General features: G+C 38.9%; 1 long non-coding RNA gene across 2 annotated transcripts; it reads right to left on the bottom strand.

Annotated features, from left to right (window-relative positions):
• Nucleotides 1-9,043: 9,043 nt before the first annotated feature.
• On the bottom strand, nucleotides 9,044-60,057 carry LOC308659587. 2 transcript variants are annotated; one of them, XR_014024566.1, is made up of 4 exons: nucleotides 59,954-60,057; nucleotides 59,197-59,361; nucleotides 10,476-10,561; nucleotides 9,044-9,233 (listed from the first exon to the last, which is right to left on the bottom strand). It is a non-coding gene; the product is annotated as an uncharacterized lncRNA (long non-coding RNA). The 2 variants fall into 2 exon arrangements; XR_014024567.1 differs by lacking the exon at nucleotides 9,044-9,233 and having other exon boundaries at nucleotides 9,763-10,561.
• Nucleotides 60,058-69,714: the final 9,657 nt, after the last annotated feature.

Below are 69,714 nucleotides of genomic sequence, written 5' to 3'. Positions count from 1 at the left end.
TCCCAGAATTCCCCAGCAAGAGTGCCGGGTGCTGAAGGCCAGACCTTACTTAAACTGGCCAAGGAGAAGAAGCACTGCCCTGCAAAAAATGAAAAGTAGCTGCATGACACACATTTTGCATCTCAGGTAGTTTACATGTACGGGGGTAGTCCTCGACTTACAACAGTTCATTTAGTTCAAAGTTACAATGGCACCGAAAAAAGCGACTTATGACCGTTTTTCACCCTTACAGCATCCCCCTGGTCATGTGATCAAAATTCAGATCTTGGCAACTGACTCATGCTTATGGCAGTTACAGTGTCCCAGGGTCATGTGATCGCCTTTTGCAATCTTCTGTCGGGCAAAGTCACCGGGGAAGCTTAATTTCACTTAACAACTGTGTTACTAATTTAACAACTGCAGCGATTCACTTAACAACTGTCTCACTTAGCAACAGAAATTGTGGTTGTTAAGTCAAAAGCTACCTGTATGAGGTTCGCTGGGCTGACAGTCTCTTTTCTCAGCCTAACCCAGGGGTAGGCAACCTCGGCTCTTTTATGACTCATGGACTTCAACTCCCAGAATTCCTGAGTCAGCTATGCCGAGGTTGCCTACCCCTGGCCTAACCTATCCCACAGGACCATTTTTTGCAATACGCATACTACCTTGGGGAAAAGCGAGAAACCCTAATCATAGAAGAGGGAAAAGACAAGAAAGCAAGCTCCATTCCCTTCTTGGAGGCCCCTTTCACTGACAGAGGCCCCTGCACTGGCTCCCTCCTTCTCTCCTGCTTGAATGGGTCTGGCTGCAGGCAATTCCCAGCACTTCAAAAGGGGTCATGAGGGGAAGGGTAGCTTGCCCTTGCCTTTGTTCTTATTACTGGGCTACATTTAAACAAACATTTATTCTGGGTTTATGGAGAGCAGCAAGAGTAACTCCGATGATGCTTTACACAAAAAAAAACAACACCAAAGTAATAAAGTATTCTCTGGAATAGCAACTTGCAAGTCTGCCCTCTCCTCCTCTCTCCTTTCCTCTGAACCCAGCAAAGATTTCTCTGATCAGGTAATTAGATTGGCTAAACTGTGTGGTGGTGTGTGGTGCTCGGAGTGGGATATTCCACGTGTTATTTGTGCTGTCTACGTGGCGGCTTCTATTATTTCCAATCCAGTAGCAAGTTGGAAAGAAAGAGGTGTGGGATGCCTATTCCTTCATTAGTCAATTCATGAACAGGATAACTCTCCAAAAACAGAACAGGATCAAATTTGGTATGTTGGGAAAAGTCAACAAAAGAGATTTTGGGTTCAAAAAAAAAAAGACTTGATCCAGCTTGTAGCTAGGGAGAAAAACACTCCAGGAAAAAAAAACAACCCTCCCCAATATGGCTTCCATTCTAATTCCCACTCCCTTTCTTGGTCAGGTGGCTGAGACTGGAATGTACCCAGGCCATCTGTGATTCTCTGCGCACCCAGACCCACAAACACATATAGACACAACATAGAGCAGAAACATGCCCACACCTAAAGACAACTCAAAATAAAATAAAGATGCCTCCTGTGGCTATTTCTGGTAAAAGGGCATGGAAGGAATTCCAGAAGCCATGCTCTGCATACTTTATCTTATTTTGGTGGTGGTATATTTTCAGGAAGCTCAATGATGTTCCCTGCTGGAACATCAGAATAATTAAAGGACTATTCTTTTGAGACAAGATAAGATAAGATGATAAGGCAGGGCAGGGCAGGGCAAGGCAAGGCAAGGCAAGGCAAGATGGGTAGGATAGGATTTTTTTACTGTGAGCAGACTGGCCCACATTAAAAATGAAATTCTGTTGCCTGCTCTCAAAAGAAAATATGTATTTACTCATACCCATACATAACACACATTACAAGGTTGATGCTATGTGGAACAAAACTGTGACTGAATCTCTGGATTTTCTGCTTCAGATACCACAGAGCCTCCTCCCAGAAGGTAACAAGGAAAACAGGTTGTGAAGAGGATGTGTGGTGTCCCAGACAATCCTGTGGGCCTTGCTATTAGCAAGACTTTCAAATTTTACTATTGTCTGTGATCCAATAGTGCAAAGCAGCCTCTCCCAACTGAATGTTTTTTAGATGCATTAGACGACATTGTCCAGAATTCCACGTTAGCTTTCGTAAGGTTTGGGAAATGATGGCACAGAGTAAGGGAATGAGGAAAAACAGGCAGATGCAGGGTAGCTGTTCTTCCTCACCTTCTCATACTTCCAACAGTTGAAATGGTAGTCATGCAAGATTTTCTGTATTTATAATACGGGAGGTCAGCATACTGCTTATTCAGTGACTAAACTTACGACAGTGCTTTACAAGTAGTACTTACAACTGGTCCTCAAAGCTCCAGCCGTCGCAAGCATCCCTGCTTCATGTAATCACAATCTGGGCACAGTCAACCAGGTTGCAATTATGACATTGCAGCACCCCTTGGTCATGTGATCGGCAGCTGTGACCTTTTTTTTTGCTGAATTCCTGCAAGCAAAGTTGGATGGGGAAGCTGACAGGAGGTTGCAAATGGCAACCATGTGATGTCCTTGCTTAATGACTTGTGGTGATTCACTTAATGACAGTAACCACAAGTACCAGGTTTTCCATTGCTAAGAGGAGTGAACTTGTGCTTTATGACCATGTCACTTAGTGACAGAACCTCTGGTCCCAATTGCCATCATATGGGAGGTCTACCTGTAAAATGTTATAATGTTACCAAAGTTTTTAATATTAATAGTACTACTATTAATTCGTCTATTTTATTTTTAACTTTGTTGTATGCTGCCCAGAGTCACTTGCTTATGAGATAGGTGGCTTATATAAATATGAAGAATAAATAAATAAGGGCTATGCAGATCAAAGCATTTTACTAACTGAATCTATGCATTAAAAAAAGCATCACTGAGTCTAATATACTGACATCCTGTAAACATAGCTACAGTATATGATCTCATTAATACCGTACTTTATTGCAACACTTCGGATATTTTAGGTTTTATAGCATGTTATTTCCTATGAAGTGTGTGATTCCTTTAAGTACCAGTATGAGGAGAATAGAATAGAATAGAATAGAATAGAATAGAATAGAATAGAATAGAATAGAATAGAATAGAATAGAATAGAATAGAATAGAATAGAATAGAATAGAATAGAATAGAATAGAATAGAATAGAATAGAATAGAATAGAATAGAATTCTTTATTGGCCAAGCGTGGTTGGACACACAAGGAATTTGTCTCCAGTGCATAAGCTCTCAGTGTAAATACAAGTAATAGTGATCAATCATGATCATAAACATAAAAATGCATTCATCATAAATCATAAAATACAACACTTCATCATAAATCATAAGATGCAACACTTAGTGATAGTTATAGAATACTAGCTAAGCAAACAACATAAACTGTACTAGGATACTAAAACAATATAAATCGTAAGATACAAGCAATAAAGTTATAGTCATAAGAAGATAAGGATACATAATAGGAAAGGTGAGGAGAATAATAGTAATACAGCTTTACTAAGTAGTTTGACAGTGTTGTAGGAATTAGTTGTTAGGCAGAGTGATGGCATGGAGGGGGGAAACTGTCCTAATGTCTAGTTTAGGGGTAGGCAACCTTGGCTCTTTTATGACTCCTGGACTTTTAACTCCCAGAATTCCTGAGCCAACACTGGCTCAGGAATTCTGGGAGTTGAAGTCCAGGAGTCATAAGAGAGCCAAAGTTGCCTACCCCTGGTCTAGTTGTTCTGGTGTGCAATGCCTATAGCGTCTTGAGGGAAGAAGTTGAAATAGTTTATGTCCAGGTTGTGAGGGGTCTGTAGATATTTTCACAGCCCTCTTTCTTGCTCGTGCAGTATACATGTCCTCAATGGAAGACATGCTGATTGCAATATTTTTTCTGCACTTCTAACTATCTGTTGAAGTCTGTGTCTGTCTTGTTTGGTTGCTGTGCCAAACCAGACAGTTATAGAGGTGCAAATGATAGACTCAATAATTCCTTTGTAGAATAGATATATACATACACTCTGCTCCACAGCAAATCACTAATCCAGTCATAATGCCTTACTTTTTAAGCCAGTAGCCTAAAATCTGACTACAATAACCACTGAAAGAATGAGTTTCATTAGTTAGAAGCAAATATGCTTTTCCTTTTTAGCTCCTCCAGAGAGATTACTCAATTAGCTCTAAACCTAGTTGCAAGTAAACAAAAAGGAGCAAAACAAGACATAGTTTCATTTTTCACCTCAAAAACAAAGAAAACTATCACCACCCCATTTTCTACTTAGTAACTCCCAAGAGTGCTCCTATAAACAGCTGTGAGTTAAACAGCCGTGAGTCTATGACCTCTGTCACATTTTTGTCTGCCCCATTGTGTCTACCTCTGACTGCCTCAGACCCCATTGTGTTTGATTTCCCCCTCAATAGTTTCACTGGTTTCTGGAAAATCACTGGAGAGGAGTGAAAATAAATTAGTAGGTTAAAAATAGCTCCAAATCTAATATTTTTGTTTAAGATAGAGAGGAAACTTCCCATATGTACAGTAGATTGCCTAAAGCATTTATCCAAATAAAAATATGTGATGCTCACCCAATATAGAATATAAATTAGATGGTTCTCTGGAAGAAGGGCAGTTTGTTTTTGTACCAGCCTATTAATGATTTTTAAAAATAAGAAATATAAGCCTTGGTAGGTATTTGTGACTTTTGTTTTAAAATTCAAGCACTGAATCAACTCCCAAAGTAGCTGATATGTGAAGAATCTTGACTTACACACAGCATAAAATGATTAGGACTTTGAAGAGATTCATGTGTTATCCAAGAAATTCCTATGATACTGTAAGGCTTGGCAGTATTAACTTCCATAGAGCCAATGGAGCAGGCAGAGAAAAGAACTTGGCAAAGGCTAATTAAGGGACTTAATAGACTTAATGGACAAGACATTTCTGCATTCCTGCTTTACAATTTAGTAACTGTTACTATAGGGACGCGGTGGCTCAGTGGGTTAGGACGCTGAGCTTGTCGATCGGAAGGTCGGCAGTTTGGCGGGTCGAATCCCAAGTGCCGCGTAGCAGAGTGAGCGCCTGTTACTCGTCCCAGCTTCTGCCAACCTAGCAGTTCGAAAGCACGTAAAAATGCAAGTAGAAAAATAGGGACCACCACGGTGGGAAGGTAACAGCATTCCGTGCGCCTTTGGCGTCTAGTCATGCCGGCCACATGACTACGGAGACGTCCTCGGACAAGCGCTGGCTCTTCGGCTTTGAAACGGAGATGAGCACCGGCCCCTAGAGTCGGAAACGACTAGCACGCATGTGCGGGGGAACCTTTACCTTTACCTTACTATAGCTATGATTGGGTGACTTAAGACTAAGATACACAGTTCATCAAATTATATGGCACAGTGCTTGAATGAAAGACAGGATTTTAAACTGGAGCTACATGTCTCTTAATTATTTTTTTAAATGCTGCATGCAAAAATTTAAGAAAAGTTCACCCCATATCCGTGGCTCATTTTCTGTATGATCTCTCACAGTGAGACTAGAAAAGATAGTATAAACTGTTTAAATTCAGGCTCATCTTGATTACACATAAACTAGAGGTGGTTTTGAAATCAATAGAAACCTGTGGGTGAACACTTTAAGCCTTCCTTTCACTATGTAATTCCCTCCGATGTGTTCCTTGGATCTTTTTCTCCTTAGTTAAAGTCCAATATCAAGGCAAGGCTAGGAGGAAAATGCAGAGAAAAAAACCTTCAAGAAAATCCTTCTCACTCCAGAACAGGGGTCTTCAAACTTGGCCCTTGTGGACTTCAACTCCCAGAATTCCTCAGCCAGCATGCTCTAGAACTTGTATCCAAGCACACTTTATGGGCTCTTTGGTCCCTTCTCCTTCAGCCATACCACCTCTCAGGATTAATATGTGAACAAAAGAGGGTGATTGACTAGGCATAGTCATGACACCTTCAGAGACTTGGAGGAAGAATGGGATGTAAATAAAAGTCATATAAAAAGTTGTTTAAAATCTTTGGCATCTGCTTAACATTTGCTGATTTTTTTTCCCAGTATAAAAACTATCTTGCAAAACCGCCCATTTTCAGTCTGATTAAATATGAAACTGTATCCTCCTCTTGATTACCAGCGCACTTAAACCTGTACTGCGCAGATTTTATTTTTATTATGAAAACACACTACTGTAGTTATTTATTTAAAAGCATGGCAAATATTTTCGATCTAACAAGAGTAGAGTACAAAGACAAAAGACGCATTAATACAAGGAACTGATATCACGAGATGAGTCTCTATGGAAAGTCTCAATCATCCAGGTCATGGTTGTCCCAAAGGGCCTTTTCAAAAGGCAACTGGATTTTCTTGGTTTTTTTCCCCCCTTTAAAACATTTTGTTTCTTGGATGAAAAGGAAAACGTTTTCAAAGAAAAAAAAGCCGAAGAACATCCAGTTGCCTTTTGAAAAGCCCCTTTGGGACATGAGATGAGTGGTTTAGGGAAGGCAGATATTATTCCAATCTGCTTTGTATGCCACACTGAACTTTTGAGAGCAAGCAAGAAAATTTCATTTTTAATGTGTGCCAATGTGCATACAGTAAAAAATGACAATAAAGGTTATCTATCTATCTATCTATCTATCTATCTATCTATCTATCTATCTATCTATCTATCTATCTATAGAAAAGGTGGCATAAAACATTGAGCAAACAAATATGACTTTATATAGTAATATATATGTATTAATATTATTTGTTCAACTGTTTTGTTTTAAGCCATTTTTTTATTTTTAAACCTATTTTGGGAGTACCCAAAGAAGTAGAAATCAGTAAAATAATAACATTTATGCTCTTCATGCTTAAAACATGCTTGCATGGCTGTCCTATTCTAGGGGAAGATATCATAGGTGCCATACTAGCATTCATTTCTTGCTATTTCTCTCCAAAATAGAAAAAGAACAGTCTATGTAATAGTTCATGGTTTATAAGAACAGAGCAAACAACAAATAATCGTGGTTTGGTAGAAAACTCTTATGGTGTTTCCACTCTGGTCCTCTTACTTTCTTAAGACTTTCTTAATGAAAAATGTAACTCACATCATATGTGGATAGAGCAGACATGTCAAACACAAGGCCCGGGGGCCAGATCCGGCCCGCGAAGTGGTTTCATGCGGCCCGTGAAGCCATCCTGGAAACAGTGAGGGAACGGCCCCCACTGCCTTGGCCCTGGCCCAGAGACCCTCCTTCTGCCAGAGACCCTCAGATCTGTCCCACTCCTGCCCAGGCCCCCATAGGCACCCTTGATGCGAACGATGTAGAGATGGCCACGCCCACCCAGTAGGCCACACGCACTCTAGCCACGCCCACCCAGGCCATACCCACCCGGCCCCCTGAGGGCAACCGCAATGCTGATGCGGCCCTCAATGAAATTGAGTTTGACACCCCTGGGATAGAGGATAAAGGCCTGAATTTTATTTAGTCTTGAGGAACTATGGAAAGTATATTTCTCCATGTTTGGGAAAACTAAATAGGAAAACTTAAGATAACTTGATGAAATCTAGCAAGTGCTCAGGAATACAGACAAAGATATATGAGGCTTCTAAGAGAGATGATTCTTACTACATACCAAAATGCCCCTACACCATTTAATAGTAAGCAAATGGAATATCTGCTATGGCAACTTGAGATTTCCATAAATACAGTGAATAGTTCATAAGTTCTTTGTAAATTGTCCCTGGTTTTAATCCATTGATTATGATATTACTTTTTTCATCTGTCTAAAGAACAAAGAACCAGTTCCTGTGAAGGATTAAGCTGCAGGTATTTATTGCTATTTAAAAGCACATGATACATTTAATGTGAAAATATGTCTTTTATTTACTATGATACTGGAATTGTTGCCAATTCATATCTACAGAAATATTCTGAAGAAATGTTATAGCAACTGCCATTGTTTGACTCTTGAGTCAAAATCTTCTTGTACAAAATAATTCTCAAACTTGTATAGTTCACTTAAGTTTGGCAGCCGCTGGTACAAGAAGATTCTGAAGGGGCTGAATTCTGTAACAAAAAGCAGCAGACCGGAGGGATTGCTTAATGCTAAAATAATTAACACACAAAAGGACAGAAAGCAGGGCAGGAAAGGAAACCAGTTCATCATTTTGATCTTTGCCTCTGTTTTTCTTATGCCTCTCACGCAAGTCATTTCTCTATTTCAGTCATCTATGCTCCTCATTTTCACCTTAGTAGGTTAAGCCTTGATTCTCTCTCTAGTTCTACAATTTCATGGTATAATTCATGGTAAGTACTACAAAGACATACACGATTAGATTATTTTGAGTTCCGGTCTCTTACTACTCATGCCTCCTCAGATCCCAGATGGTAGCAGACAGCTGATAACACCAATTTAGGTTATGGGGAACTGTTCTGTTTTCTAATAAAAGTATTAAAATATTATGGCCAAATTAAGTGGCTATTATAACTAGCAATTCAATTAAATGGAAGTACAGTTTAAATGGCACAATGGGGGTGGTGGCAGTGGCTCTAATGATCCTAGAATGATATAGCAGAGCAATTATTCCACATGACTAAAAAACAACATCTATATTTTGCAGAACACTTGCATGAGATGCACTGAGATTCTATCCTTAGAATAAAATGAACTCTGTATGATAACAGTTCTTGGTTTCACGTTTCAAATAAATTAGAACCTTTTGGCACAAACAAGCAAAAGAGAAGAGCTGGAAGGAAGGAAAGATAACAGAGACTGGAAATATGTGGATAAGGGACTCAACAGGGGAAAGGAAAATTTCACACGTTGCAAAGTTTATAGGGACCAAAACAATTATGCATAGAACAAGCGTAAACCGCTTTGCTTAAGTTATGATGGGCAATGAAACACACAATGAAAAAGGACCATTTTAGACTGACTTTAATTGGCCAGGGCAAATGTTATTCTGTGGACTTGAAAAATAAGGAAAGAGCCCCTCTCCTATCCAAGAATCCTCAAAGGTAAAATAAAATATTGAAGAGAATATTTATTATGCACATAATTAACCCAATTCTACACAGAACAATCACACGCTTTTTCTTTCTTTTTTTCTTGTCCCCTGCGCACTTCCAGTTGTTCATCCAACTCTGCTGCTCTTCTTCTGGACCATGAAAATTTCTTTTGGGGCATTGCAACCTTGTAGTGAAGCCAAAAAGCTTCTCCAAAATTCTGCTGGTTACATTGCATCAAGCTGAAAATAAGGAGGAAGAAATATTGTAGCAGCAACTCTTCCCCCCCCCATTAACAAAACCCTCTTCCTTTTTCTTTTTGTGCAGTGGAAAGGAATGTATCTAAGCCTATCCTTGGGATAAAATAAATACAGTTGAGTTTGAAAACAGGACAGAGGATTGGAAGTGCAAATCCCTCCCACTTCTGCCCCTCCCTCCTTCCAAGACCCCAAATTTTCCAGCTTTGAAAGCAAAATCAAGGAGAGGCTGGAACAAAAATCTCTATGGTCCTGATGGTGCCATATAGGGGCCTAAATTGCCCATTATCTCACATATATGCTTCAGTATCTACAAAGAGGCAAGTATTCATCATTGTTTTAAGTTGAATCCTGTAGGTTACAACCTTGTACATATCTCAGAATAAACCTCATGAAACTTAGATAAGACTTATTTCTAAACTGATACACATATCGTACAGTTAACTGCACAGTTATCCCCCACCTGAATTTATTTCACTGAGAAATGTTCTTAATAATGATCAATCCATAATCTAGTACTATTTAGCATCATCTGTCATAATGGCTTTTGTGTTTAAGAGCATTTTTTTCTGGATTTCTTGCAAATTACTTTGTGAGGGTTCCTCATGAAAACCCAGGATACAAATTTAATGAAGAATGCAGTAGATCAGCTATTTCTGTCTTGCAGCATTAGATGATAGCCACCGAGGCTGATTAAATTAGAGAGCTCTTTATGTGTGAAACTGCAGGTACCTCCGCCTATATGTATTCCCTCGGTCACAGAAATGTAGTATCTTGAGTGTTTCAACATAGTTCATTTTACACAATATGGCACTGCAGACCTCAAGTCAGAAATAACAGAAAGTTTGAGTCCTGACTTTACTGCACTGCAGAGAGGGAAGAGCTTGTTTCTCTTGTTTGTTTTCTTACAGATAAAAAGGCCTTTCAAGAACCCAACTATGACTTGGACAACCTGGGAGGAAGAAGGGTGAAATCAGGACTTTGTTAAGTATGGCACACAAAAGAGGAAGTTCTCTGGTAAAAATTCCATGACATCAGCATGAACATGCAATCAAATTGGCTCTTACAGAGTGCATATGTTTAGTGTCGGGAACACACTTCTCTGTCAAAGTTCATGGAACTGCAAATGTAGTGAATCCAGAACAGAAAAACTCATCCCTTCTCTTCTTTCTCTGAGCAAAAAAAAAAAAAAGCTACCATAGTTTGAATAAAAGAAGTTCAACTTACTGCTTTTGAAGACTTTTGAAATCAGAGTGCTTGTGTTCTCTGCGCAAAGTCAAACAAATCAGATATGGCTGTTGCTGTTGATTTTACTTAAAAGAAATAGTCATAACTCTAAGTTAGATCTGTTCATTGCCACTTAGCTTCTTCGACTGTTTGAATTCCATCACCTGTTTGCCCACTGCCTCATTCTCTTTGACTTGATTTAGTTTGTTAAGAGATGCACACTATTTTTGCATTGGGGAAGAAGGAAGATAGGGTGATGATGCCACATATTTTGTTCCTTCCTCCTATTATTGCCTTATTTATTTAAAACATTCTGATCCTGCTTTTTATTAAAAACTTTTAAGTGACCTAGCAATGAAGAATAATACAATTCCATATTGGATTTAAGATAATCTATAAAGGCCACAGAAAAACCAGGGTCCAAAATAGAAAGAGGTATAGAGTAAAATGAAACTTCCTGGGAGGTAAAAGTTGTCTTCACACCATGAGTGAAAGGCTAGAGAAATAATATCAACAGAGGATCTTTGCAGGATTATCCCACAGGTGTGGTGCCACCACCCAAAAGATGCCATGTTTATTCCTATATGATTCACCTTTGAAGATAACAGTGCTTGAAGCAGGATCTGAGTTTCCAGCTAATGGGAATTAAATTCTTGAGCCAGGCAATTAATACCACTTAACAAACATTACAGACCACTGAAGGATTATGAAAACATAGAGTTATTTAATTTTAACCCATTTCATTTGATAGAAAACCAAAAAAGTAACTTACTCTCTCATGGTAAATGTGAAGAGGAGCAAGCAGAAGAGGCAGTCTAGTCTGGCTTCTTCTGTACACGAGCAACTTCTAACACTTGCCTCTTTGCACTCACTACAAGGGCAGGATTATGCCCATTCTAACAAACATTGCTAAAGAAATAGTAAATCTAATATGAAAGTGCTTTTGCTGCTTCCCAGCTGCCTTCCTTTATGTTAACACCCCCCAAATGTGTTGAATTGTGATTTCTATCCTCCTGGACTGGCATGTCCAGTGTTGACTAGTGATGATGGGACTGGTGATCTCTAACCAGTTTGATGAAGGCAGATTTGGAAATACCACATTTGCCCATGTCAACTTGGGAAGAGTGACAATGAAGTCATCCCTACACTGCCAGAGAAGAAGAAATACCTAGAATTATCCCAAGTAGTAAATATGTAGCAAATCATATTGTCACTGTTTCCTAATAAATCAGCAAAAAATTCTCTTTAGGTCTAAAGCTAAAAAAGAGCAAGATATTAAAACAAAATAAGAAAAAAAAGTATTCTCTCTCTTTTTTTCAAAAAATTCTATTTTAAAACCCCAGCAAATCAACATTGCCACTCATCCTTAATAATTCAGTTGTTTTTCTCCCAGGAACCTCTTTTGGCCCAAAAGCTAAAAAAACATGAGGTCTTTCTTTCTCTTTCTTTCTTTCTTTCTTTCTTTCTTTCTTTCTTTCTTTCTTTCTTTCTTTCTTTCTTTCTTTCTTTCTAAAAAAACACTTTTATCGCAGCCAATGTTTGGATAAAAATACCAGTGACTTCATCCTCCCTGACTATACACCCTTTTGATAAAGTGTTTGGAAGAGGTCGGGTCAGTCACCCTACTGGTCTAGCCAGTTTGGTCTCTTTTAAGTTCAGCTCCTATATAAATGCTGAAATGCTAAAATTCATGAATAGCCATCATTCAAGGGACGTGGATGTACTCTCGGCAGTTCCCTTTCGTAGGCCTGCAGCATACTGTCTAGACAGGAGTCTGTCTCTGTTTACACACAGCACCTGTGTTTTCCAAAACAGCTCCCTCGCTTTCATTCCCCCCTCTGCCTGCCCCCAAAATGCCACCTTATCTCTCTGCACCATCTTCTGTGTAGTCTATAAAATGGAGCTGAGGCTGGGATTAAGCATTCCCTGCTGGACAGCCCCACCGTCAAAGCACAAGCCCCATTAACTTCAACGGAGTTTGAACTGGGGCAGGGTTTTGAGTCGCCTTTGTGTGCAAATTTGTCATGGGTGGACTGGCCATTAACTAGATGTAACTGGAACCCTTAGGGCTGCCATGGGTCCACCACCTGGTGCTATGACTTGACCAGAAAGTGCCCTCTGTTATCGGGGGAGAATGTCACATTGGTCCTTATGATTGATTGGATTTCTTTGCAGGCACATAGTTAAAGTCAGAGGGCAAAAGAAAATCTGAAATGCATTATTTCAGACTCTTGGGAATAGAAGACAGCACGGGATTTAAACACTCCACGTTATTTGTACAACTGGGTGAAATTCCATAGGCTCGTGGAAAGAGAACAAGAGGGGTTTATATCAACTGCTGCAGGCAATGTCACTCCCCAAAGAAGGATGCCCGGCATTGCTTTCAGCTGGGCTTTCACAGCTACCTTAAGCAGACAATAATCATTCTGATTATACTAACCAATAGCAAAAACTGCACATGATGCATGTTATTTATTATGGCAACATACATCAAGTCAACCAGAACATCAAAATGCATGAAAAATGGAGAATTCAAAATATTTAAGGCTGTACGTATGTTTGGAGGTGCCTTAATAAATAACGAAAACTAGTCTAAAGAGTAGCAAAATTGGTATCAGACACCTCTTTTGGAGAAGGGCATTCTACAACTGGGACACCACTATGATAAAAAACCTTTTTTTTACACAGATGAAGATGTTACTTAGAGAATACTGTATATTGGTCAGTTACCTTTGCACCAGACAGGTTGCTAACAGAAGAAACTCTCCTCCAAGTACTTAATCCCTAACTCTTCATGGGGCTTTGACAATAAGCAACACTATATGAATTGGGCCTGAAAGCAAATAAGCAACAGTCTATGAAGTTATTTTAAGACTGATGAGACATGATCCAGGCAAGTAGTGCTAATCAGAATTCTAGCTATTGCATTCAACACTATGTATAGTTTCCAACTGTTTTTAGAGGCAAGTCTTTATAAAATGTATGGCAGTCATCCAGATGGGATGTTATTACAGCATGGTTAACATCAATGGAATCTGGTGAAAGACACTTCATGCCACAAAGTTCATCCAGGTTTCAAAAGAAAAAACTCAACTCCATTCAAAATTGATTAAATATAATCTTCCAGCCCATAGGAATTAAAACTGTATCTTGCCTCATCCAATCTGCTACTGAATCCAAGCACATTTTCAGTCTCATTGTCATTGATGACAAGGAAAAATCAAGTTGGGTGTCATCTACATATTGTTATCCCTTCTTATCAAGTCCCTAGGTGACCTCATTCAGTACTTTCTTATAGACATTAAATATTTCTATAGCAAAAATACCAAGTTGTTAAACTTCCTCACCACAACTTTCTAAAAATGACAGGGCAAGTAAGTAGTAATCATTCCGACATCATGTTACCAGAACTGCTTTGAAAGGATGCTTGGTAGATTAAATCAAATGCTAAGAGATTTAAAAAATCTTGTACCCTAATTGAACTCTTTCTATAAGTTTTCTTATCAAAATACCTCCATAATCTCAGCTCAGACAGTACTCTGTGTCGATTTACAGAAATTCCCTCAATGGCAGCATTCAGATCAGAGAAAATACCAGCAATATTAACTTTCCCACACATGTATTGAAGCAGGCTTCTAAAAAGTCTAGAATTTTTCCCATTGGGTCTATATGAACAAAAATGAACTGCGAAGTGGGGTGCCCCATGGCTCTGTTCTGGGCCCAGTGCTCTTCAACATCTTCATCAATGATTTGGACAAGGGGATAGATGGGGAACTCATCAAATTTGCAGATGACACCAAGCTGGCAGGAATAGCCAACAATGCAGAAGACAGGCTTAAGATACAGGAGGATCTGGACAGACTTGAACACTGGGCGCTATTTAACAAAATTAAATTCAATGGTGAAAAAAGTAAGGTTCTACATTTAGGCAAGAAAAACCAAATGCACAGGTATAGTATAGGTGGTACTTTGCTCAATAGTATCAACCGTGAGAGGGATCTTGAAGTCCTAGTGGACAATCACTTAAATATGAGCCAGCAGTGTGCTGCAGCTGCCAAAAAAGCCAACACAGTGCTAGGCTGCATTAACAGAGGGATAGAATCAAGGTCACGTGAAGTGTTAATACCACTTTACAATGCTTTGGTAAGACCACACTTGGAATACTGCATGCAGTTTGGTCACCATGATGTAAAAAAAATGTTGAGAACAGAGAAGAGCAACAAAGATGATTAGGGGACTGGAGGCTAAAACATATAAGGAACGGTTGCTGGAATTGGGTATGTCTATTTTAATGAAGAGAAGGACGAGGGGGGACATGATAGCAGTGTTCCAATATCTCAGGGGCTGCCACAAAGAAGAGGGAGTCAAGCTATTCTCCAAAGTGCCTGAAAGCAGGACAAGAAGCAACGGATGGAAACTAATCAAGGAGAGAAGCAACCTAGAACTAAGGAGAAACTTCCTGACAGTTAGAACAATTAACCAGTGGAGCAACCTGCCTCCAGAAGCAGTGAATGCTCCAACACTGGAAGTTTTCAAGAAGTGACTGGACAGCCATTTGTCTGAAACGGTATAAAGTTTCCTGTCTGACCAGGGGATTGGACTAGATGACTTCCAAGGTCCCTTCCAACTTTATTATTATTGTTGTTGTTATTATTGATCATCGCACAGTTAGCCAGATGTTCAGACTGGTTTGGCATTTTTGTTTACCTATCGAGTCCTTACCAAGGACCGGGGTTAGGCAGCTGTGGGTGTTTGATGGTATTATAGATATCATCGCAGGATGGAAGCAGTTCCTAGTAAGGCCGCCTTTTGCAATTGACTAATGGCGAATTTGTCAATGCCAATGGTGTTCAAGTGGTACTCCAGTTGTTTTGGAATTGCACCCAAGGTACCTATTACTATTGGTACTACCCTTGCTTGCCTTTGCCAGTCTTTCTATTTCTATTTGTAGGTCTTTGTATCTTGTTATCTTCTCCAGTTCTTACTCGTCTATTCTGCTGTCTCCAGGCACTGCCATGTCCACTATCCAGACTTTTTTGTCTTTCTCATCGACAATTGTTAAGTCCAGGGTGTTATGTTGCAGGTGTTTGTCTGTTTGAATTCTGAAGTCCCAGAGCAGTTTAACTTGATCATTTTCTATGCCTTTCTCTATTTTATGACCCCACCAGTTTTTGCTTACAGGCAAATGATATTTCTTGCAGATCTTCCAATGCACCATTGTTGCTACTTTGTCATGCCGCTGCTTGTAGTCAGTCTGTGCGATCTTCTTGCAGCGGCTTACCAGGTGGTCCACTGTTTCTTCAGCTTCTTTGCATAGGCAGCACTTACTGTCTGTTGCTGTCTTCTCAATTTTGACTTTGTATGCATTTGTCCTTAAGGCTTGGTCTTGTGCAGCCAGAATTAGTCCCTCAGTCTCTTTCTTCAACTTTCCTGCTCTTAGCCATTGCCAGGTCTTGGAATTGCCCAGGTGTTGATTGCATTCATGGTATTTCCTCCATTGAGTTTAGACTTTAAGATCTTCTTCACTCTCTTGATGTATTCACCTCTAATCTTTTTCTTGACTTCAGTGTGCTTGATGTTGTCAGCTTGAAGGATACCCAAGTATTTGTAGTAATCTTCCTCATCCAGACTCTTAATGTTATTTTTGTGGGGCATCTTTATTCCTTCAGTTTTCACTATTTTTCTTTGTTTGAGAGTAAGTGTGGCACATTTGTCCAAGCCAAACTCCATTGCAGTATCTTGGCTATATATACGGACAGTGTTCAGCAGCGATTCTCTTTCAGATGATGTTTTTCCATACAGCTTCAGATCATCCATGTAAAGGAGGTGGGATAGTCTGGCAGATGTTTTTGATGTTTGATAGCCATGTCCTGAGTTATTCAGTATTGTTGACAGAGGAAACAGTGCAATAACAAATAGTAGTGGTGATAATGAATCTCCTTGAAATATTCCTCTCTTGATATTAACCTCTCCCAGTCTTTCACCCTTGACCTGCAACTGTTGTGCCATCGATCTTTGCACAAATTTTCTGATGTTTCTACTGACTCCTGTTATTTCTAGGCACTTGATTATCCAGTCATGTGGCACAGAGTCAAATGCCTTTTTGTAGTCATTCAGGTTGGTCTTCCTTTTCTTGCAGTTTTCCAAGATCATTTTGTCTATTAGGAGTTGATCTTTTGTTCCTCTGCTATTGGGGCAGTTTCCTTTCTGCTCGGATAGAGATTGTTTTCAACTAGATGCTGTTGTACTGCATCAGCTACCACACCAGTTAGCAATTTAAAAGTTGTTGGTAAGCAGGTAATTGGCCTGTAGTTGCCTAGTATTGCCCCTTTTGCTGGATTTTTCATTATTAGGTAGGTTTTCCCAGTTGTTAGCTACTTTTCAATTTCTCCTCCTTGTAGTATATTGTTGAATTGCTTGGCAATGAGTGGGTATATAACAGGTAGATGTTTCAACCAAAACCCATGCAGTTCATCTTCACCTGGTGCTGACCAATTTTTGATCTCCTTGCTCTTTTTTCTATCATTTTTGTTGTTATTACTAGTTCTTTCATTTCAACTTCTGTTTTATTTGCATCCACCTGTTTTAACCAAGCCGCATCCTTGTTGTGTTTTTTTGGGTTATCCCATATCTGCTTCCAGAACTGCACTGTTTCTTCCTTGTCAGGTACTGACTGGTTCATTGCAGTTTCTTCATTGATGGATTGGTAGAAACATTTCTGACTGGATTGAAATTGGAGGTGCTGCCTATAATTTTCAATTTGAGCTTTGTATCTACTGATTTTCCTGGCTATAGCTGTTATTTGCTGCTTTATTATTTCCAGTGCTTCCTTGATCTTCCTTGTTTCTAAGTGGTATTTCTTGATTAGGTATTCTTTGGTCTTCTTGTTCTTCAGCTTCTTTTCTTTCATCTGTTCTAGCTTGCTTGCATGTGATCTTAACTTGCTGATCCTATTTTCTAGTCTAACTTCCATTTTTGTGGTGCACTGTTTGTTTGTTTTTCTTCTTTGTTGATTTTGCATCCCAGGTATTCAGTTATAACTGCAGCTGTGCTGTACATCAGTTGGTTTGTTTCTTGCAGTGAATTGGTGCTTATACTTGATATTGCAGTATTTGCATCTTTTAATGTTTGTGCTACAGGGTTGGATGTAAGTACAAAAATATCCATCTGCAGTGGGGTAGGCTAATTTATTTCCTAGCCTCCTAAAAATTAATTCAGTGGTCTTTTGATCACTGAAATGGGTTGCCATAAGCAGCAGCACTCATTAATGATATATGGTGGAAAGTAAAACAGTCTTCCTAAAGGCATATTTGGATTAAAGGTGGATTGGTTCAAAATAAGAAAAATATAAAGATTATTGGATTCATTCATGCAGTTAACATTACCTATACCAAGACTACAGATAGGAACAACAAAAACAGCTGATGTACATCAGGCCAAGCAAGTGAGTAAGTTCAGTTGTACATCTAATCAATATGATTAGACAGCAACTGAGGTGTTAGAGGAGAAATAGTCCAGATTCCTTATATTTACCATATTTACCATTTTTCCTATGGTAAGTATACAAATCGGGAGACATTAAACAGCCTGATGATGTCAGTTGTATATTTTTTCAAAATTAGGTTTTATTATAAACTAATGATTATTAGTTTTTGATGGACAAAGATATAGTATAGTCTATGGCTTCTTTTAAGCTTTTTATCCTTTTCAAAATAGATAATATTCTAAATCCTAAAAAAAGTTCAAACTGTTATCTAAAACAATGGCTCCAAGGATCCAAGTCATTTAACTCAGCTAGGAGTCTATGTTACACTAGTGACACCACAAATGTGTGGGGGACAAAGAGGATCGCAGGTTTGAAAGAGGGGTCAAAGAGGCCATCTATGTCAAAATTAAACAGCCCTCTCTCAACAGAGGGGGAGGCATAAGGCATCATCTATATCAGGGGTGTCAAACTGCCAGCCCACGGGCTGGACGCATCACAACAAAACCGCGCCCACCCATTGCTGGCAATGGGGGAAAAGCTCCGATACGTCGTGCGACGTCACGAGTTTGACACCCCTGATCTATATTCAGTCTACAACAAACTCCTGTCAGCAGTTCCAAGAAGGCTCCACACCCATTTGTATTACTCAGATAACCCTGATGATACAAATAAACCTCCAGGTGGTCTCAACAACTCGCTAAAAGAAGGCTCCACACCCATTTGTATTACTCAGATAACCCTGATGATACAAATAAACCTCCAGGTGGTCTCAACAACTCGCTAAAAGAATGCAAATGACCAGTAGTCTGCAAGGAGTATAAATCTTTCCATTCTCCACCGTCCAGTCAAAGCTGAAGAAGCTTTTTGGATGAGAAGTGAAATACTACATAGATTGGGTACATGATATTTGGTAATCCATTTTTAGTAAAAAAAAAAAGCAGAATATAAATTAGTAAATTCATCATAATCAGATGACAATCATCATTTAAAAATGAGAACTATGGAGTAACTATTGAATATGTTTATATCTAAGGATTGAAATTCAGACATGTGAAAAAGTATTTACACCCCAATGAAATGTTTTAACATATTTCAACATACAGATAATACCGGTAGATCTTCATTTCAGCTATATTGATAGATAAAGAGATCATAATGTAACAAGCATCTTGTACTATTTACATATTGTGGCCATAAATGGAGGACTACCTTTAAATGGAGCAATTCAGTTTAAAGCTCAATTTTTCACTTTTTCTCTGCAAAATCATGCTTTATTTCTCCCAAGTCTTTATCTTTTGAAATCACTATATTAGAATCAGATGGTGCCAATTGCCTTTTTCATTAACTTCAAGAGATTTAGTTTATGTGCCTGTATCTGTGTGCAAGCATGCATACAACTTCTTTTCCCCCAGTTATTTATTTATTGCACCCATGGAGTGTAAGAATACATGTCTATTAGTTATATGTCAATTATATAATAAAAATACAAAACTATGATTGATGGGCAAAATTCAGATTATAAGGATTTAAAAATGACCCATTAATGATCATTTTAAAAGTAGCAAATAAAATCAAAGAAGCTAGATTTTCATAGGGAGTGAAGAATACACCAGAAGGAATTTGTTGCATCTGGAGTTTTGTTAAAGCTGATTGAAGAGAGAGGATAAGGATAGATTTTAAATATGGCTCACATTCCACAATGGTTTTTATTATGGCATACTAAAGGGCAACTTTACTGTTTGCACTTAGATTAACTTGTATGGAAATATTTCCTATCCTCTTAAAGGCTTGGGGGGGGCTATCAAATTGTTCTCATGAGCGAGAACATCTGGTGAATATCCATGCAAGGGTAGAAGTCCCTTTTTCAATCAGACAGAGCCTGGGTAGTTGAAGGTCTGGACTTGAGATTTATTCAATATTTGAAAGCTCTAAGGGTAATCAATATTGTGATAGACTGAATGCCTATCTCTGCTCAAAGAAAGGCTATGAAAGTATCTTTTGGGACTGACAAGATGGATTTTAAAAAATCTTTTTGAAAGGATTCAAGATTAAATGCTGGAGAAATGCCCCATAGCTCTGCTCCATAAAGAAAAAAAAGAGGCAAGCCTCATTTTGAAAAGATGAAGCACTGAGGGAATTAAAGGCTCAAATGTAAATTTGAGCATTACATTTAGTTGCCAAGACGTTTTAATTTGAGGAGTGTGGTTTGGGCCAGCCAGATACCTGATGATGCACATAAGAGAGATAGTATCAATACTGTAGATGATTGCTTGATTAACCAGTGTGAGATAGTGCCCTCTTTCCACTTATTTATGGGGAGACTCTGGCTCAAGAGTCATCATGTTTGGTGTTGTTGTTTTTTTGCAAGTTAATAAACAGGGATTATTTTTTGAACTGTATTGATCTAAATGAGAGAGCAATCCTTGCAGACCAATGGATGTAGTAGAAAGTAAGATTAGATTGTTGGCATAGAGCAGGGGTGTCAAACTCACAATGTCACATGACGTGTTGTGACGTATCATGACTTTTTGCCATTGACGGCAATGGGGTGGGTGTGGTTTCACTATGATGTATCCAGCCTGTGGGTCGGCAATTTGACACCCCTGGCATAGAGCAAAGCAGAGAGTTCACTGTCAGCAATTCTGGCTGAAAAAACTTGGTGTCATAATATCATTGAGATTGAATGTGCAGAGATAAAACACAACACTAACACCCTTAATGGAATTGAAATACTGTAAGAATCAGATGGAAGGCCTGTTGAAGAATGAATGAATTCCTTGAAGGAATCTGTATGAAGCCTCATTATCAAATCCAACAGATTGATATCCATATATTATGCTTTGAGCTTAAGCCATAATTTGTTTCAGTCTAGAGAATTAAAGCTGAACAGAAGCCCATAAATGCAACCTAAGGTTTTATCTTAGCAATGTTAGTTTACTTATTATTCAGATGGAACATTGCAAAACAATGATCAATAGAGGACTAGCCCAAATGGAATCTGGCCTGTTCCTTGTCAAGACGTCTGTTATCAATAACCCAATCTTCTAGTTTATGTAAAACATGTTTGGAACATAGCTTAGCTGTAATGTCAAAGAGGCTTATTAGTATATAAGTAGTTGGCAAATTTTGCTTATCTCTCTTGAAAGCTGGGATTACACTGCTTAGGCTAGTATATAATTAAACAACTTGCCCAAAATAAGAATTCACCTTTCTAAACCATATTTAAACAGATCACCAGGGGAAAAAAATCTTCACTTTACTTGAGGGAAGGGACTCAACCTGTAATTTGAGCTATTTCCTTGTGACTGGGAGCCAGGATTCAGCACTGCTGGACTAAAATATAATATTAAAGTTGATGTATGGATGTGAAGAAGCAAACAGAAATGGAAATGTTGCTTCCATCCAGATGTAGATATCCTTGTGTCTAATGCAAATTTATATACACAAAGTCCTCCATGTACTAACCTGCAGGACAGTGTTATGTTCTTGGAGCCTACAACAACAAATTGTAACAAGTCCTTGTCTCTTCTGAAAAATTGGAGAATTAATTTTCTTTATCTTATTAGATTTAATCTGACATTTTGGTTATTTGATTTATATTTCTAACCACAAATATTTATGGCAATTTAGTATGTTTGTACAGGTAACATTTAATTTAGATTTTGAATCTGTAAATTCTACCAGCACCATTGGTTTTCAGTATCCTTGGGATCAATAGCCCTGACCACAGGAACCAGCAGTTGCATCAACCTGCATGTACATTAGGAACTCTGGAACTGGTTGTCCCTGAGAAAACCCATCATAGAGAAAGATGGTGTATTTTTATGCCTCTCAAATAAGCCTTATAGTTGTTCTTTCTAAGAGATAATTGTTAAATAATTGTTCTTTCTAACAGTTTCTAAAATAACACAGGAAAAAATCTCTGGCATTAAAAACAATTTTAAAGATTATCACAATAACTATAGTTACAGAAGGAAGTATAAAAACTCCCTTCTCTGTTAGGGGATATCTCTGTAAAATTTGGATTTCCCCAGCTGTAAATAAACATAAAAAATAGATAGCCTCTCCCCAGCAGGAGTCAAACATACTAAACCCCAAACTTCATTTAATAAAATAGAAATACAATTGCTGTTTCCATATAGCATGCTACATTCTAATAAGTAAGCCATATTACAGGTTAATTCATGGTCTAATTATACAAAACACAAAAAAATTGGTATGTTTCCACAACTCATAGCAACTATCTAACTCCATTTTAGCCTTATGCTGCATAAATCTGGTCTAATTTCTAGTTTTGTGTTTAAGTTCAGGCTTAAAGTTCACAAGACATTTGTGAAGAATATCCTAGGTATTTGATGTACAAAGTTATGGAATCCACTCAGAATTGGATTTTGGTGGGACAGGTATTAAGAGTCAACTGAGGAGATGTCTTGCTCTGTTAACTAGGAAGAATTTAGGCTTGTGTGGCTTGTGGTCTACTTGCCTAAACAAGTAGACCAGATCCTGTAAGGATCTCTTGCATTTATATACATTTCAATGTACATAACACTTTTTAATACCAACAATAATTCAATCTTGTAAGGTAAACCAATAATATGTCCTTTTGCAAAAGAAGATGAATATGAAAGAAGAGTTGTTTAGGTACAAATGAAGAGTGGACCAAGCCTTGACATATATACAGCCAGGGCTTTTTTTCTCATAGAACGCTCAGAATGGAGTTCCGGCACCTTTTTTGGATGGAACCTTGTAGGGTAGGCAAGGCAGATTGTGTGACATGTGGGAGTTCCGGCACCTTTTTCTTTTACAAAAAAAAGCACTGTATACAGCTATTCTGCTATATCACCTATTTTCTGTAACTTAATTTCTTGAAAAACAGTGTTTTAAATTACAAAGGGAGTGAGTCCTATCCACTAGCCCGACCTAATGAGTCATTTCTCTAAGGTTCCTGAAAAGATGATGGTAACAGGGAAGGGGTGGAGATTACTGGATTAAAAAGGATGGTGTCAATAGTTCAATGTGTGGTTTCATGAAAGCTCTCTATCTTTCATCCCCCTCCAAATAAGCATTTATCACAACTTGTCCTGACAGGGCACTCAAAGGCCCAATCACCCAGTGTTTCCTCCCAAGAAAATGATGCTACTATGAATGGGTGGGCACTTGAACTTGAAATACCCAAAGGCTTTTATTGGAATAGAGAGAAGAGCCTTGTTTATACTCTAAAAGAACTACTTCATCTCCAATCCCTTCCCCCAGCTGATGAGAGACATCTCAGGCATTAGACCTCTCATTTCCTGTTTCAGGATGAGCACAACACATCTGGCGAGTTTTTTTCCTTCTGCCACAATGGTTTTGTCACAGAAGCTGTACTTTTGTTTACAGTAGAACACTTCCCCTCACAAGTGTGAATATTTATGTGAACATTGTGTAACGTCAGACTCAATTAGCCAATGGCACCAGATACTCAACAGAGAACTGAGAATCAAGGTGTTGCTTTATGATTGGAAGAATGGGTATGGAGAGGAGAGAGCTGAGTCTGAATTTCCTCTAACTTTGAATAACCATTACAGTACTGTAGTCAATTATGTTCTTTCAGCATAAATCTACCTTGCAAGATGGTGGGTTACTGGGAAAATAAAATAAGCTGTCAACCATCCCATTGGCATGCACAGCAAAAGAAATTCCTAGGGCATTTTTTGTTACCAAGAGTAAAACTTAACTGACAGATCCATACAGGCACAGAAGAAGCAAAGCCAGTTCTAAGGTTTTGGCACAAAGCGCAGCATAGTAAAACTCCCTTTTCCTTCCCCAGGCCACACAATGTCCACTGTCCACCAAGCCAGGTTAAGCATCTTATTTTGGGAAAACAGTCCTCAGTGTCTGACCTTGGGGATGCAAGATCTTCTCAAGCTGCAAACAGCTCGTGTAAATTCCTTTTCTCCCTTCCAGCTTCCCACACATTCCAATCATACCCATGCCCCCCTCCCTCCCTTAGCTTCTTTCTCAAGTTGCAAGCGGAAAGAAGTATAGAATAGAATACAACAGAATAACAGAGTTGGAAGGGACCTTGGAGGTCTTCTAATCCTTGCAAGTGCCTTGCAAGTCAACCTTGATATCAGTCTTCTAATGTCTACTGCTTCAATCTTCTGGAAGCAGATCAATGCACAATAGAAACTTATGAACTGACACTGTTGATACTTTAAATGGATGACGAACAGTTTTTGGTCTTATTTTTATAGTTCTGCTGTGGTTTTGATCTGTACCACAAATATTTGAGAGAAATTAATAAAGTTTGTACATGTTAAAAATTAAACTGACATTTGTCCCGCCATATATAAACATTTACAGTTCAGTTATCGATCATGATAAGTGTAATGATATACTTACATTCCATTCATTCAGAAAGAAGGAATGGGGTGCCAAGAAATTAATAGTGAGCTCAGGAAGCTAGTTATATCTTTTCAGAGTCACAATATTATTGTAGGATTTTCATTGGAGGGTACTGATAGAGTCGAGAGTACTGATGAAATTGTAAATACGTTTTTTTTCTTAGAGAGATTGGTTGCTTGTTCTCAATAGCAGCTATATGAATGGCTAGGGTATACTTGCAAGAAGGATTCTTTCAATTTTAGATGTGAAAAGAAAGAGTCAAAAAGGCAAGGAGTCCTAGATAGTGGGATACAGAGTTGTGTGAACTAATAATATTTCGGGTGCTGACTACTTCTGTCAAGTGATGTGAGCCTAGTGTTGGCCAGGAATTAAGAATCCCAAATTCTAATTTCAACATGGCTGGAGTTCAGTTGTTCTGGGCCACTCATAATCTTTTGGCCCAACAGATAATTGTGAGCATAAACTGAGAGAAGATCCTATGTGTTCACTTTTTTTCTCTGTGAGGTAGGTTAGGCTGAGCGAATGAATAAGCCAAAGCTATTCAATGAATTTGTGTTGCTGAAGCTTTCCCCACTCTATGTCCAGGCACCTTAACCATTATACCATTCTGGCATTCCTATTTTAATCTCTATGGCCCTGCATGTCTTGGTTCCTAGTAACTTTCAGAACCATCTCCATTGAATTGAATCTAATTGTTATATTGTTCAATCCAGAAGAGGATGCTTCTGCCACTGGACTAAGAGCCAGGAGACAGATCTTTGTGGCTACTCTATAGAACAGGTGTAATGGTTAAGGCACTGGACATGGAGTGGGAAAACCTTCAGCCACAGAAGTTCATCCCAACATTTTTATCTATGAGGAGGTTAATTAAATCTGTCATATTTTGCCATGCTTTGGGGACTGTTTACATGTTTTTACACTTGTTAAAAACTCTGGAATTATGGGACTTCATTATAGATGCATATATATCTCTGTGCTTGCACCTTTTTAAAATTTGTGGTCAGATTGAAGAATTATATGTCTTTTAGCAATTCAGCTCCCTGGGAGAAGAAAGATTAGAGGTCTTCCCATTCTTCCTCCTGACTTGGGTTCATAGATCTCCAGCTGTTTTTCCCCCTATTCCCTAATTTGCTTTATCCACTCCCCTTCCTTTGCTTTTGCTAATAGTTCTATGATAGGTAACTGCAAAGCACCACATTTCCTTTCTTCAAAACTGGGCTAAATGGATGATAACAAACTGAGCTTCAAATGTAACAAGCACACCTTGCAGATGGCAATTTAGTTAATGGAACTGTAAGAAGTGCTCTGATGGCCAACAGTCAGGCTGGCCTGATGCTTGCTGAAGAACATGCAACGCTGACAAGAATAGCTATTGGCTGGTTCAACTCAGGTGAAACTGACACAGGCTACTGAGGGATGTTCATAATCTCTTGAGGCTGTTTACATATGAGACTGGAAATTACCTAGATGAAAGCATGCATTCAATCCAGCAGCTGTCATCCCCTTGGTTGTAGTCTATAAACAATCCTCAGGGTTTTGTACTTTGCTTCCTCTGATGCGGCCTGAATTTACCTGTGTACATCCTCATGAGTCATGGCTGGTTTTAGTATATCCAGCTAATAGCTATGCTGAGCAACCCCCTCCCCCCATTAATTAATTAAGAATTAAGAATCAGCCAACCTCTTTGGTAAAGATTCACGGGAAATCCAGCCATTTCAATATGTTATTTAACTGTTTTTTGTCCCCCCCCCCGCCTAGCCTACTATTAGCTTATTATGGCCAGGCATCTATCAATGTTGCTTATGCAATTCTATAAGATACACTCCCTCAATGGGGTTATTAAAAAAAGAGCAGCTGAAAAGAAAACTAATTGCACTGTTAATTAGCAATGTCTAACATTATTAAGAGCAATGTCCCTATTAGTTAAGTCAGATGTAAAGTAATGGAAAGGCAGGCTTGGTCATATTAAAACATTTTAGGCTTAATTGTTTTTAGTTGCTTTCCACCATGTAAGAAAAAAAATACTTTTTTGCACTGAGATGAACCCAAAAGTTTGCATTTTTTTGAGCTATTCCAAAAAGTAAAGACTGTGGGGGGAAAAGAGGAAGAAAACCAGACTTTTTTCTTCTTCTTCTAATGTTGTTCTAATGTGATATCAACGGACGTGGTGGCTCAGTGGGTTAGGACGCTGAGCTTGTCAATCAGATGGTTGGCAGTTTGGCGGGTCGAATCCCGAGTGCCGCGTAAGAGTGAGCGCCTGCTACTCGTCCCAGCTTCTGCCAACCTAGCAGTACGAAAGCGCATAAAAATGCAAGTAGAAAAATAGGGACCACTCCAGTGGGAAGGTAACAGCGTTCCGTGCGCATTTGGCATCTAGTCATGCCGGCCACATGACCACGGAGACGTCCTCGGACAAGCGCTGACTCTTCAGCTTTGAAACGGAGATGAGCACCGGCCCCTAGAGTTGGAAACGACTAGCACGCATGTGTGGGGGAATCTTTACCTTTAATGTGATATCATCCCTCCTATTTGATTTTTTTAAAAAAATTCCATTTATATCCCGCCCTTCTCCGAAGACTCAGGGCGGCTTACAAGCTTAGCAGTAGCCTTCATTCTATGTATATGCCTGCTTATTAGGGCTTTCACACACACCCCAAGCGGCATTATTACAAAGTCAGCTTAATTGCCCCCAACAATCTGGGTCCTCATTTTACCTACCTCGGAAGGATGGAAGGCTGAGTCAACCTTGAGGCTGAGTCAACCTTGAACATTCATATTACTTTTTTTCAACAGCTCCATTTCATTGCTCATCAAATGGAATTAGTATAGCATTTTGATCTTAGTAGAATTGCCTTTGAAATATAAAGCTTTTTGTAGCTTATCCAAAGTCAGCTCAATCGGTAATACATTTGATATACCCACAAGGATCATGATGTCTAGATGATCAACTAAAATGAAAGCTAAAATATAATTTCCTTCCTTTGTAGCTATTGGATCAATTCAAGCTAAGATACAGATCCCATTCTTCTTAAAATGTTCATATTTTCTATTTCCTATCAATGCAAGTTTAATTCAGAGAGTACAGTAAAGAGAATAATTTTGAGAAAACAATGTTTAAAAAGTAGTGTTTTAAAATATACCCTACTTCACAGATGACACTAGCTGTAGAAGACAATAGTTGAAACTTTTTACATCCCCAAATAAATAATTTGCATTATTTGGTACATCACTTAAAAAAATATTTCTCTGGTAGCCTGGAAATCTGATATACTTCAAAGACTATTGGTATTATGTAACTAAAGGATGTCCAGTACCATCTTACAACCATAGACCAAATAATATGTAACAATACTCTCTTTTTTAAAAAAACCTGGCCATTTATACTTTGAATAAAAAGACAGCTCACATTTTAATATTTGTTCTGGCTCAGTTCAGAATACAGAACTTTTTTCTGAGCTATTTATTTGCCAAAAAAACCCTTTTGGGACAAATTCCACCACATGAGGAAATTAATGCAAAGTCTCAATTTTTAATTTTTTAAAAAATGCTTTTTAAAAAAGCATAAGTCATTAAGCTACTTTGAATTTGAATATTGCATTGATAGAAATTGATTCAGAGACGGAACTTGTCAAAGACTGCATGATAAAATGGGCTCAGAATTTTCAAGAAGTTATCACAATGGATACTTGGGAAAAGATCTGGGTGAGAAATGTAAAATTTACACAGGCCCAAAATTTAAGAGAGAACTTTTATAAAATGTTTTATAGGTGGCATTTAGATCCTAAAAAATTAGCAAGCATGTATCCGAACTGTCAGCCCAAATGTTGGAGGTGTGGCTGTGAGGATGCAACGTATTTTCATATATGGTGGACTTGTAAAAGGGTTAAAGCATTTTGGACTAAAATTTGGTGGAATATGCAAAAAATATTCAAGAAAAGGATAAAGTTTTGTCCGCAATTGTTTTTACTGGGCATTATCACAGATACTACCGTTGTGGACACTAAGCTGATGTTGAATTTAATTACGGCAGCTAGACTTTTAGTAGCGCAACATTGGAAGAAGGAAGAACTGCCGACTATAGAAGAATGGACTTTAAAAGTTTCCAATTTGGCGGAAATGGCAAAGATTTCAGCGTATTTGAAAGACCAATCGCAACAGAGGTATATTGTGGAGTGGAGAAGATGGATTGATTATATCCAGAATAAATATGGGACTAAAAAGTTTCACTTAGCATTTGAATAAGTAGTGGATTTATATGATGTAAAAAGGTAAAGGTTCCCCCGCACATGCGTGCTAGTCGTTTCCGACTCTAGGGGCCGGTGCTCATCTCCGTTTCAAAGCCGAAGAGCCAGCGCTTGTCCGAGGACGTCTCCGTGGTCATGTGGCCGGCATGACTAGACGCCAAAGGCGCACGGAACGCTGTTACCTTCCCACCGGAGTGGTCCCTATTTTTCTACTTGCATTTTTACGTGCTTTCGAACTGCTAGGTTGGCAGAAGCTGGGACAAGTAACAGGCGCTCACTCTGCTACGCGGCACTCGGGATTCGACCCGCCAAACTGCCGACCTTCTGATCGACAAGCTCAGCGTCCTAACCCACTGAGCCACCGCGTCCCATCTTATATGATGTAGCTTGTAGTTATTTTATTAAGAGTTAAAGTGCGATAGAATTTAATATTTTATTGTTGTTTGCATATTTTAGATTATGTTTGTTTGTATTTTTATACCCTGTATTTAGCTCTGGGAAGTCGGGGAGGGGGGGAGGGGAGAGTTGGGGAGGTTTGGGGAGAGGGGAGGGGTTTTGTATTTAAAAATGTACTGTAAAACTTTTCAATAAAAAAATGAATTTGAATATTGCTGAGTATATCTGGTACCCTCAAACAAGAATGGGTGCATATGTTTCTGCTATGGTGTAAGCCTGGTTCCTCTTCAACTTTCTTCCTGTGGTAACACATATCTGTATACTACTAAAACTCTCATTTTTTGTATGTTCATAACCTTCAATTGAATGAATTGGTGCATCACAGGGAAACAGTTTTTAAATCAAGGTACTTCGGATGGGCTAACTTAACAAATGTGTCCAAAATACAATGAATAGTAAAGATTTATTTGCCTTTCCATCCCTGCTTTCTCTTTTGTTCCAGTTCTAGCGTACATACAGAATTGTGGCTGCAAATATTTGTGTGAATGGAATGGCGGATGGTGAATAGATGATCCTTCTACATTGTGCCGTAAAAACACATTCTCAATAAACAAGAGTGGAAAAAAAAAGAATTCTTTCCTCTACCATGACTTGGTGATTGGTCTTAAGTGTGTTTGAGAACATGCTGTGCTATCACCTAAAACAAATCTTTATATTATATTATCATCTAGACTAGTACCTTGATTCCCTCAACTTAGGAAGGACAAAGAGAATATTTTGTCAGAGTTGTCAAATAAGAGAGATAAACAGTCATTCTTTAGGCTCTCCTCATGGATATTGCCTCAATTCAATAGCTCAGATAATTTTAGTTTACAGCAATAGGAGATTCTTTAGATGATCAGGGATACTACTTGACTTCAAAAAGCAAGTGTGCCTGATCTGCTGGACTTAGAGGATTTCCTGCTTATCCCCCCTGAATATTTGTCATAAAGTCCTTTGCTTCACCCTCCATAATTACTGACACACCCGGGCTTCTAAGCTCACTTTCTGTGAAAAGAAAATATGTTCAGAGGTATCCAGGGAAAAGTCTGAATATCCTATCTAGTACAGATTCCACTCTGCATGCATGCATTCATTCAGTTAATTACTTCTAATTGGGCCCATAATTATAGCTCTCCAGAGGATAATATTACTCAAACAATAAAATGCAATTATTAAATAACACAGGAAAAGCAAACTAAGTGCAAGGCTGCAGAAAAATGCCCGGGAGAATCAGAATGTCCCAGCCTTGTGCCAAAAGATATTAGCTTGGGAAGAGCATTCCACAAGGGGCACTTTGAGCCTGGGAAAGCTTTCTCCCTGACTGTCACTCACTTCGTTTAACCTGGCCAGACCAGCAGCAGCAGGATTTCCAGTATGAATGCAATTCACATGCAGGTATATAAATGGATCTCCAGACCCACGATTGGCATTATAAAGAGAAAGCACAATGGGAAAGGGTTTGTTTCCCCCCCCCTAAAATTTAATTTGCTCTTTGAGTCCTCAGGAAGCCCAAATTTTGGAAATATTCTATGCTACAAATGAATGAACCAGCATGTCTTGGTGCTGCCTATTAAAATGTTTTGCTTACTTACTACTAGTGCTAAATTTGAAGTGGCCAGCTTGAGAATCCCTTGTACTGCCAACCCATGGTAAGATGGGCGGCTAATACATTTGATAAATAAATAAAATAAATACTTCCTCAGCCTTCTCCTTTATCTGATGATAAATATACTCTGGAAAAGCATTACATTAAATTTACCACAAGGCAAGAAGAAACTTGGGAATCAATTTAGTAAAATATGCAACATGAATAAAAACTAATTTGAAATATATTAGCCGCAAGAAACTAAAAGAACACGTCTCGACAAGGTATAAAAGAATGACAAAATGTATAAAAGACAGGCATTAAAAACAAAAATATCTTTTGCGGTCAAAATAATGGAAAGATTATAAAAATGGTAAAAGATGGAAGTTCAGAACTGGTAAACTAACAATTGATTACAGTATCAAAGAAAATGGCATTAATTAAGGTTTCTTTTCTCTTTTCAAATGTGTGTGTGTGTGTGTCTGTGTATTTGATGAGGTACTCAAAATTATTTATAGCCTACCTTTTTCCCAACATAGCACTCCTAATTATCCTTTATTAAATTATCAGCAGCTCAATATATTCACTTTACCAGAGGCTTGAAAACGCTTAACACATCCTTTAAAAGGTGCCTAAGCTGATTTCAGGAAATTAGAGGCCTAGCTCAAGTTATTTGATTTATTGTTAGACATCCAAAAAGCGATGTTTATAAACAAATAACTTACATATACTATACAGAATTCTGAAAATGTACCACTACAAAAGATAAAATATAAGAAATGCAGCTTGAATTCTTCTTGTCTTCCAGCAGAAAATTATTTTCAAAAGGAAAAAAGTATGATGCAGCCTTCTTATTTGTATTACATTAATAATGAAACTGGGAGTATTATATAGTAAGAGGAATAGACAATTTGCAGTCTCTAATAGGATAGATTCAGGTATATTAATCTGTGCCAGACTGCAACCTTGCTGAAAAATAAACCCCATTGTTTCTGCAAATAGGCGTCTTGCTTCTCATCAATTTAGGATGCCACTGAAGGTGTCAGTAAATACATGGATGAGGGGAAAAAAAGATCTAAATGGCATTTTAACTCTTAGCTATTCATACATAGTATATTGGCTCCTAGTTTTATAACACTGGGGCTAAGCATAACATGGTGTTTGTTGTTATCTTTGTATGAATGAGTCCCTAATAGTCCAAGGACAGAGAGCTAAATTGGACAATGAGCACTGCTATCTCCAGCCTCCCAACTACAATTTGCAATGGGAGAACAGCTTTCATGGGTTCTGGTGTAAACATTTTAACCCCCAACACTGTGAATTGCAAGCAGAGAGATTTTCCCCACATAAGCTTGCATCCAGCTCAAAGCAGTTTGTGAAAGGAAAAATATGTATTATTAATAATAATAAGTTGGAAGGGACCTTGGAGGTCCTGGTGATTTGAACTCGTCTACGTTGGGCAGGTGCTCACTTACCATTTTCTTGCCTATCTTAACTTGCGTTTCTATTCTGTTTTTTATGGCACTGGTTTTGGTAGGTTAGACTATTTTTCCCCTTTGTGTAAAGACAGATGCAAAAAATGAGTTAAATAGTTCTGCTTTCTCCCTGTTGCTTGTCACCTTCTTGCCACTTTCCCCCACTAATGGACCAATCATTTCCTTAACTTTTTTCTTGTTTTTTATATGTTGAAAGAAGCTTTTTTGTTATTTTTGACTTTGGTCGCAAGCCTTAGTTCATTTTGAGCCTTAGCTTCCCTCACTTCATCTTTGCAGGCACGGGCTGTTTGCTGATATTCTGCCTAAGTTATGTGCCCCTCTTTCCACTTCTTATACTTGTCCTTTTTATCTTTCAATTTATCACTTTGGCATTTACAGGAGAAACTGAAGTATGGAGGCACACATGATATGAAAGGAATACAAAGGCAATGCAAGCAATTTGATTATTGCAACAGAATTAATGCATAGTAGATAAATAACTGGGTTAGCTAGGAATCATTTTCCTAGACAGCCTTTTTGCCTAGCTACATAGAATTTTTTATTTGGTGATAAAGAGTATGAAAACCTTGATTTCTAACAATAAAATCCTCTTGTGATGATTTTGAATTTTGCAATCCAAGATTAATGTGGCACTGAAAGGTACATCAAACTTTCATTCTACTACTGCTACTATTACTACTGATGATGATAATAATGTTGGAAGGGACCTTGGAGGTCTTCTAGTCTAACCCCCTGCTCAGGCAGGAAACCCTATACCATTTGAGACAAATGGTTGTCCAGTCTCTTCTTAAAAACTTCCAGCATTCACAACTTCTGGAGGCAAGTTGTTCCACTGATTAATTGTTCTAACTGTCAGGAAATTTCTCCTTAGTTCTAGGATGCTTCTCTCCTTGATTAGTTTCCATCTGTTGCTTCTTGTCCTGCCTTCAGGTGCTTTGGAGAATAGCTTGACTCCCTCTTCTTTGTGGCAGCCCCTGAGATATTGGAACACTGCTATCATGTCACCCCTAGTCCTTCTTTTCATTAAATTAGACATACTCAATTCCAGCAACAGTTCTTTATATGTTTTAGCCTCCAGTCCTCTGATCATTTTTGTTGCTCTTCTCTGTACCCTTTCTAGAGTCTCAACATCTTTTTTTAAATCGTGGTGACCAAAATTGGATGCAGTATTGCAAGTGTGGCCTTACCAAAGGGTTATAAAGTGGTATTAACACTTCATGTGATCTTGATTCTATCCCTCTATTAATGCAACCTAGCACTACGTTGGCTTTTTGGCAGCTGCAGCACACTGCTGGCTCATATTTAAGTGATTGTCCACTAGGACTCCAAGTTCCTTCTCACAGTTACTACTATTGAGCAAGGTACCACCTATACTGGACCTGTGCATTTGGTTTTCCTTGCCTAAATATAGAACCTTACTATTTTCACCATTGAATTTTATTCCAATGTTCAAGTCTGTCAAGATCCTTCTGTATTTTAAGCCTGTCTTCTGGAGTGTTGGCTATTCCTGCCAGCTTGTATCATATGTAAATTTGATGAGCTCCCCATCTATCCCCTCATCCAAATCATTGATGAAAATGATGAAGAGCACTGGGCCCAGAACAGAGCCCTGGGGCACCCCACTACACACTTCCCTCCATGTAGATGCAGTTCCATTGAGGACCACATGCTGAGTACAACTGGCCAGCCAGCTTCGAATCCATCTGGTAGTGATGCTGCCTAACTGACATTTTTCTATCTTATCAAGAAATAGGTTGTGGTCTACTTTAGCAAATGCCAAATAAATTATATCTACAGCATTCCTCTGGTCCACTAATTTTGTCACCTGGTCAAAAGAATGCAATAAGATTTGTCTGGCATGATCTGTTTTGACAATCCCATGTTGGCTTTTGGTTATAACTTTGTTTGCCTCTAGGTTTTCACTGATTTGTTCCTTGATGATCTTTTCCAGCATCTTCCCAGGTATTGAAGTCAGGCTGACAGGTCTGCAGTTTCCTGGATCTTTTTCCCCTTTTTTGAAGATGGGAACTACACTAGCTCTTTCCCAGTCATCTGGTAATTCTCTGGTGCTCCAGGATTTTTGAAAGATATAGTTCAGTGGTTCTGAGATCACATCTGCCAGTTCCTTCAGAACCTTGAAGAGTAATCCATATGGTCTGGGTGATTTGAACTCGTCTAAGGGGGACAGGTGCTCACTTACCATTTTCTTGCCTATTTTAACTTGTGTTTCTAATTTGTTTTTTATGGTACTGTTTTTGATAGGTTGGACTGTTTCTTCCCTTTCTGTAAAGATGGATGCAAAAAAAAAGTTAAGTAGTTCAGCTTTCTCCCTGTTGCTTGTCACCTTCTTGCCACTTTCTCCCACTAATGGACCAATCATTTCCTTAACTTTTTTTTCTTGTTTTTAGTGTGAACATGGGAATACTATCAAGCATAGAGCAAAAGATGAAATATTTTAAAATTAAAGTGTTCTCCAAGTGACACATTTTTCCCTTTCAAATTACAATTTTAGAAGTTTTGTAATACTTGTGCAACAATGACCTTATCGTGAAACCTAGAAGTTCAGATTGCAATCAACTATCCTTCAAGAATCCAGCCTTGTCTGCCTGCCTTCTGCCAAGTATTTATGCATGCTCTTTCTGAAGCAGAGCTAATTATCTTTCTGGATGGGCCTTATCTAATTCAGAGCTGATGTCATTATGAAAACAACCATTTAATAACTCCAGCCACATCAAGTAAACGAACAGCGGGGGAGCTGCAACGAGTCCAGTCAAAGAGAGGAGGCAACCTGCTGCGCCGTCTGCTCTAATGAACGCAATTAGTCTGCAATGGGCAGAGGGGGAACAGCCGTGGCTTCTGCTGGAGATAAAAAAAGAAGCTCACCTTGTTTCTGAAGACTATAATCTTGTGCAAAGATAAATAAACAAGCCGCTTGAGCAGTCCTATAAATCCACACAATATTATGTTCTGCACAGAAGAGTCTGCTCTTTTTCACTAGGACCTTATTCTATTTCTTAGTTGTAATGCAGTCCCTAAAGCATAGATCCTACTAAGATATGATATGCTCAGGGCCAATGTCCCTGAGCAGACGGAATGGACTAAGCAAATACTTTGTGGTTTTATTCTAATTCTTTTTGGACAAAAGAAGATTGCACATCCTAGCTCTACATTTTTACTTTGTGGACCCTTTGTTATTGTACTTTTATACCTTTATATTCTGTAGTTTAAAACAATTTCAACTTCAGGGTTCAAATCCAGATTCTATAATTAAGAGGGTCCCCAGAATAATTTTTCAAGAGTGGCAGATGATGGGAGAACTTAGATCTTTGAAGATAGAACTACAATGTTTTGTTAGCCCTTCTTTCCAAGAAGGGAAGAGTTAATCCCTTTTGACTTAAAATTTAACTGCTTTTTTTTCCCCTAGCCACAGGATGGCCAGATCATTGTACAGTCTGACTGACAAATTCAGGCATGAACAAGGGGGAAAATGACAGTGAAAATTAGAATCAAGTTTCTGTGATTCCTCCTCCGAAGAGTTGATGCAATTGCATCTCATACCTAGATGGTGAACAACTTCTAGCTTTTCCTTTAGGCTAGGGGTCTCATATTTTTTCATATTTTTATTATATTTATATACCGCCCTTTCCCTGAGGACTCAGGGCGGTTTACAGGGAATTAAAAATCAAAACGTACAAAAGTTAAAACCAGTTAAAAAATATTAAATTCACCCTGTACACTTAAAAACCCCAGTTAAAATTTTCTCCTCAGCCTGGGCCCGAGAGCTCGAAGAGCCAGGTCTTCAGGCCCCGGCGGAATGATCGGAGGTCGGGGGCAGTCCTCAGCTCCACCGGCAGCTGGTTCCAGAGGGCAGGCGCTCCCACTGAGAAGGCCCTATCCCTGGGTGTCACCCGCCGGCAATCTCTCACCGGCGGCACCCTGAGCAGACCCTCCCTGTGGGAGCGCACTGGGCGAAGGGCGTTTGATGCCGGCAGCAGGTGTTCCCTCAAATATCCCGGACCCAGGCCATGTCTCCAACTCCCAGTCCAAGGACTGCTACCGGTCCGTGCAAGTGGCGGTCGGTCGTGGGAAACTCCATTTCTGCAAGCGGCTTCCCCTCTCCCTCACTGCCACTGCTGATCCATGGAGCCGGAAAGGTTGGGGACCGCTGCTTTAAGCAACTCAAGAGTTTTGTTTCTCTGAAAGTAAGAAGTTAAATTTGCAGATTTTTTTTTTGTTTCTTCTTATCTAGGCAAGAGTTGTAAGGAATAGTCTCATACAAGCTTTCATTTCAAGAGCAAGCTGATCTATGTAGAATTGCTACCGGTTTGTGCCCCAGCCTGGCATTTTAAGTGGCAACCTATTTCAAAACTATGCAAACTAGTATATTTGTAGAAAACCTCTTGTTCTGCCACTTTTTATAGATGTTGATTGCAACCGAAAAAAAATATATATCCTAGAATTTAGTGAGAAAAAGGAAGGAAAGAAAGAACCAGGGAGGATCATGGTAGCATTGTACAGATATTTGTTCAAAAGCTAGAAAAGTCTTTAACTATCACCAACAGATTTGGGGAAACAACAGTCGGCTTTCATTTGAAAGACAGCAGTTACTTACTAAAGAAAGCTTCTTGTTTTATGGCGCTCAGTTACCAGCAGTGTTTTTCCCCCCCTGATCTTGCTTCTCTAGGGAAAGTAACCGGGTAGAAGAAAATGAGCTACAAAACAAGCTTGAAAGAATTTTTTAAAAAATGCCATGGAACTTTCAAAAAATAACACTTGCTGTTTTGAAAGCTCGGTGCAATTAATAAGCAAACAACAGCAGGAGCTAGGGCAATAGGCTCAGCCTCAGTATAAATCCTTAGATAGTTTTATAGAAACTATCTTATTATCTGAAATAAGACTCATCAATGGCAGGACCATGAAATTCACGACAGGGTGAAAGATAAGTTGGTTCCCAGAGGAGCTCATGGAAAGGCTTTAAAATGAGGCAATTTGAATATAAAATCCAACAAAGCACACAGTCAGGCACGCTGCTTTCTTGGAAGCCAGAAGCTCAGGCACTGATCTCCTTTGTTATTGAAAGCCCATCTAGCAATGCCAAGGCCACACCCTCCTCAGTCCAATAGATGTTGGCAGGACTACCCTCCCTGTTCCTTTGGATCTGGCCATCAGCAAAGGCAACATATGATTGGCAATGGTTTGTTTTAGGGATCAGCAGAGTTCAGTCTTGCAGGATTTGCTTTGTTTTCTTTCACTAGGAGATCCACAAGCTGGAGCCTGTGAAAAATAGATTTTATTTCTTTATCCCCCACCATTCCCCACCCCCAGAGGTGACACATATGTTCTCCTCTGCTTCACTGTAGCCTCACAGTTACCCAAAGACTTAGGTTAGTCCAAAGAATAGCGACTGAAAAAGCAATTCAGTGAATTATTTGGCTCTTTCAAGAGCTGAATCCAGATTTTCCTAGTCCTTGTCCAACACTCCAACCACCTCAGTTGCTTCCAATTCTGTAACCCAACGGACAGCTTTTCCCCAGGATTTTCTGTTAATAACTGCTTCCTGGAGTTCTAAGTTCATGCATGCTTGTGTCATTTGGGATAACAGGTAACAGTTGGTCAGTTTTCTGACTGCCTTCAGTTTCTTCCAAATATCAGAATCTTCTCCAATAACTCTTTTTTCATTTTATTTTATTTATTAAATTTATTGACCCACCTGTCTTACCATAAGGTAACTCTTACCTTTGCACTTTGTTTTCAGCTTCATTATTGGTGCTTCTAGAGATCACCCTGGTTTTACTTTGTCTAGTGCTGAACAGAGTTCTTACTTTAGGGACAAATGACCAAGCTTAAACTATCCCACTTTGGACACATTAGGCAAGGACTTAGCTCTGTGGAGAAGGCATTTATTTATCTATCTATCATATCTGAATAGCCATCCATCTCATATGAAAGTGAGTCATGCTGGAAAAACTGGAAGGAAAGAGAAGAAAAGGATGACCAGCAGCAAGTGGATAGATTTGGTTGGAGTAGAGGAACATTGGAGGAATAGAAAGACCAGGTTAGGGGCATATCTTTGTGGAGCAAATCTACCTATATAATCAATAAAAATCCATCTGAACAATTTATTCTATATCTAGTCAAAGATATTCTCAACAAAAACCAAGAGCCTTGGTGGAGCAGTGGGCTAATGCCTCCTTAAGTAACACCAGCTGCCTGCAATTAGTGCAAGTTCAAGTCCCACCAGGCTCAAAGTTGACTCAGCCTTCCATCCTTCCGAGGTAGGTAAAATGAGGACCCAGATTGTTGGGGGCAATAAGCTGACTTTGTAATAATGCTGCTGGGGGGGGCGAAAGCCCTAATAAGCAGGCATATACATAGAATGAAGGCTATTGCTAAGCACATTGATTTGTGCTTTAGATTGTAAGCCACCCTGAGTCTTCGGAGAAGGGCGGGATATAAATGGGATTAAAAAAAAATCCAGCATCACAATTCAAAGCATAACATTTTATTCATTCACACTTTCTGATTATCTATTCTAGTCATATATTACAACTGCAAAAATCATATATGTATCAATGTGATGTCTCTATGCTTTACTATTTTGTCTTGGAGCTAAGACTTGTTACAGTCTTTCCTCCAAGTAGCAAATGTCTCTTTATTCCATGATTACAGTCCTCATTTCTGTGCATCTTTGAGCCTAAAAAGGCAGTCTGTAATTCCCTCATTTTTTTCCTCTGCATAAATGCACTAAACTTACACTGCCTCATATAAGCTTAATATTTTAAATATTGAGCAACAGACTGGTTTTGTACTCCCTTTTTATTCTTTCAGCAAGAGATACCTTAAGTCTTCCTTGCTTTCAGCCATCAAAATGCAACCTCCAAAATATCTCCAGTTATTACAAGTTCTGTCTACACAAAATGGGAAACCAACCCGCTATCAACTTATTGCACTTCTTCCAAAGATTAAGTGCTAGAGTTTGTTCACAATTGCCTAATTTTACAACATTCAAGGGTTCCACCTCTACCCTAACTCTACAGCAGACATGTCAAACTCGTGATGTCACGTGACATCACGCAATGTATTGGAGCTTTTCCCCATTGCAATGGAGTGGGCGCAGTTTCTTCGTGACGCATCTGGTCCGCGGGCCGGCAGTTTGACACCCCTGCTCTACAGTCTTCTTAATCTCAACACTAGTATAATGGAACAGAGGCCTATTGACACATGACTGATTGCATTTAATCCATCCTGCGCTTGGTATATTTATAGCAAAATAGATATAAGAGCACAGTCTAGTAATGAATCCAAAACACAGTTCAATATTTTCCTATTCAGGAATATGTAGACTTTCCAAGGGATTGCTTGCTTGTCTGTTGTGAAGAACAGGTTACTATATTACTTGGTAAGTACGTAATTGATGCAATGTGATGTAGTTATTATGTTCTTAATATTAAAATATGTTTAAGGAAACAAAAAGAGTAAAATTGTGCAGAGCATAGCCTTTTTCTGGATTCTGGTCAGGCATTGTCAGAAAGAAACTATTCTTAGGAACTCATCTCAATATTAACATTCTTTCTTGCATATAACTCTGTGGGGTTTCAAACATCTTGAATTTTAAAGCTCTCAGATAATCACAAATCCTTCAAATCCAGGATTAAATTTGCCTTTATCAGAAACCACATGTCCAGCTGTATCTTTTATTGTAGTACACATTCCAAATTATACTGAGGGGAATGCTTGAGCCATGTATCAAACTCGCCTCAGACAAACTATTTGGAAACTGCATCAATCCCCATTAGAGTTGCATTAAGAATGCCATTTCAGAACTCTTCAAAATATCAATGTAAAAACATATTCAATTAATTACTAGCCATGCACGCAAAAGGCCTCTGTTCCAAACCTGCGTTCTCTAGGAATGGCTTGGAAAGACCCTTGTCAGAGCTACCCCTACCAATCAGTGTAAAGAGTATGAAGCTAAATGGACTGACAGTTTCATATAAGGGTATTTACTGTGTTCCAAAGAGATTTCACTATTTCTTTTCTGTGCTTAGAAAGAATTCCTACCCTTAATTGTGAATTTAGGATATGCAAGTATTGAGGATGCTATTTAGGGATACAACAATTTTTTAAAATGGAGTTGAACACCAAAAAGAAAGTTATTATTAGCAGGCCAGTTTTATTTTATTTTATTTTATTTTATTTTATTTTATTTTATTTTATTTTATTTTATTTTATTATTTTATTTTATTTTATTTTATTTTATTTTATTATTTTATTAGATTTATATACCGCCCCTCTCCAAGGACTCGGGGCGGTGTACAGGGCAATTAAAACAGTAACAACACGCAAGGTATAAAAATTAAAATAAGATTAAATCAATAGCCCTAAGTAATAAATACAATCTAAAATTTATTTATTTTTTAAAATTTAAACATTAAAATCCAATCCCTCAGTCCAGGCCGGCCTGTTCAAACAACCAAGTCTTCAGGTCGCGGCGAAACGAGCGAAGGTCGGGAGCCATCCGGAGCTCAACCAGAAGCTGATTCCACAGGGCAGGCGCGCCCACAGAGAATGCTCTCCCCCTGGGGGCCACCAGTCGACATTTCTTGACCGATGGCACCCTGAGGAGGCCCTCTCTGTGGGAGCGCACAGGGCGATGGGAAGTTAACGCCGGCAAGAAGTGCTCCCGTAAATAACCCGGACCCATGCCATTTAGGGCTTTATAGGTCATCGCCAGCACCTTGAATCTCACTCGGAAGACAACTGGAAGCCAATGCAGCTCGCGGAGCAGAGGTGTTACATGGGAGTATTGGGAAACCCCCATCACAACTCGCACAGCTGCATTCTGCACCAGCTGGAGCCTCCGAGTGGTATTCAAGGGCAGCCCCATGTAGAGAGCGTTGCAGTAGTCTATCCGAGAGGTCACGAGCGCATGAGTGACTGTGCGTAAGGCGTCCCGGTCCAAATAGGGCCGCAACTGGCGCACCAGGCGAACTTGGGCAAAAGCCCCCCTGGTCACAGCTCCTATATGATCTTCAAAATTGAGCTGTGAATCAAGGAGGACGCCCAAGTTGCGAGCCCTATCTACGGGGGGTAACACCTCACCCCCTATAGATAAAGATGGAATAGAATGGACAACCTGAGACGCCGGTACGCACAGCCACTCAGTCTTGTCGGGATTTAGACGAAGCCTGTTCCTCCCCATCCAGACCCTCACCGCCTCCAGGCAACGGGACATCACGAATATACTTTTCATTGACAATAATGTTCCTTAAATTATGTGTCCTTGTATTTATAACTTCTCAACTAACGGAAAGAAACTAAATAAGGAACTTTTAGAGTGAAGACTGGAACAGTTTTGGGGAAAAAAATATTTTTTTCCTACTGGATACCAAGGTTTTTCCCAGTCAATAATACAAACTAGCTTGGAAAATAGTTGAAAAATTTGCTGAACCCCAAAGTACAGGATATTCTAAGTGGAATTTATTTTATTTTATGACTATATTTGAAAAGTGCAACAATGAATAACTGACAAATACAGAATTTTTAATGAAACAGAACACTTCAAAGAAAAAGCAGATATATTGGCATTCAATAAGACTTGATCCCCACAGTGGGATAAAAAAAAATCGATAGGACATTATAAAAAAAAGAATCAGTAGGAGAGTGCTCTGCTAGAATAAATGACAACTTTTCGAGAGTCTTGGCTAGCAGGGATATAAAAAATGGAATCACAGTATCAAAGAAAAGTGATTTTCAGCTTATTTAATACCAATTATATTAATATTCTTACCTCTAGAAAAAGTGAATATAGTGCATAGCATGATCCCCCACTGTAGATATCCCCCAACTGATTGTTCTCAAATAGTTGCTGACATAAACATGTCTTGAGATGTTCTTAGAAACAGAATGGAATGCTGATGTGTATGTATAATACTGTATAAATTCATAAATAATTACCTATCACTGTATCAAAAAAAACTGAAGTAAGGAAGCTTGTATGCCACCTTAATCTTCCTCTTCAAGAACTAACTTTTGATGAGCACCTTGGAAATCCTTATACCGTATTCCTTTCCTCTGATTATTTTTAATGGAAGCATAGCTTGGACAGTTTTTCAGATAGAAAGTTGCCATCATAGTTGAAAAAGCCAAACAGGCAATTTTATAAGAAAAGACCATGACAGAGTGGTCATCTATTTACTCTGTATGCAAAAAAAAAAACTGATTACTCAGGCATTTATATATTTTAAAAAAGAAAATTTGGGCTGGACTGCTTAAGAAAATAGCAAGCAGTTGGAATAGAGAAAACTTCACATTAAAGGGATTGGCAGTCTAATATCTAAAGAATGTTAGGGATGTAACAAAGTTTGTCCTGAAATGTCAAGACCTAAAATGCATTTAGACATCAAAAGGACAGTTGTGGAATATGTGACTAAGTTGTTCACAATCTTTATCCCTCTCTTTAAGAGCTTCTTGAATATGGACTATTTCCCGCCCCCCCCTTTTAATCATTATTTCTTCAACTGAGCTTTTACTCTCTTGCTGTAAGACCTGACTCATGTGATAATTTCCTGCTCTGCTCAGTGCTTTGGTTCTATCACAGGTGTAAAGGTTTTTCCCCCCAATTCATATTAATTAAACTTGGACTGCAACATTCCATTCCTGGTAGATTTTCTGGACTGTTTTCAAGGGAATCGCTGCATGAGGTACATTTCCATAGGCAAAATAATTTCAGTTGTGTCTGCAGCATAGAAATGGATGTAGTGAAAGAGGAAGAATAATGCTAAGATTGGAAAGCGTTAAAATGGCATGGTATGGGGCAAAGATATTTGATCTCTAGGAAAAGGCACAGCAGCTGTGCTATCTGAAGGTGGTTTTCATGAGAACAGAAATGGATTGTTCACCTTGCAACAAAAATAGGTTGAGAGATTCTTTGAACAGTCTTTTATTTTCCATGAAACAAACAACTAATAAGTTTTTCTCTTTGATTGCACGAGCCAAGGCTGCAATCCAGGCCATGGTTAATCGTGTTTAAACCTCATTTGTTTCAAAGGGATTTAAACAAATAGAACTATAGGCTGGGCTTTAGCCCAGATTTTCAAATGCTTGTTGCCTACAGCAAGATCCAAACTTTTGAAAATATTTCAGGCCACTTTTTTGGCATTCAGCTGAGTTAAAGATTTTCAAATTTCATTCAATCATGACAGCTCCCAGTTCACTTCTTTATGATAACACTTTCAAGTCTACAGTGGCATCATTCATGCCATATGCTCAGGAAGACCAAAATTAGTCCAAGAATTTCTTGCTCTGATTTCATTGGTACAGTGCATAATGACTGCACCAAGGACAGCTGTCAAAAATAGAGGTGAACACTGGAGTGCAGGGAGAATTAGCAACTACACTGTGTCTTTTAAGGCTATTTTAGAAAGCTTGCTTTGAAAATAGAATTATTTAAGGTAGAGTGATGATTATATGTGCAAAAGCAGTAACTTATTTTCCATCATGGGCAATTTAAGGATAAACAGTAGCAGGTTTTGCCCAAGGAACTAATTAAATTCTGGACGTAATTCTTCTGCTGCTATTGCTACAGTTAGAGCTATAGCTCAGTTACATTTTCAATGTTCAGAGCACGAACATACCTACACACAAATTGTGAAAAAAGTGTCTTAGAAAAATAACCCTATCTTGTAAAATTAGCCGCTAGGATGCAACAGGCATAAGTCACAGCCCTGCATGCTATCCATTATTAGGGAATAATACACAGGAGCCCCAGCCCAAGGTCTCGCTTTTTTCCCAATGGTTTTTCCCCCTCTGTTGAGATTTAGAAATGAAAGTTCCCTCTCAGCTCTGTCCTTTACAGAGGGCCCCCTGCAGATCAGGACTTCTCAGTCCTTACCCTTTTTCCCCTTGAAAAAGTGTTTCCCCAATATCAGAATGGCCCCAAATGTATTATCTTTGGAAAGCCATTAAGACCTGGCTATGTCACAATGCTGGCGCTGAAAGTCTCATTTGGGTTTCTCCTGATTTGTATGACATTATGGTTGTTTATCAAGGTATGGAACATTAATTATATTGTTATTTTATTATGTTATATTTATACTGTGATTTTTTTTTAAAAAACTGTTGTAGGAAGTCTATGAGCTGCTCAGAGTCAGGCTTGACTGGAGCAGTATAGAAGACTAGCAAAATGAATTAAAATAAATGATATCAGTCTCCAGGTCCTAGCATTTTAAAAACTATTGTAGAAGTTCCTTGCATTTCAGGAGTGGGTTCTTGAATGGTAAGAAGGCACAAATTTAGAATATCCATTAATTTGGAGGTATCTTCAGGATGTTGTGGATTTTCTATTTTGCAATTCAGTGAACTGCTCTCATGCCCATCACACGTGCAATCCTCCCTTATTCTGTATTTTTTTAAATGTCACTGGCACTCTTTTATAGGAAAGGCATCACACAGACACACACCCAGGCTTTTTTTTCTTAGAAAGAAAAAAGAAAGTTAAGGTATTTCATAAAAAGCTCAGTATTACAAAACTGGACATTTCCTCTTACTATGTGCCAGCATGCAGTGTAACAGATATCTGTGGTGCTCCTGAGGTATCTATGGTGCACCTGATTCTATAGCTAAAGGGAAAAATGCTTTTGCGCTTCTTCTATTGTATCAGCGGATAACATCATTATAAATGCTCCAACCCAAACCACCCTGCAGGAATTCTTTGATCAGCTGCAAGAAGGTCAGCAATTCACTAATATACCCAGCTTGCCTCCAAACTTTCCAGACGCAATATTGGAAGGCTGTATTGTTACATACAGAAAGTACATTAATAGAAAGGGACTCCCCCCCTACTCAGAGGCTGCTACCCACTTCAAAAGCTTTCCATCAAATACTCCCCTCCCACCCAGGAAGAGATGGTTTCTTGTTCTGGATGCCTTTGATGTCGCCGTAGGTTTGTTAGCCAGCAAATACAGCATGGGTTTTGAATAAGCAGAGCTCACAATTCCTCCCATCTCAAGCCTCCAGAAAATTTTCCTAAAGTAGAGAGTAGAAACCTGGCAGCAAAGTACCAAGCAGGAGCAAAGAATGAAATTGCCAAAAAAGCATCCTAACCCTCCTACTCATAAGCTTTCCTCTACACCTCTTCACCCTTGCCATTTCTTTTCCCTGACACTTGTCTTCCTGTAGGAATGGAGTCCTAATCACAAGACGCAAAAGGATGAGAAGAATAAGAACCTGGCCTTTTCTATCCACAGATTCATTCTCTATATTGATGAATTAACGGAGAAGACAACACAAAAAGGAACAGGTGCAGAGACTGGAGCTCTTCCTAATACCTTTTGAAATACCTTTATCAAGGCAGTTTATAGATAGACTTTGGATTTGCTGTATAGCAAGTGTGTCTGAAACAGAATGTTACTAAGGAGTAATACTCTTGACACAAATATTTTGAAATTAGTTTGGAACGATATGAATTTAACTATTTTGTTCTTAAGAAAATGTATTTTTACAGGTCTTTTAATACTCCTATTTTGTGATTTCTTAGACTAAACCCTAACTGTTATTAGTCAATGCAATGCAACAGTTTATTAATTAATTCATAAAGCTTCTATTTCTCCAAAGCAAAAGATTTGCAAAAGGCAGAAAAAGTAACATTTCCTTCAAGTTGGGCATAAATCATGGTGGCGTATTGGATCCATCCATGTAACTTCTTGGCAACAATATGGAAGTGGTCAATCATCTTAATGATTCCACATCCAAATGGTACCTGGTTTGACTGAATTTGATTTTTTTGAGAATAACCATTGTTTACTAGAGGCTCTGCCACCAGCTACAGACAAAATGTTAACATATACATCAAATAAATAACAACAACTATAATCCTAAGAATTCAGGACATACAAAACATAGTCTATACCACTTAGCATTGGCCTTTCCCACTTGCTACTGGAAAGTATACAATTTGTTTCATTTTAATCTTATCTTAATAAATATTGAAACCATGTGCTGCCCATAGGGACAGATCAGCTGTTTCAGAACAATTCAGCGTATGTGATGCAGGATGCACCTGTAATACAGTAGCACTATTGTATAACTGCTGCAGGAACAGAAGATGACAATCAGATAAAACTGTGCTGTAAATGCAGTGTGAGTGATGTGAGCCAACCCTGTGTCAGCTAGAAGTGTGTTAAGTAACAGTCCAAACATGGTGCGAGTAAAGAGGCTTTTGGCACAGTCATCGGTATTCTACAACAACTGTCAGAGTGGTTCTTTTGTACCACTGGCAACCCGTATAGCACAGCCCTTTCCTGATTTACGAGCAGAAACTGAGTAGGCTGAATTCTGGAAGTGTAAAAGGAGTTTGGATCCATTTCTTCAGGCAAACACCCAGTGGAGAGTTATGCCAAGCATATCACAGCTGCATCTCCACATGTAGAACAGGATAGTTCTGGCCGCAGCTCACACATAGACACATACTCACGCATATGTTTATGCATGTGTATCTGTAACATACATATGCATGTGCTTACACATACCTTGACAATTACTCCCCGCCTTTCATTTAGCACTTCATTACTCATTTAGAGAAACAGCTTCCCTGTGTTGTGTTGCTAGAGTATTGGGTAGATTCACTATGGTTTGCAGTGGTTGCCAAACATTTTCTTGACAGTTCATGAAGATTTTTTGTTTTCTGGAACCACTACTCAAGGTTGTATGTCTCCTTCTGGATCAAATTAAAGTGAAATCCTGATTCCCTGTATTCATATTTAGCAGTTTGCTTTCTGTCAATAATGTAACTGTAGTTTTTTCAAAGTAAAAATTGTGTCTGAGTGTTTTACCCCAAGTATAAAACACCCAGACACAAATTGAGCAATGTGGTATATGCAGTACAATGCAGTGAGCCATGTGAAGATCTGTACATTGGGGAAACAAAACAACAACTTCATAAATGCATGGCACAACATAGGAGAGGAAACCCATCAGGATCAGATTCAGCAGTCTGCATTTAAAAGACAAAGTCCAATCTTTTGAAGACAGCAAAGTCCACATTTTGGACAGAGATGACCACTGGTTTGAAAGAGGGGTCAAAGAGGCCATTTATGTCAAAATTGAACAGCCCTCTCTCAACAGAGGAGGAGGGATACAACATCATCTATCTTCAGTCTACAACACAGTCCTTTCAACAGTTTCAAGAAGGCTCCACACCCATTTGCACTACTCAGGTGACCCTAAAGACACAGATAAGGCTCCAGGTAGCACTAACGACTCACTAAAATAATGCAAATGACCAGCTGTCTGCAAGGAGTATAAATCCTTCCATTCCCCACCATCCAGTCAGAACTGAAGAAGCTTCTTGGATGAGAAGAGAAACATCTCCAAAGGAAAAACAAAGTCCAGTTGCCTCGTGAAAAAGCATCTTTGCGATAACTATGACCTGGATGACTGAGAATCTCCATGGACATTTAAAAATTGTGAGATACAATACCAACAAGGAGGAGGAGTGTGTATTTTGCTTTTTAAGTTCTGAGACCCAGGGAAATGAAGTAAACCTTTGACTGTTTGTAAGATACCCTATACTGGGGTTCTTAAGTAATGTTACTTTAAATAATAAAAATATAGCATTGATCATGGAAGGAAGAACCATGTTCTGTATGTCCTTCAGACATTTATGAATGATGGACATTAGAATTAAAACCTAAAATTATTAGTCACTGAATTTTTTTTACATAAAAACAAGTCTGGAATTTTTCAAAATCAAATATAACAATATTTATACTATGGAAGCATGTGATTGTGTATGCATGCATGTCTACTTGCACACATGTACATAGAATTTATATTATGAATTCTGCTTCATACAACATTTTTCTCATTCCTTTCTCTTTCTGAAAATAAGCAATCCATTTTTTTTCTTATTGAGCTTTAGAGATGGCACTCTATTAGCTTTCTTTCCACCATTCTGCATTTTTAAGGAGCCAGTCAAACCTGTCCTCATAGGTACTTAGTTTCCAGAATCAAAAATGCCTTGATTCTGGAACCAAAAGTCAAAAAGTAGCTTCTTGTACCTCTGAAAGTGTTATTTTGTTAATGAGTAAAATCATCTCACTTTATTAGTTCCCTGAATAAATCCAGTACGAATATCATGCCTTGAATGGTAAGTTCCAGAAGATAAGGACTAGTTCCCTTTTCTCAATCTGCTGGTTCCTCTTTGGCCATCAAACATATATGACAGATAATGACAAATAATTTCCATTTTCAATCATTTTTACCAGCTGAAAAATCAACTAAATGTAACAAATTAATTAGAAGGAAAAACAACAACTGTTTTACAAAAATGTTTGCTTCCTTTGATTTTAGATAAAAAACACTGATATTAGACATAAGGGGTGTTCGCAATCGGTGTTGGCAGGAGGGCAGAGGTCGACCTTGAGGCCCCTTGTTTGTGGAGTTCCTCAGGGATCGGTCCTCTCGCCTCTCCTGTTCAACATCTACATGAAGCCTCTGGGTGAGATCATTCGTGGTTTTGGAGTTGGTTATCATCAGTATGCTGATGATACCCAGCTTTTTATTTCAACCCCAAACCACCCCAGTGATGCCCTCGACGTGATGTCCCGTTGCCTGGAGGCGGTCCGGGTCTGGATGGGGAGGAAAAGGCTTCAGCTCAACCCTGACAAGACTGAGTGGCTGTGCGTGTTGGCATCTCGAGAAACGCAGAATTTTCAATCTCTTAATATGGGGGGTGAGTTATTACCCCCTGCAGATCGGGCTCGCAATTTGGGGGTCCTTCTAGACTCACAGCTCTCCTTAGAAGATCATATAGGAGCTGTGACTAGGGGGGCCTTCGCCCAGGTTCACCTGGTGCGCCAGTTGCGGCCCTATCTAGACCGGGATGCCTTGAGTACAGTCACTCATGCGCTCGTGACCTCTCGTTTGGACTACTGCAACGCTCTCTACATGGGGCTGCCCTTGAGGACCCCTCAGAGGCTTCAACTGGTGCAGAATGCAGCCGCGCGAGTTGTGTTGGGGGTCTCCCGATACTCCCATGTTACTCCTCTGCTCCGCGAGCTGCATTGGCTGCCAATTGCCCTCCAGGTGAGATTCAAGGTGCTGGTAATGACCTATAAAGCCCTACATGGCATGGGTCCGGATTACCTATGGCAGCACGTGCTGCCGGCATCAACCTCCCTCCGTCCAGTGCGCTCCCACAGAGTGGGCCTCCTCAGGGTGCCTCCAATCAGAGAATGTCGATTGGTGGCCCCCAGGGGAGGGCGTTTTCTGTGGGCGTGCCAGACCTATGGAACCGCTTACCGGTTGAGCTCCGGATGGCCCCCGACCTTCGCTCCTTCCGGCGCGATTTAAAAACCTATCTATTTGAACAATCTGGCCTGGTCTGATGGGTTTGGGGTTGGATTTAGTTTTAACACAGTTTTATTATTGTATTATATTGGGCATAATTACTTAATCCTTTTTAACTTCTTTTTAACTTTTGTATTTACATTTTGATATTTATTGCCCTGTACACCGCCCTGAGTCCTTCGGGAGAAGGGTGGTATAAAAATTTAATAAATAAATAAATAAATAAATAAATAAATAAATAAATAAATAAATAAATAAATAAATAAAGTTGGCTTTTCGATGACTGATGAAAATTTGGTAAAACAAATTAGAGATCAAGGTCAAGCACATATAAAAAGGATATATAATGCATTGATAGAAATTGACTCAGAAACGGAACTTGTTAAAGATTGTATGATAAAGTGGGCCCAGAATTTTCAAGAAGTTATAACAATGGATACTTGGGAAAAGATTTGGGTTAGAAATGTAAAATTTACACAGGCCCAAAATTTAAGAGAGAATTTTTATAAAATGTTTTATAGGTGGTACTTAGATCCTAAAAAATTAGCAAGTATGTATCTGAATTGCCAGCCCAAATGTTGGAGGTGTGGCTGTGAGGATGCAACGTATTTTCATATATGGTGGACTTGTAAAAAGGTTAAAGCTTTTTGGATTAAAATTTGGTGGAATATGCAAAAGATATTTAAGAAAAGGATAAAGTTTTCTCCGCAATTGTTTTTATTGGTTATTATTACAGATACTACTGTTATAGATATAAAGTTGATGTTGAATTTAATTACGGCAGCGAGACTTTTAGTAGCACAATATTGGAAGAAGGAAGAACTGCCGACTATAGAAGAGTGGACTTTGAAAACTTGGCGGAAATGGCAAAGATTTCAGCATATTTGAAAGATCAATCACAACAGAGATACATTGTGGAATGGAAAAGATGGATTGAATATATTGAATAAATATGGGACTAAAAAGTATCATTTAGCATTTGAATAAGTAGCGGATTTTTATGACATATAATTAGTTAGTAGTTATTTTATTAATATTTTGAATATGGAGAGTTAAAGTGTGATAGAATTTAATGTTTTATTATTGTTGTTAGCATATTTTAGATTATGCTTGTTTTTATTATTATACCCTGTATTCAGCTCTGGGAAGTCGGGGGAGGGGGGAGGGTAGGGGAGGGGGGGTTGGGGAGAGGGGTTTTTTGTATTCAAAAATGTATTGTAAAACTTTTCAATAAAAAAAACAAAAAAACACTGATATTGGATGTTTTAAAAGAATACTTCTTTTAAGTCAACATGGATCATTTAAAGCTTTTATAGAAATTTGCTTCTCTATTTTACATCATTTTAATCACAATATTTGCAAGCTGATTTATCTGATAAATTGAGTAAGCAGCAACTTTACACAGAGATGAAAGTAAATCTGAAAGAAATGAGAAGGCCATGAACAACAACTGTCAGTCAGCAGACATGATGAGAACTCCTTAATTTCACAACACATAGACTTAACCATAGTTTCAACTGGGAAACTCTAACCACCCTAGACCAAGCCAAGCCAAACATGCTAAAGAATTCCTGAAAGCATGGCTGTCTGACAAATAGGCCATCAACAGGCACATTGAGATAAACACCATCTATATACCATTCAAAAGAGACTATCAAAAAGCCAAAAAAGAAAAAAGAGAACAAAATATCTCCCCACCAGCAATCAACACAAGATGAGCAGAGATTAACAGAAAGATTAACATTAGTCTAACAACCAAAAAGCAAACAATATCCCAGTCAAGAAACTACCAACTCTGACAAACAAGCTAATGATAAACAACAATCCAATCAAGGAACCACCAAGACCCTCCAACCAACACTGACAGGGTGAACCACTAGTATATACATAAAATGAGAGCAACCCCAGTCCCTACTAGCACTGATGAAGTTACCAAGCTTGGTAATGAAATTTCTGCAAGAAAACAACCTAGTCCAGAGAGCACTAAGGACCCCGCAGTTCAACTCTGAACTATTATTATTTTCCCCCGATTGATTTATTAACTATATCTGGAGGCACTACCATATAAAGGCTCTTGGTACCATCAATCTGCATGTATGGTCATATCAGTTCAGAGCATCTTTTTAAACAGACTGGGAATTCTCCTTGGCAACAAAAATTGCTGCAACAAAAGCAGATGGTCTTGCTTTGATTTCAGTCATTAGACAATAACTGAACTGTCTGAGCAATGATTGGCTTTGACATCTCTGCTGATGTATTGGTCAGAAACAGTACATTCTGATTGATCTCAGCAAGCACTACACAGAATTATGCTAAATCTCAGATTGTTCAACCAGAGTTTACCTCATAAACTACACCTGACTGTATGCATAGTATGCTGAGCCATTAAGCCATGATTTACAAATTACAGTGGCTGTGTTGCAGTTGAAACTAACTAGTTTTTGGTAATGCATGAAGCTAATCCTAAAGTAGCAAAGTTAAGAGTATAAGCAGTACTTCAAAAGAGATCAACATTTATTTGAAGGACTCTAAAGTAAGACATATACTGTCAAACTCCAAAGAAATCTCATGAGGCTTCAGCCATTTTTGTTTCTTGGCTTGCCTAAAGATCCAGGGGGGAGGAGGGATGAATGGAATGTGCATTTGCAGGTGTGAGCTGCGAAGTCTGGGAATCAAGGTTATTCAGATTATTTATGAGGTTGCAAAAGATTTCTCTCATAACAATTGTCTGATTTTTAATTGGGGAATGTGACTTGCACTGTCAGGGAGAAGGGGAGTTTCTATACTTTTAATTTACTGTTCTGGTGCCAATTTAGCCAGAGCTGGTTTTCCATTCATCTGTGTTGAAATGGTGTGCTCAATAAAGTTTTGCATTAGAGATTGGAATGTCTCAACTGTGCTTACTTCATTGGGATCATCAGTCAGAACCTTGACACCTACAATGTGCTAGCTTCCCAAACACACAGTAGTTTTGACTTGACAAAACATTGGCATGTTTTGCCTCTTCTTGTTCCTGTACCCTACATTCATATCTTTTTCAAGTTATATTTCTTCCAGTGTAACTCTATCCAGTAAAGTGCAGCTGTTAAATGAAAGAATATATATTCTCCATTTCCATTCAGTTATAAATATTTTCAATTATTGGATACAATAGTAAAATTTGTAAAATCTATTATCTTTCTGTTCATTAATTTCAATTAATATATACAATGTATATATGTATACAAATATTACAATTTGTGATACACACACACACACACACAATAAATAAATTTGTAAAGCTCAAACCACTTTTTTTAAAGAAATCATATATGCTAGAATAACCAAAAAACAACAACAACTAAGAACCAAATAAGAGTTTAAATACCCCAGGCTGAGGTTTTTCCTCTCTTAATTGTTTTTCCCCCTCTCTTTTGTTCTTTTAATTTGCATATTGAAAAAGCCCTTCACATTTCAAGATCTGAGAAAAGTGTAGGCTGAGTATGTGGTGAGGGAAAGGATGTTATCATAAAGAAGATCGGAGTGATTAATCTCTTCTTAGAATATGATCCTAGACTTCTGGTCTCACTATAAACTGCAGCAGTATTTATCAGGCTTAGCTGCTTTAAGGTATGTTTAAGGTGGACTTCAACTCCCATAATTCCCTAGCCATCAAGCTGGGAATTGAAATTTACATACCTTATAGTGGCTAAGGTTGAGAAACACTGGCCTACAGAGAAGTACCACTTTATGGAAGAGTTTTAGTTGAACTGTAGAAATACCCAAACTATGGGTACATGCCAAAACTTTGTTCCCCTAGCATTCGTGACCAAACTTACGTTACATATGCCTCTTGTATCAAGAATGGGAAGAAGATAAATTGGAAAGCCTTGGTTAATCAGCCAGGACTGTAAATTGTATAAGAATACTATGAACAAAATAAGAAAACTAATGAGGTACAGAGAGAACTAATATTTTTTTGCATGGAAGTGTTATTATTGGAACTCAGAACAAACTTCTGGGCTTTAATTCTAAATGGGCTTCTTTTCATCTGGCTGTAGTTGAGGCATCTCAGGGAACCAATTAAAAACCAGCACAACAGAGCCAAACAAATCTGTAATTTGTTCATTCCTGTCATAAGCTACAGGGGCCTATATTGGCTGTTGAGGGTTCTACAGTGATGTTTTGGCTCCTGCTGAATTATCCTTTTTTTCCTTTCCTTTTGGAAATATTCAGGAAGGGTGCTTTTGAAACAAAAGTACAAAAAAACAAATACCAAAATCAAACACCCAACAATGATTGTGTGAATAAACAGAACTATAGAAGTCAACATTTTCTACAGGTACATTTTTCAATGGGAAAGAATGAATTGAATTGTGTTTTCAAATGTATCTTTCTCTTTGGACAAAAATACTGACTCTAGCATCAGCAAGACTAGCCAGGCTCTGAGCTATCTGTATATTATAGAAAACTGACAGAAAACCATGACCGGCATCACAGAATAACACTCACAGTTACTACAACAATGTACTTCTAGTGACCCTACTGTAAACGGTCCTGCTACCTTGAAGGAAGTGGTGGTAGATTATCCTTCCTAGAGGAAGTCATTGTTGGACCCAACCTAGTTGAACCCAACAATTTCCATCCAGACTTCCTTTCAGGGAAGGTGGTTGAAAAGGTGGGTTGCAGCCTCAGAAGGCCTGGAGGAAACAGGTTATGTGGGGCATTTTCAGTCAGGTTTTAGACCAGGGCACAGAACACAAGACAGCACAGACTGTGTAGTGGATGACCTCTGGTGAGGTTGCCTTATTCCTATGATGTTGCTTTTAAACCATTCTCAAACTGTGAGAAGAGTCCTTGGGTCCTTAGTTGTATCGGTGCTAATGTTTTTCTCTTTATTTTAATATCATCTAACAGCACTTTCAAAGTGTAGAAAATCTGTTAAGCTTTGTTACTCATGACCTTGTCTTGAGTCAAGTGATTCAATAAGCAGCAGAGACAGGATAGGGATTGGCAGCAGGGCTGTAACTTTTATGTCAAGAGAGTTTTCTGCCAATGCAAGGAGAGGAAGATAACACTCAGCAGTGGCAAAAGGCACTGTACCACCATGCCTGCCCTCCCCCTTCTTACAGGCCTTCTGTCTATCAAAACTGAAGCCTGGGGCAAAGGACAGATACCTCTTATCAGACACTTTGGGGCTCTAAAGGAGGCAAAAGCATAAACTGCTGCTCTGGCTTCCCCAATAGAGTTGTAGTTGTCACCTTCAGATGAAAAAAAAAAACCTCTCATACTTTAGCTTGAGAGCCAAGGGTAAAGGACAGTGGGCATATTGCCAAGCAGAACCAACAGCTTTAAACATCAAGCAACATACTTTTCATAATTGACAAGAAGCAATCCTGAAAGACAAACCTAACAAAATCTAATTCCTGAATGTGTATAATTTTATTTTAAATAGGGTACATTATAGTATACCTTAAAGAAAGCAGTAAAACAACAAAAATGCAGAAGTTTTACCCCTCCTCCAGTTATCCTCACTTACCAAATGGGTGATATTCTATTGGACCAGAACATGATATTTGATTTAACAATCTTTTGAAGAGGAAATAAGACAACACTTCATTACCCCGCTCCATTCCTTGCTGCCACCAGCATTTTACTTTTCCACATTTCTGCTATTATCCACTTTCACATATATATATGTTCTGATCAAAAAATACTTATAAATCTAAATGTTATTGATCTGGATCACTGTAATTTAGCAGTAAAACACTTTTAAGAGTTTGCTTACTAAATACAACAACCTAATTGTTCAATCAAGTGTGCCTCTCAAGAACAAGCTACACAATATTTGTTTTGCACAGGTAACTTTATCAACATTTTCCCCAGCCTGGTGCCCTCACCAAAAATGGAATTCTATTTGTAAAATTCTCAGCTATTTTGCTGTGCATTTGAGAGAGAGCGCAGAATGTTCATGGAAATAGGAATCATCTAAGAATTAATGAAGTACTTTTATATCATCATTTTAGCCATTGTCTATTCACTGCAGGATGAAGACCTCTTCCGCATGTTCCCAACAAATATGGTCCTGAGCTTTCTTTTGCCAATTGGACCCACAATACTTGCTGATGTTGTTAATCCGTCTTGTTTTAGGTCTCTTTTGTGGATGCTTTTTATCAAGTGGGTTCCATTCTATGACTGCCTTGGTCCACCTGCCATCAGTTCTTCTTGCTATGTGACCAACCCATTTCCATTTCAATTCTTTTACTCTCTTGATGATACCTGTATACTTTCGTTTGTTCTCTAATCCATGTGCAGGTCTTTCTTTCTTGTCTTGTAATGCCGAGCATGTATCTTTCTATGGCTCTTTGCGCCACTCATAGCTTTTGTGTGTGTGTGTATACACACATGGATTTTTATACACACACACACACACACACATACACAGTGTATTTTTTTTGTAAAAGAAAAAGGTGCCGGAACTCACACATGTCATACAACCTGCCTTGCCTACCCTACAAGGTTCCATCCAAAAAAGGTGCCGGAACTCCGTTCTGAGCGTTCTATGAGAAAAAAACCCTGCACACACACACACACACACACACACACACACACACACACAGATTTATATATACATAGAGAAATAAGCCAAGTTTAGCACCTAGTAAGGTAAGTCCTATTATAAGGACAGTAGCAAGCAAAAGGCTCCATGTATATGTGCATGCAAGGGCTCAGGCCTTTCTAGGTAGCAAAGAAAGAAGAGCCAGGGATAACAATCTCATAGACCAGAAATGTCAAACACAAGGCCCGGGGGCCGGATTAGGCCCGCGAAGTGGTTTCATGTGGCCCATGAAGCCATCCTGGAAACAGTGAGGGAACAGCCCCCACTGCCTTGGCCTTGGCCCAGAGACCCTCCTTCTGCCAGAGACCCTCAGATCTGTCCCACTCCTGCCCAGGCCCCCATAGGCACCTTTGATGCGAACGATGTAGAGCTGGCCATGCCCACCCAGTAGGCCATACGCACTCTAGCCACGCCCACCCAGTAGGCCACGCCCACCCAGGTCATACCCACCCGGCCCCCTGAGGGCAACCGCAATGCTGATGCAGCCCTCAATGAAATTGAGTTTGACACCCCTGTCATAGACAAAAAGTGAAGGGGAAGCAAAGCAAAAAGACTAAGTCCTTAATTCTCTGCTTATATCTACTTCCCCAAAGAGTCACACTTCTAACATGAAATGCCCCCTCTTCGAAACTGCTATAGGTTGTAAGAATAAGAGAACAAGCCAGAACTGTTGCTCTAAGCCTTGACATATGGAGCATTCTTTTTAGAGAAAAGAGGGATTTAAACTCTTGTTCTGTTTTGTTGATTAGGTTTATAAATCATGTTATAGACTTAACTCTAAGACAGCGCAAATTCCTTAATTTATAGTGAAGAAAAAGTGTCAGCTTTGTATCTACATTGACTAAATTCATATACTGTGCTAAAAACTATTGTCTTTTTCAGCATAGCACAGCATAATGTAATTAAACAAACATTAGCTTGGTTTTGATAGCAAGCCAGTTTAAAATCATGGTTTGATTTGGAATACAAACTTGGGTATTTGGAGTGTAATTTCCTGTCTTATTGGTTTTCTGTTCTCCTAATCCATTAACCAATCTGCAAAGATGCAGGGCAAAAAATAGTTTTAAAAGGAAGGAAAACTAGGAATTGCCCAAACAAGGCATGACTCTGGCTTGTGCAATATCATTAAAACAAACTATAGCTAATCAAGGTATGAGAAATATGGCAATTTTTCTTTGCTGGGTCCAATAGATCCAGCAGAAGGATAAAGGTGAGGGGGGAAAAGGAGAACAATACTGCCTCAAAAAAAAAAAAGAACCAAATCTTCAATGATCTCCTTTGCATGACATCTCTTTTGGCCTTGAATACTGAGACTGCAGCATGAAAGGGAAAGGTGAAGAAAAGACCTCTCTAGCAAATTTCTAGTTATCATTTGTCCAGCCCTCAAAGTTCCTGAAGGCCAGTACTCAAGTGTCATAAATCAAACCAGCTTCAAAAACATTTAAGAATCATTCTAATGATGAATGAAACTCTTTCCCTCCCTTTATTCTCCTTCCCAGAACAGAAAGGAAGAGGGTTGGGATGGGATAGGGGAATGCTGCTAACGGAAAAATACTTTTTTAGAGGAGGCCTTGCCAGGAAACCGTAGGCACATCTGCTCTTAACGGGTTTCAGCTGAAACTACTGAAAATATACATGGGGCTATTTATATGGAACAGCTTGTATACATGATAAGATTACAATTTGGAGGATAACAATGGGCTTAGCTATGGAAAAAATAAGCCTGCTAAAACTTCTTTTCTACACATAGCTGTAACATTTTACCACATATGTTGCTGAGGGGGGACCAAAATTTGTTGAGAATTAGGAAAATCTCAGCATTTCCAGATTAGCATCAAACAAACTCAAGATGTTTCGGCAACTTTTTGCCAAGACTTAACTCCTTAGTCTACTGAACTCCTAGTGAGTGACAATTTCGCTCAATCAAAAAGATCCTGAAGGATGTTGGCAAAAACAATTTTAACACTAAAAAATCCTTAATAAAATATCTCCATTATATTGTTTTAGGGTCTGTAAATATCTCAGATGTTCCATATGGGTTAGATGTAGATTGTAGTGTATTATTTAATGATAAAGAATAGAACCATCATGGGGAAAAAACTCTGTACAACTGAAGAAAGCCCATAGAATTAATGTAATAGGTACTGGGTTGAGCAGCTGCAAAGAAGAATGTCTGGGTGTCCAGAGAAACTTTCTGTTTTCATCAAAATTGCATAAGCAGCCCTGTGTGTTGCATCACAAGCTCCACCCTTTAAGAGCTTGTATGTGATATTCCAAATGCACGTACAGAATAAGTTGGAAGGGATCTTGGAGGTCTTCTGCTCAAATAGGAAACCCTGTAACATTTCAGACAAATAGTTGTCCAATCTCTTTTTAAAACCTCTAGTGTTGGAGCACCCACAACTTCTGAAGGCAAGTTGTTCCACTGATTAATTATTCTAACAGTCAGGAAATTTTTCCTTAGTTCTAAGTTGGTTCTCTCCTTGATTAGTTTCCACTCTTTACTTCTTGTCCTGCCTTCTGATGCTTTGGAGAATAGGTTGACCCTCTTTTCTTTGTGGCAGTCCCTCAGATATTGGAACACTGATAGCATGTCACTCCCAGTCCTTCTTTTGACTAGACTAGAAATATCCAATTCCAGCAACTGTTCTTCCTATGTTTCAGCTTCCAGTCCCCTAATCATCTGTTGATCTTCTCTGCACTCTTTCTAGATTCTCAACATCTTTTTTTATATTGTGATGACCAAAACTAGATGCAATATTCCAGGGTATTATAAAATGTTATTAACACTTCACATGATCTTAATTCTATCCCTCTGTTAATGCAGCCTAGTGCTATGTTGGCTTTTTTACACAATGAGAGTGGATAGTATCATAGCAGCTTTACACTGATTTCATTATTCTGCCTCTCCCTCTCATTCCATTCCTCCCTTGGATGCTGCTGGATGGAAGAGCCTGTTTCTAGAAATGCATTTATGCATTACATTTATTTGTATGCTGCCTAGCTGAACAATTCTGCAACAATGCACTAAAAATCAATTAAATCCAAAATACTAAAAATTATTATCTTTTTAAAATGCTGTGGTCTTTCATAAAACTCAGGCAACTAAAGCGACATTAAAACATAATTCTCACTCACCCAAAAGCCTGCAAAGACAAAAGTTTAACTTCAGTGGTTGAATTGTTCCAGAATGAGGGAGTTGCCAGTGAGAAGGCCATTTTCATGTTCAGATACCTTAATTTGACTTGGGATGGGCATCTACAGGTCAGGTTGAACAGATTGATTCTACTGGAGGAGATAGCCCTGAAAGTAGCAATGTGACATGTAGAACTTCAGAATATATAAATTATTATCTTCTGCATTGTAAAGGTTGCTGGAATGACTGAAAATCTTAAGGGGGATACTAGACACCCCCCTCCCAAGACCAGAAATAGCATTTTAGGGCGCCTAAGTAATTTTAATTGAATTTTAAAAACTAAATTTCGATTGGATGATTACTTGAAAGACACCAGGAAATTCTAGGACAGCATGCTAAACTGGGAAATTGAAAACATCCCATTAAAAGGAAATAGCAATTCACTTCTGAACTGTTGTCAAGAAAATACCATGACTATGTCCATGTCATCACTACGAGTTGAGCTCAATTCAAGGGAGACTATAGTTTCAAGGGATTGCTGAAAAAAATATCTTGAAAGATCCTGGTTCTTGCTTCCAATTCTCTACAGTTTTATACTCTGTTTAAGTAGCTTATCAAATATGCTTAAGCAGCCTGCTTGGATTAATGACTTCCCTGGACCTGGTACCCTTAAGGTACGTGTGATAACTTCCATAATCCCCATTGGTTATTTAGTCTAAGAGTAAAAAGGGGTTGTCACTCAACATATCTGCAGGGCACCTTGCTGAGGAAAAGCAGCATGAAATGTTCTTCAACAAAGACTTTTTTGTATCCTGTCCCCAAATTATGAATTTCATGGCTGTTTGTGACGAAGCCCCCACTGTTATATGGGTTAAGATGCTGCTTCCCTTTCACCGTCTTAGATCATCCTCTGCCAAAACTATGGTTTAATATAACGTTCTGTCTTGAGATAGAGAACTTGGCACTGCAAAATACAAATTCACCACATGAAGCAAGAGGTATTAAAATTGTGCTATCAGAGACAATAAATTAAATTGCCATCCAACAAACCCTTTAAGGAGGTCTGACATAACCACAGCAGATTTTTCATTTCCCACTACACCCTGCTGCGTATCTTCACCTGTTTTATTAAATCATAAAGTCCCTTTTTAATAAGTGAACCAGCAGAAAACAATAATGAATGACAAGTTTCATTAGATTTGGAATTTATTTTTTTTTCTGATGCAAGCAGAGCGTAGAAAGTGTATATTATTTCCTTTTTTACAGAGTTAATTTTGGTATTTTTCCCCACTCAGTAATATTTGTTTGATGGTATAGTTTTATTTTGCTTTTAGAAAAAAAATTGCAGTTGAGTTCAAATAATTCCCAACAACAACATAAGAGCACTTTTCTTTGGAATCAGGACTACTTCCCATCCCATGCTCTGGAACTTAGAGCTAGTTGGGAAATAAGCATGTTTTTTTTTAAAAAAAATGTAGCTCACTTTCCTTCTGAGTGAAAAAGGTTCTAGGTTTTAGTGTTGTTTAAAAAAAAAACCCTGCCAAACCTGTTTAGTTGAATTTGGTAGCAAGAGAGAAAACTCATGTTTATCACAATTAGTACGCACTCTGAAACCACTTTCCTTATTCGGATAGTTACTGCCTGAATCCATTGTATATAATGTCTCTGCAGACAATCATTTCAGAAAATACGCGGGGGAAGAGTAAAATCTGAAAGACACTTTAAAAATGTAAAAATTGGAAAAAGTGGGTCAAAAAGGATTGATAACAATCTTTTTGTCTCAAGGCACTAAGTAACTGTGTCCCTGTGAGAACAGTGCTCTCAGAACGATGAACTGTAGCTCACCAGATTTCTACACGTCTGATAAACGCAGCTACTCTTTTCTAGTTGTGGACTCGTTACTGCTGAAAGCAAGCAGCAGCAGGGTCATCTTGTCCATCTCATTGCATCAGGCTATGATTTATTTCATTATCCTTAAGCCATCCCTGATAGATGATGCATGTCAAGTTGAGATGGTGATGTCATAACCTCCTCATGTTCCCTGTTCCATTCCACTAACCACTCTAATAACTATGGCAGCCTTTCTCCCCCCACAAATCTCTGTGGAACGTCTGCTGTTGCTGCTTGCAGAATCCCAATGCCATTCACTGTTGCGCTTTGTGCTGCCTTTGTTAGAAGTAAATGCTTTCATTAGTGGCTGCTCATACTTTATTTGTAGAAGAGATCTCAATCTTGTTGTCTAGACTTAATGGGTGACTTAACTGGAGTTTTGCCATAGATTTCAGCTGAGGGAGGTTTTCTCCAAATATGGCTGCACAGAGTGCAAATAATGATCAGCAAGTGGCAAACTAGAGTCTCCAAGGCAAGGCTTCCAGCCCTCATTTGCCATTCAGGACATGATGGGCATTGTTTCCTGAATAGTGACCAGATTATATATCTTGGTTCTGCAGTCACATTACTTGAATTCAATTTCTATCTGTATGTATGTGATCAGTTCTCCATAAAGTAATCATGATGCAATGCCATAAAATGTTTTGGATGATTCATAAAAATGCAGTTCCTTGCAAGACAACAGTTTTTTTTCATGTTGGTCTAAGGCAGACCAATATGCCCTCTCCACATCTTGATGTTATGGCATGACACCATCAACATGTTCTGTCACAGTATCAAGTGAATGACGGGTCAGCATTGTTTTGCTCATTTTGTCAGGCTTGTCTCTTGCAACCAATGAAGTATGGCAGAAGACAGGGAATGAATTGGCACAATGAGGTTACAGCAGCGATTGTTTTGTACTCTGTTGTATTTTCTAAGCAAAAAAATAAAGAGGAAAGAAAAGGCCGCATTGGTATGGGCCTCTTCATTACTACTAATTCAGTTCTCTAATTTAAAGTCTTGCCAGTAGAATTCCTTTCACTATCTCTTTGCTGATGAGCCAAGCCAAAAAATGTCTAGATCAGAATATACCGGTATATGGGTGGACAAAGAGACCTAACTTGCTGTTTAGCCAGTCTGTAAAGTTTCCTTGTATTTTTGCATATAGCAGCCCTTTAGGAATACAAACTGGATCAATGCAAAACAAATGAATTAATGCGTATCCTCATTTTTAAAACTAATTTCACAATGGTTCAAATGAACTATGTCAAACTAAAGGCCTAATATTTTAATTCTTAGCACGATTCCTTGGAAATACCGGGGCTTCTGTGCAAGTTCATGGAATTACATACAGAATTGTATGTGTGCACTCCTATGTGAATATCTTTATCTTGCAAACCTGTAACTATCTTGGTTTTTCCTGATCCTTCTGCCATCTTTTTTCCCCTTGAAAAGCCGATACCTCTATAGGTGTTCTGATTGGCAGTGCTAAAAAGCTGTCAAGAGGTACCTAATGCCAACGGATTACTACATTTCTGGATAAGTGAGCTTTCTTCTGACCCAAGTATATTTTGCAATAAAGGAACAGTCAGAAAACTAGATTTTTGCACAATCGTCTCCTTCACAATTTATTGCCTTGACTCTGAATTTTACAGCACTATTGCCTTCAGTTTACAAGTTGAATATTTACACAAATGGATTTAGGTCAAGACGAAGGGCAGATTTTAAATGTCCCGTGACCACTGGCATTTTGAACACATTCTCACTTACAGCAGATTGCTGGTTTAACTCTGCAAATGCTGGCATTTCCCCTGTTGCCAGATGATAATTACAATGGCTCCATAATCTACAGTCATACCTTCCATCTATCAGCATTGCATGTTAAGTCTGCCACAGCAAGCAAACAGCTTAACCAAAGTCATGGAAGGATATATATTTAACAAACAACAAGCAAAGGCAGCAAAATTAAAGAGCAATTGAACCAGAGAGAGAACTATATAAAGGAAAGAAGGGTGTTCCCCAGTGCTTTTTTTGTAAAAGAAAAAGGTGCCGGAACTCACACAAGTCATGCAACCCGCCTTGCCTACCCTACAAGGTTCCATCCAAAAAAGGTGCCAGAACTCCATTCTGGGCGTTCTATGACAAAAAAAGCCCTGGTGTTCCCAAACCTTAGCCCTAACTCCCCCAAATTTGAAATATTCAGATGTGCAAATATTTCTTTCCTCCCTTCCCCATGTGCACCCTCAAAGTTCTCTGCCTCAGAATGTGATTTTTTTTCTACTAGGCTATGGGAAAATGTGGATGGAGAAAGCTTAATCTAGTTCTACGTTTACACATCTGGCTCTTGTTGAAGGCCAAATAGTAGTAGTAGTAGTAATAGTAGTAGTAGTAGTAGGATGAAGAGAGGCAATAGCAGAGGAAGAAGCAGAAGCAGAAAAAGTGGAAGCAAAAGTAGAAAACACAGAAAATGCAGAAGCAGAAAAAGCAGAAGAAGAAGAAGAAGAAGAAGAAGAAGAAGAAGAAGAAGAAGAAGAAGAAGAAGAAGAAGAAGAAGAAGAAGAGGAGGAGGAGGAGGAAGAAAAGGAAGCAGAAGAGGAAGAGGAAGCAGAACCAGAAGCAGAAGCAGAAAAGGCAAAGGAGAAAAAGCAGAAGCAAAAGAAGCAGAAGCAGAAGAAAAAGCAGGAACAGAAGAAGCAGAAGTAGCAGAAGTAGAAACAGCAGCAGAAACAGAAGCAGCACAAGGAGAAGCAGAAGCAGAAAAAATAGAAGAAGCAAAGAAAGCAGAAGAACCTGAAGCAGAAGCAGCAGAAACAGAAAAAATAGAAGTAGAAGAAGCAGAAAAAGCAAAAGGAGAAGCAGAAGAAGCAGAAGCAGAAAATGCAGAAGCAGAAAAAGCAGAAGCAGAAAAAGCAGAAGAAAAAGCGGAGAAGAAGGAGGAGGAGGAGAAGGAGAAGAAGAAGAAAAAGCAGAAACAGAAAAAATAGAAGTAGAAGAAGCAGAGAAAGCAAAAGGAGAAGCAGAAGAAGCAGAAGCAGAAAATGGAGAAGCAGAAAAAGCAGAAACAGGAGGAGGAGGAGGAGGAGGAGGAGGAGGAGGAGGAGGAGGAGGAGAAGAAGAAGAAGAAGAAGAAGAAGAAGAAGAAGAAGAAGAAGAAGAAGAAGAAGAAGAAGAAGAAGAAGAAGAAGAAGAAGAAGAAGAAGAAGCAGCTATATTTCCTTAGAGCTATTTTTTTTCTTCCCCCCATCTCCCCAAAAGTCCTCTCCATAATGGTGGGCTTGAGTTATTCAAGGTAAAGCCATTCCCCAGCTGTTTCTGCCCATGTAGAACTTTTTAGGGATCAGTGGGAATGACCTTCCCATCAAGCCAGTGGTTCGATGACTTCCATGGCCCTCATTGCCCCCTCTGCTTCTACTGCTCAAACCAGACTGTATTTGTTCTTCAAAGCTCTGGTACTCCACATGCTATATTTTGGCCCAGAGCCTCTGTCAGTACAGAGCAACTCATTGAGATAACACGGAGGCCAGGATAGCACTGGCTGCTCCAAGCACAAGGCACTGCTGAGCTCCCCCCAATGTTGTAAAACAGGTCAGATTAGGATAACGCAAACACACACCAATGATGTTAACCAGTCATTGCTTTGGCCACCTGCCAGGTGACACCTAGTTTATTTCTGCATTTTAAAAAGTGCTCTGCCAGTTTTGGAACTGCTTCTCTTTTGCACTAATTGAAGTAGTATAAAGCAACATTCTTCTTGTTGATACAGACGTGATCTGTATTGTTTTCAATATTTGAAACACATGGTTCATATCAAAAGTATAGCCTGTGGTTGAGGGGTGGGGGGTGGGGGTATTGAGGAAGAGATTGCAGAGTTTATTCAGCTTATACAGATCTGAGTATTCTCTTCAGAGTTCCAGCTTGCAGAGCTTTAGCCATTTTTTCTCACTCAGCAGAAAGTGTCCATCCTGTGCCAAATGGGATCGTTTCACGCTTAAGCATCCAAATAGGACACTCTTTAAAGCAGTATTTCTCACCCTTGGCAAGCCTTAAGATGTATAGACTTCAACTCCCAAAATTCCCCAGCCAAGCATGATGGCTGTGGAATTCTGGGAGTTGAAGTCTACACTTGAGAGTTGCCAAAGTTAAGAAGCACTGCTTTAAAGTAACCAAAATTCTAAAGTCTTTCAGCATGAGGTTTAGGTTCTTCTGATAGATGTGCCATAATTAATTGTTCTTTGTGTATGGGAAGACAAGACCCCCAAGTACCTATCCATGTAGAATGAAAACAAACATTTTTACTCTCAACCCCCATCCATGTTACCTTCCATGCACTGATTACTGAAGAATGAATATTTAAAATGGAAATCACTATGCAGGGAAGGACATGAATCCAAAGCTTTTATGACTCACACAGAGCCTGGTGCCTTAGCTTATGCACCTCTGATCTTACTTAAGGCGACTTGGAGGACATACATAAATTACTGATATTCAGATGTTGCGGTTAAGAGATGCAAGCTGATCTTTCTTCTGTGCCAATCAGAGTGCCAAAAGAGGCATAAAAGAGGTGTTATTATGCACAATCAGCTCACTCTCACTTCCAGAGCAGAGTTAGTATGCATCTTTAATCTTTAAAAAAATAGTATAGTCTTTCCTGAACAATGTGAATGTCCAAATGTAATTCAACACATCTCCATGGTATCAGATTAGGAAAAGCTGCAGGTTACATACATTCAGACCATGTACAATTACAAGCAACACATAGCATAACACATAAGTATCCAAAGGAGAATATATAAATTCTAGTGCCTAGGGAAAATCATCTTACTATTATCACTATTCAGCTTTCTACATTTCTAATATTGGAAATGTACATTCCTAATAATAGAATCTGTGTAACATCCCTAATAACTGAGTAACATTAATAGAATAGACATAAATGCCCTAACTCCACCCAATTCTATACTTTTAAAATATTACTTGTTCATAAACACAGTTTGAACAAAAAGTCAAGTGATATATGGAACATAAAAATGGTATGGTTCCTATTCAGAGGATCTCCAATTGATAATTCAGTTAATACCCAGCTTAGATGACCAGTGAAGTCAAATCTCCATGGGTCTAACTAATGCCTACTGAATCAACCAGAGTCAGAAAGATCATTCCAGAACTGCAGGACAATAATAAAAAAATCTTTTTTATGTCTGAAATGCCATGCAATGGCTTATCTAAAAATTGTTCTCTGTACATCTGAATTTATTTTCCATTTAAAGCACTTCAAACCAGACTATGTACTGTAAACAGGCAGCCTGTTTATCAGGTCATAAATTTGGTCTCTGTGTCACACATTTGCACACCCACACTGGAGGAAGAGAAGGAGGGAGAGAGACAGAGAGGAGAAAGAATATGCTCACATATTCTTGAATTGATCCACTCCCATGGTTTTGTGGCAAAAAGGTGTACCCATATGTATTGGTAAAGCCGATTTCCTCTTTGGGGTGTGAGCAGAATACTTTCTTATTCTGAATTCAACATCTCCTCTCCCTATCATTTGAAAACATTGCTCAGAACAAGGTAAGGTACCTTGCCTCTGTCATACTACAGGCTGTTGGATTTCCTTGGGGATTAGGATATTAGGGGAGTCAATAGCCTATTAGAAATAGCCTATAGCTCAAAACCATAAGTAGACCAATCTATCAATAGAACAAATAGCATACTAAATGTCCAAACCCAAACTAATCAACTGGAGCTGCTTTTAGTTTGGAACTTGAAATGTGGCAAAAGAACAGTGAGCGCGAAGGAAATCTTGCACACACAAAGACATATGTGAGCAAACCAACCAACAGATTAAAGCAAATCACATTCCTGCCTTTTAATGAGGAAGCACACCTGAGGGGTGGCTGTTAGCCTGGCAGAGTAGGGCTCCATCATGGCTAACAGTGATTACAAGATGTGTTGAGGTGGACTAGAGATGGCTCTGTAGGCCATATGAAGCATTCCCATAGTTGACAGCTACACAAACAACGTACTCACCGTGCAGACCTGTGGAGAAAAAGGCTTTTGCCAAGTGTAATTAAAAGGACATGAATTACAAAATGTACAGCTAAGCGCCAAGTCTGGCCATGGAAACAGAACAGATAGCCTTGGATCTCGTGTAGCATGTGGAGGGGGTGGGAATCAGGAGGAGGGAAGAGGGAGACTCTCAGTCCATAATTCATAACCTTCCCCACTTGGAACCCCTCTTCTTATAAATTAGCTGGTTATAATTCACGCAAGAGGCACAGATGTAAAGTTCCAAATTTTCACCTGAAAATTTGTCTTCCAAAATTTAATGCATCTGAGAAAATATGTAGCTGCTCGATCCCTCCATCCCACTGCTTGTTTCTCTCCTACCTGGTTTGGCTGTTCCTCTCCCTCTAGTTTCTTTGTTGGCATTTTTGAATGAGAGGCTTTTGTCTTTTCACTGAGCTAGATATATAATTAAATATGCCGTATTTACATTCAATGGGCAAAAGGAATATTGCTGCCCTGTGTTTGGCAAGCATTTGATCACATACCTAAATCATAAAAATGACACCACAATATTTTTCTAACATGTAGGAGGCACTGGAGGGGGAAAAAGAGATGAGAGCTGAATAAAGACCAATGGCTTAATTAAGCTATTGGAAAAAGGGCTTCAGCAATTCCTCCCTGCAGCAGCTACTTCCATGGTCCTCACCAGGAATGATTTAGACCAGTGACTTCTGAATTCTGTGAATTGAAGTCCACACAACTTTGGGAAGTATTGATTTAGTTTAGACCAATCACTATTCCTTCTGATAGTTATATTCCCCCCCCCCCACACACACACTTTTAAGCCTTGTTCTAATTTTAGTTTTAATTCCTAAGTCTTCTTAAGCAAGCCATGTGTCCTCTAGTCTCTGGAGATCAAAACTTAAAGCACAGCTGTAAGTTCTCTGGCTCAGCAACTGGGAGTGCAAAACATGTCTCAAATTTACTTTCGGCTAGTTCAGAGCAACAGCAATCTTTTTCCTGGAGATTGTTGTTCTCAGAATGGTAGCACCTCAATATGCCGTTCTGAGCAGAATTCTGAATTACAAGAATGGTGGTTGCCGGTCACAAAGGCCTTAGTCCTAGCAAATGTTAATTCTCCCCCAACCTGACCACCTGCAGGTGTGAAATTGGGGCCTTTTGGCTGGGCAAATATTGGCCCAACTTATGTTTGCAATAAAAAAAATGTCAATTTCTAAGAGACACTCAGGATACAGTAAAGGTTCTTTTTTCCCTATGGTTTGATTCAATTTTTCCTTCCTTCCTTGAAAAATATACTTGCAAATTCTGCCCTCTTGACCTCACTTCTCCCTACTAATGTTAGAAAATTCATGAAATGAAGACATAAGGGAGGGAGCATAAATCATACACTACTCTCATTTTCAGTCACCATTTCATTGTCTTATATAGATAGATTCTTTCTAACATGGGGTGGAGAGAAAAGGGAGGAAAAGTGAATGACGACCATATCATGATTCTCGTGGCGCAGTGGTGAGAACGCAGTATTGCAGGCTAATTCTGCCAACTGCCAGCAGTTTGTTCCTGGCCAATTCAAGGCTGACTCAGGCTTCCATCCTTTGAGGTTGGTAAAATAAGGACTGATTGTTGGGGGCAATATACTGACTCTGTTAACTGCCTATGAAGTGGTATATAAATCTAAGTGCTATTGCTATTGGTATATTAGAAGTGCACATCCAATTCCATCTACTTGACTAAGTGTGATCTTTGTCAGGTCTAGGGAAGCGGCAAGAAGCAGCAGCAGCATTTGCCTTTATCTTCTAGTCCAACCCCCTGCTCAGAAACCCTATACCATTCATTCATTCATTCACCCATTTATTCATTCATTCAATTTCTATGACCATCCATCTCAGTCAATGATTCCGGGCAGCTTGCAATACAAAAAATATATTACAGTTAAAATTAAAAACATTTTAAAACAATAAAAACAATAAAACTCTAAAAACGTTCAAATTAAATATATATAGGAGAAACTTTGCTAGATTAGCTTAAAAACAAATATAATTAGAAACTTCAGCATAAAGTCAAATAATAAACACATTAGAAATAGCAAAACTGTCAGAAACAAAAATAAAACTAGCAATAAAAACTAGATTAGAGGGATCTTAAATACATATCAAAAATGATAATGTGAAAAGCATTAAGTCTTTGGATTACAATTCTTTTGGTTTTTTGGAACAAGTTTACATGTTTTATAAGGGATCTGGCCTAGACGTCCTGAAACTGACATCTTCCCATATGTGTTGGGACAATAATTCCCTTCCTTCCAGCCAACTGTCTGGATGGTGACAAGCTTGGGAAGGCAGTTAGAGCAGAGGTCCCCAACCTTTTGGGCACCAGGGACCGGTTCCATGGAGAAAGGTTGTTCCACAAACTGGAGAGTGCATGGTTTTGTATGCTGCCTGCATTCCACATGGTTTTGTATGCTGCCTGCTTTGCTTATTTGTGTGGCCCAGTTGCTGGCATGCCATGGCCTGATACCGGGTCACGGACCAGGCGTTGGGGACCCCTGAGTTAGAGTATATGCACAGGGTCTAGTCCACTAGGTCTCTTAGACATGCACAATTGTTCCAGGATTGCAGGGC

Source organism: Vipera berus (assembly GCF_964194415.1).
Source record: "Vipera berus genome assembly, chromosome: 1".
Lineage (NCBI taxonomy): Eukaryota > Metazoa > Chordata > Lepidosauria > Squamata > Viperidae > Vipera > Vipera berus.
The sequence above is the reverse complement of the archived record's forward strand: the minus strand, read 5'-3'. Positions and strand labels throughout refer to the sequence as shown.